Below are 71,303 nucleotides of genomic sequence, written 5' to 3'. Positions count from 1 at the left end.
ATTCCATTGTATATTCTTGCCTCCTTTGTCAAAGACTAGTTGACCAAAAGTTTGTGGGTTCATTTCTGGGCTCTCTATTCTGTTCCATTGGTCCATATGTCTGTTTTTGTACCAATACCATGCTGTCTTGATGACTGTAGCTCTATAGTATTGTCTGAAGTCTGGGAGAGTTATTCCTCCAGCCTCTTTCTTTCTCTTCCATAATGCTTTGGCAATTCTAGGTCTTTGATGGTTCCATATAAATTTTATTATGATTTGTTCTAGTTCTGTGAAATATGTCCTGGGTAATTTGATAGGGATTGCATTAAATCTGTAGATTGCCTTGGGCAGTGTGATCATTTTAACAATATTGATTCTTCCAATCCAAGAGCATGGGATATCTTTCCATTTTTTAAAGTCTTCTTTAATTTCCTTCATCAATGGTTTATAGTTTTCTGTGTATAATTCTTTCACCTCCTTGGTTAGATTTATTCCCAGATATTTTATTACTTTGGGTGCTATTTTAAAGGGGATTTTTTCTTTACTTTCTTTTTCTGTTGATTCACCATTAGTGTAAAGAAATGCAACTGATTTTTGAACGTTAATCTTGTAACCTGCTACCTTGCTGAATTCTTCGATCAGCTCTAGTAGCTTTTGTGTGGATCTTTTAGGGTTTTCTATAAATAGTAACATGTCATCGGCATATAGTGACACTTTTACCTCTTCTTTGAGGATGTGCAAGTTTTAAAACGACCTTGATTAGTGAAGGCAGGTGAAATGCATTTGACTCATTACCCACAGTTTCACCTGCGAGGATTTCTTTTCCTGACAAAAGCTAAGCTGTTCTGCATAACCCCTTGCCCCAGCTCTCTACTGTCAAAGAAAAAGAGTCCATTAATTTCCAGCATTGCACAGAGCTAAGCTGGAATTTATTAACTATTTAATAAGCTGGTCAGTACTTTACTAGTGATCTGTGGACAACTGCTGAACTGCAGGCAAAAGAGCTGAGGAAGCAATAATCAGTGTCAAGTAACTTTCTATTGTGCGATCAGCTGTCCAAAAGAGAGAATCCGGGAAAACTCAAAAGTGAATATCCGTTAGCCACAAGGGACAGGGATTCCATCAATTATTTAACATGGAGAGACTGAAATTACACCCATCCATGTATCCATGTAGTCACCCATTCATCTTTTTTTTTTTTTTATTAATAGACTTTATTTTTTTTAGAGCAGTTTCAGGTTCACAACAGAATTGAGCAGAAAATACAGAGTTCGCACATAGCCCTCCCCACCCACACATATCTACTCCCCTACCTTCAACGTCGCTCAGCAGTGTGGCGTATTTGGTACAATCAATGAACCAACATGGGCACATTATTATCAACCAAAGTCCATCGTTTACATCAGGGTTCACTCTTGCTGTTGTACATTCTATGGGTTTTGACAGATGCATAATGACATGTAGCCACCACTACAGTATCATACAGAATAATTTCATTGCCCTAAAAATCCCTTGTGCCCCATGTATTCATTCCTCCCTCCCTCTCCCCAAACCCCTGGAAACCACAATCTTTTTATTGTTTCTGTAGCTGTGCCTTTTCCAGAATGTCATTTGGACTTTTCAGCCTGACTTCTTTCACTTAGTAATATGTCTTTTAAGTTTCTTCCATGTCTTTCATGGCTTGATAGCTCATTTCTTTCTTTTTTTTTTTTTTACTGCACATGTATCTTTTAATTTGTATATATGTACTGTTCATTGTTTCTAAGACCATTAAGAGTTTTAGCTTTTTAAACTTACATAGTTATCAAAGGAATAAAGCCAACCACAAAATAAGAATTAATTCAAAAATATACATACACCCTGCTATTAACAGCAACATTATTTATAATTGCCAAGATATGGAAGCAGCCTAAGTGCACATCAGTAGTCGAATAGATAACGGAGATGCAGCATGTATATAGGTAATGAGGTACAGCTCACCCATAAGAAAGAAGAGTATTTTGCCATTTGAGACCCTTCATTCACCTTTTTTTCACTTCAAAAACCAGAATTTTATAACTGGCAGAAACATTTCCATTACATCAAAAACAACAAAATACCCAAAAATAAACCTACCCAAGGAGGCAACCTATACTCTGAAAACTGAAATGACACCAAGAAATGGAAAGATTTTTTGTGCTCTTGGATTGGAAGAATCAACATCATCAGAATGGCCACACTACCCAAAGCAACCCACAGATCCAATGCAACCCCCATCAAAATACCCACGACATTCCTCACAGAACTAGGACAATTCCAGAATTTATAAGGAACCACAAAAGACCCCAAACAGCCAAAGCAATCTTTTGTAGTTCTCTTTTTTTCCCTTCTCTTTCTTCTTTTTGTTCTCTTTTCTTACAGTTTGATGACTAGAAAAGGTCCTTTAATATTTGTTGTAAAGCTGGTTTTGGTGGTGCTGAAATCTTTTAGCTTTTCTTTATATGTGAAGCTTTGGATTTTGTTGTCAGTGGATGCAACTGGTGTTCCAGGTTCTTGCCCTGTCCCAGAAAGAATTCAGAGACAAGACATAGTGGTTAAAAAAGTAAAGTGAGAATTTATTAAAGGATGGATAGTACCCTCTCAAGAGGGGAGCAGGCAGGCTCAGGTGAGTGGCTGCCCTGAGTTTCTTTGGCAAGTTAGTTACATAGGGTGTAAAAATGAATGCACAGAATATTCATTGGGGAGGGAAGGGTTTGGGGTCATATTCCCTGATTATCATCCCAACTCCACCTTCCCAAAGGGAGGAGGGATTTTTGTCCTCATTTAGTCTGGATCGGAAGTGTCTTGGCGTCGGTGCATGATGGGTACTTCTGATCTGCAAGGCTAACTTTATTGAAATGAGGGCATAATGAGCAACAGGTTACATTCAGACATGGGAAATTCCTGCCTTTCCTCACCTTTCTTTGTTGGTCTCCAGGCCACTCTCCCCAAAAGGTGTGACCGCTTATCAGCCCAAAGGTTCCTGCTTTTCTTTCTCTGCCCGGGGACCCTTCATGCTTACATGATGTGTGCTTTCCTGCATTTGCCCTGTGCCCCTCCTTTCTGCCCAATGCTTGCCATTTGGTCTGTGTCCCTCTTTCTCTGTTCATATCTAGCTCTCTGCCTGCTCCAATAATTTCTCCATCAAGTCTGAATGAGGGCCTTGCTAGATAGAGTATTTTGGGTTGTAAGTTTTCCCCTTGCATCACTTTATATATGTTGTGTCACTCCCTTCTGGCCTGTAGAGTTTCTGCTGAAAAATCAGCTGATAACCTTATGGGAGTTCCCTTGTATGTTATTTGTTACTTTTCTCTTGCTGATTTTAATATTTTCTCCTTATCCTTAATTTTTGTCAATTTGATGACCATGTGCCTTGGTGTGTTGCTCTCTGGGTTTATCCTGTGTGGTACCGTCTGCACTTCCTGGACTTGGGTGACTGTTTCCTTTCCCAAGTTGGGGAAGTTTTCATTGATTATCTCTCCAAAATTTTCTCAGGTCCTTTCTCTCGCTCCTGTTTCTGGGACCCCTATAATGTGAATATTAGAGCACATCATGTTGTCCCAGGGTTCTCTTAAACTATCTTCATTCCTTTTTATTCTTTTCCCTTTTTTCTGTTCTGCAGTAGTGATTTCCACTAATCTGTCTGCTGGCTCACTGATCCGTTCTTCTGCCTCAGTCTGTTCTTGGTTCCTTCTAGTGTGTTTCATTCCAGTGACTATTCTTCAACTCTGGGTGTTCTTTATATTTTCTTTGCTAAAAACTTTGCTCTGTGTATCTATACTCCTCTTGAGTTCTCTGAACATCTTGGCCATCATTACTTTAAACTCTTTCTCAGATAAATTGCCTATCTCCTCCTCACTTATTTCTTCTTCTGGGATTTTATCTTGTGCCTTGGCCTAGGAGATATTCCTTTGCCACCTCATATTGTCTGTCTTTCTATGTGTTTGTGGATTCCTTCCACAGGCTTTGGGGTTGTTGTTTTCTTATTTCTAGTATCTGCCCTGGTGGATGAGGCTTATGCAGGTTTCCTGGCAGGAGGAGCCAGTACCTGCCCACTGCTGGGTGAAGGTTGGTCCTGGACCTCTGGTGGGTAGGGCTTCACCTAGAAGCGTTTATGGCTTAGGAAGTTTGATGATGGATGGGGCTGTGTTCCCAGCCCGTATGTTGTTTGGCCTGAGGCTTCGCTACAGGCTGTTGGGTGAGGCTCGGTCTTGATGTTAATGATCCAATCAAGACGTCAGTCTCCAGGAAAGCTCATGTAGATGAACACTCCCAGAATGTCCACCATCAGCTTTTATGTCCCCTGAGTGAGCCGTAGCCACCCCACATCCCCAGGAGACCCTCCAAATCCAGCAGGCAGGCCTGGCCCAGGTTCCCATGAAATCACTGCCTCTGCCCTTGGACCCGGTGCATGCAAGTTTCCATGTGCACTTCCCAAGTGAATGGAGTCTCCATTTCCCCCAGGCCCATGGGGCTCCCAGAGCCAAGCCCCCTTGGTCTTCAAAACCAGATGTCCTGGGGTCACCTTCTCTTCCCAGTGGCGGGACCCCGATCTGGGGAGCCTGACATGGGGCTCAGAGCTCTCACTCCTATGGGAGGGCCTCTGGGATTTAACAATTCTTCAGCTTGTGGGTCACCCACCAGGGTGGTATGAGGCCCAATTATATCATGAGCAAGCCCCTTCTACCGTCCTGCTGTGGTTCCCTCTTTATGTTTCCAGTTGCAGAGCGTCTTTCTTGCTAGGTTCCAGTCTTTTTTCTGATGGTTGCTTAGCATTCAGTTGTGGTTTCGTTGTAGTCACAAGGGGACGCGAGCTCGTGGTCCTACCACTCTGCCATCCTGACCAGAAAAATCCCCGTTCATCTATTTATTAACAGACATTTATTTAAAGGTCTTATTTGAAGTGCATTTTACTTTATGTCCCTGCAAAGCAAATCTGGAGACAAGGGTTCAATTGCAAGAGGGGGGTTTCTGGTGATTTGTGTAGACCAGCTCTGCCATTGAACTTCTCACTACTTGTTCCGTGGTGCTATTTCAAGTGGAATTTATTTAACAGCAAATAACAGGACACCAAGTAATAGCAGCTTAAGAAATAAAGACGCATATTTAGTTCATAAAATAAGAATCCTGTGGATGTAACATTTGGTGTAGCAGCCCAATGACATCAGGGAAGAGCATAGATTTTCCCAGCATTCCTGTACCACTAGCCTCAGTGAGTTGGTTTGTCACCTCTTGCTTATCGCCTTATAGTCACAGGATGGCTGCTGCAGCTCCAGACATCACAACCACATACAAGTGGGGGAGGGACATTACAGCAGATGGTATTTGAGTTCCTCTAGTAGCCCTCCACTTCAGCACTTTATAAAGTGAGCAACAGCCAACTTCCAACTGCCTTTACCTGAAGACTATTCCCAAAAACCACAGAAGGCTGATCTGCCCATGAACATCAAAACTTTATATCCCCCCCAAGCAACCCCTAAACAATGATTAAGAAGGAATTCATATATAAGTACCCTAGCTCCCTGGTCCCTCTGAGGGATGACTCCAAAGCAGATGATTTACAACTTTTCCAAGACTCTGCCTGCATGATTAAGCCCCAGTCTCCCACAGTAGTGCCTGCTCTGTAATGCGCCCTTTTTTAGATACCGTCCCCTCCCTGTCTTGATTCCCCAATCCCCTACCAGTGTTTCCTGTGATTATGGTCCCAAAAAACTACTTTCCCTCCAGACATTCCCTTCTTGTCTCAGGAAATGTTGGGGGAGCCCCCAAAGTCAGACAGATTTCCCCCTTTATCAGGGAGGGAAAATTGTCCCCCGAATCCCTCAGTAGACTTTGCCCTGGCCAGGCCTGGGTCACACACACCCCCCCCCCCCGCCGCCGCCAGCTGCCCCAGGGGAAGTTGAAACAGAACGGGACAGAGGGGAGCAGGACAGCTGTGCCTCCTGAAGTTGGGCTCAGGGTTTGTGAGCAAGATGAACAGAACAGGCAATGACCGATGAGTGAGCCATGAGGCAACATCGAGTTCTATTCAATAGTTTTAAATCAGTGACTGAGACAATAACATGGAAGTCATGCCTGACATATTTACAGAAGACAGGGGACTGGGAGAGACAGCAAGCATGCTGGACAACAGAACCAGGAGCCTCAGTGAACTTGACAGAACGACGGACTACGTAGATCAAGGTGAGGTTTAGTGGGAGTCAATGCAACCACCTGTAGCAAGCCAAAACCAAAACCAAACAAGAACAAAAATAACCACACAGATGTTCCATGGAAAAGTCAAGGCTTATCAAGAACACAGTAGCAAAGACAGGGGTAACTCCACGTGCCAGCAACATGGTATGGCTGCCAGTCCCTAACAGGATCCCAGGTGAGCTTGGGCTCCACAGAGGATGGCGTTGAGACAGAAAGTGGTGGAAGTCCTGTTCTCCTTGTCCTGGACTGGCCAGAGCTAGGGCACTGGCACCAGCTGTGACATCCCTTAAAATAAGCAGTGGCCAAATGAAGTGTGCTCAGAGGAGACTGGCCAGGATGGAGACAGACCTGGATGCCACGTGATGGGAGAAGAGGCATTCGCTGGAGAGCGTGGTGAAAAGAAAGCTGTATTAGTGCGATTCCTGGAATTATCTAAAGATTTATGTCCCTTCCAGGTGACAACAAATACTTGAGTGTGGCTATACTGTCCTCTTCCTGTCTCAATGCTCAGTATCCAGACAGGGAAACAGGAACTTCTTTGGGTATTTCAAACAGGAGAGATTGAATACAGGGAATTTGTTACAAAGATTTTGAAAAGGCTGGAGATGCAAACAGGCAAAGCTCTCTGGATACCCAGAGATTAATAACTGCAGGAATCCATGATCACCTTTGGCGCTGGAGGAGCAACAGGGTAAACGAGGTAACTCAGAGCCCCTGGAGCTGCCCAAGCAGGAACCTGCATTCACTGCTGCTTCTCCCACAGGGCAGTCTGCAGCAGAAAGAACAAGATTAGCTTCCTTTTCTGTTGCCTCCCAGTATCTCCCCAGTGCCTCCCATTGGATGAACCTCAGCAGAAACCTGCTGGCAAGCGAGTCTGCTGGCGAAATTCTGCCATTTGCGGAATTCCATCCCCTTTGACGTGGCACAGAGTGCAGACTGGTTCAGGGAGCAGGGAGGGAGGTGTGGAGAGAATGTATTGGTGGATGTAAGGAAAGCCTATGTAACAGCAGAACTGGACAAAGGGAGACAGAGAGAGAGAGAGAGGACAACCGCCCTCTTCTGTGCGGCTTCAGCAGTAGTGTGCCAGGGCTTCCAATGTCTCACAGGTCATTGGACAAGATGTCTCATAAGGTCCCTTCAATGCAGAATAGTCTCAAATTACAATTATGTACTGTCTACATTCACGTTTCCACATCTGTCTCTCATTGCATGGTTTTTATGCATTTAGCAGGGGTGGTGATTATTTGGCTCCAATTAGACATTGATCTCCCTGGGAACTGGGCTCAAAGGGGACTTAACCGACCGCCTCCCAGTCTCCCAGTGCTGCCCTCACAAATGTGATCGCTAGGCTGGGGGGCTTCTCATTTAAAACTCCACTCTGCTCTTGAAATGTGCCCAGGGTCTTAAAGGAAATATCCCTTCCAGAAAATGGACAGGCAGCAAAATAAATTAGGCAGAAAAATAAAACCTCTTTCTCTGGCACAAAAGAAATTTAAGAGCTCATTAGCCTTAGGAATAAATAGTATTTTCTAATGTGTGAGGCCAGCAGGCTGAACGATGAATATTCATGTGCAATCTCCCTGCCCCTCCACCCTGCGAGGAAGGTGTCGGAAATCATTTTATCAGGTACTGTCCACTGGGGGGAATTTACACTATTGGTAGGCTGACTGACCCCAGAGGCTCTAAAAACAGAGTTTCTGACATTTTCAGTAGAACTTGTGCCATTTTCTGACACAAGTTAATTCCTGCAAAAGGCAATGGAAAGAAAACTGGCCAGACTACTGATTTCAGATCAAAAGTCTGGATCAAGGAGATGTTCAGGTAGCTTTATAAACTCCCCTGACCCCACCCATACTTAATGATAACTCTTTCCACCACGGCTTTCATATTGCTCGGCCCATGAGCTTAACTACATGCAGGAAGTCTCATGGGAACCAAAGCAGTGAGGCGGGCAGGGCCTCCTAAGTCTGATTAGGAGCCCCCCAGGCCCCACCCCCAAGCCTGGGGGGTCTTTCCCTCCCTGGGGCTCTTCGGCTTTCTTCCAGGGTTGGGTTAAGCCAATGGTTCTCAACCTCGGCTGCACATTAAAATCATCTTGGGATACCTTGCTACCCACAGGACAGACTCCCAACCACAGCAGTTTCTGGGGGTGCATTCGGGGTGCAGAGTTTTATCACCCAGGTGGACGCACCGCACTTTCGCCAGACAGCCGAGGTCGCTGTGGTAGCTGGCCTCTAAGTCGCTGCCATCGGTTCCCACCCTTCCTAACACGCATGCGACCCCCTCCCCACAGAGAGGGGTCCCGCGTTCCTCTGCCCCTGAACCTGGCCGAAGTGATGTGCACCACTTCCGGTCTAGCTTATCAGGGAAGTGGCAGTTTCTGCTTTCTTTCTCCTGAAACATTTGCTCTTGGGATGGTTCCCACTCGGAACCCGGCTGCCATGTTCGGGGAGGCCCAAGCTCCATGGGGAAACCACATGAAGGGGGGAGGGGGGAGGGGAGACAGCGAGTCATCAGCCGCCAGCCAAGGGGGACAACCCTCTGGGGGTCCAACCCCGTGAAGCCTTCAGATGCCGGCAGTCCCAGCTGACGCGGGCGGCGGCCACAAGAAAGTCACCACGGAAGTGCAATCGCCCTGCTGCGCCTGGGCCACCCATCGAAGCGTGAGCGGTAATGAATCGTTATTTGAAGCCAGCGGGCTTTGGAGTTACAGTCTGCGTGCAGCAGTAGTCAGCGGGAACAGCCGGGAACCACCAATTCTGTGCCATCCACGGGTAGACACTGTCCTAAGATACCGACTGTCCCCAGGGCATGAGGACCCCGTCCGCATCCACACTCCGAGTCCTGCCCCACTCCCACGGCCTGCTGCGGGTGGGGGGCCACAAAGAGGACCCAGGGGAATCACGTATGTCCAGGGAGAGATAACCGTCAGCTAGGTGTTCCTTTCTCATCCAAAGAGTCTAGTTTAAATTTTACTGCCAATGTTATTAATTTGTATGTAAGTTTGTTACAATTTATAGACTTCCTGGTCCCATTGGGTCCCTCCTGGGGCTTCTGGAAGGCAAATATGATCAAAAGTCCGTTTTGCAGAAGAGGGAATCTAGGGCTCAGAGAGGTTATGTGACTGCCCAGATGGCAGAGCTGGTAAGTCGAGGGACAGGGATTTGAGTCCAAGCCAGGGCTTCTGCCTGCTACGCTACACTGCTTCTCTGTTTTAGACAAAAAACAAACATAAAAAACACTTGGAGGGCGTGGTAGAAAAGGCTGGTTGCCATCCAGTATTTATTCTCCCTTTCTGGCTCGATAACAGAACCCTGATTCTATTCAGGGAAGGAATGTATCCAGCCAAACTCACATTTCCCTGTTTCTCTTGCAGCCAGGTGTGGACATGTGACTAAGTGAGATGTAAACTTTGATGTTGGTGGGGCTTCCAGGAAACCTGCTTCAAAGGCACATGTCTCAATTGAGAGAAATCCCTCTTTTGTCTTTCCTCCTTCTTCCAGCTTGCAGTTCACCTGATGGCTGGAGCTCCAGTAGCCATGTTGGACCATGAGGACACTCTGGGGGTAGAAACTACTTACTGAAGACAATAGAGCAGAAATACATAACAAGCATGGGTTCTACCCTGGGTTGCCTACTTCTGAACTTCTTACTAAATGAAAGGATAAAAGTCAGTCATTATTTTTCAGTTCTCTGTTATAGCCAACTGCAATTTCAAGTTTATAAAGTTTATATAATTGATTGTTCTTAAATTCTAATTGAAGGTAAAATTTGATGGTACAACTAGATCTTAGGACTCCAAAAACCTATATTCCATGTTAGGGGGACAGTGACTTTAAAGTAAAGTCTTGGTTCCAGTAGACATGTGTATCCCATGGTGGGAAAGGTGGGTCTGTCATAGAGCAGATGTGTAATGGATATCTGTTGGATGGAGAAAAACTTCTGTAGACATCAGTTGTGCCCATTTCTGGTTACCACACCTCTGTTCCCTGGCATCCTTTTAAGGACTTGAGAAAAACATCAGAAGAGCAACTTTTGCTGGCCCAGGGAGAGCAGGAGACCCAGCTAGGTTTCCTGGAGAAGATCAGCCCCAGCCCTCAGTCTCCAACAGCCTTATCTCCTGTCTCTTCTGTGGCATCAAGTTTGCCTTTGAACTTGATGTGATACTACTGGAGATTTTAAAGATGTTTGCATGACTGTACTCCTGTGACTTTCCAGACAAGAGCCTGTACTAGGTAGTTACTGTCCTTTGGGTTGGGGTCCACAGTGAAGTCGAGTGGAACAACCTGAACTCAACCAGAAGCTTGGCCCACCCAGGCCAGCCAAACCCACTAAAGACCAACCAACTGCAGCCAACCTACAGTCTCAGAGCTTATCAATGTCAACCATTGTGGGGTTGTGGGGTTGTTTGTTATGCAGCATCATCACAAAAATAACTGATTACTACACTATCCATTCAGATAGCCATGCTGGAAACTTTAATGTCACCCTCTACCCCTGCTGCTCCCTCATGCCTCACATCCAGTCCCCAAGCCCTAAATACTCCTCCAAGTCCTCCCCTCTGTCCAGTCCCTCTGCCCTAGTTCAGGCCTCATCTCTCTGCATTAGTGTGGTTTCCCAGGGGCCTGCCTGCTTTTAGATTGCCCTACTCTCTCTGGATTCAGATGAGTTGTCTGAAGTGCATCAGATCATGGCCCTCCCTCACTTGAGACCCTTCTGTGGGTTTTAGTTGGGGGCATGTCCAGGGACTTCTGTGTGCACATGGATTCCTTTTCCAGGGGACCCTTTCCATCCTTAACCTACTTCAGCTCCAGATCCTGCTGTGCAGAGCTGGTGAGGTCCCTCAGACGCTCTCTTTGACTCCTCAGTGTCTTGCTGAGCGCTGCCCTCTTAAAACTGCCTGAGGCTTGTCCAGCTCACCCATAACTGTGAACTCCCTGAGGGCAGGGCCTGAATACATTTCCCCAGAATAAACTCTGTGAGCACGCCCAGCCCAAAGGCCTGAGCCACTATCAGCAAAGGAGCCCACTCAACGTCCTATCATCCTGCAGGAGGAGCCGGCTCTCCCTGGTGGTGGCTCAGCCCTGCCTAGCAGCAGTGGGTGTGCCTAGAAAACTCAAGGCAGGAGGGGAAGAAACGGGGAGAAAAAGCAGAGTTATGAGGGAGAAGGAGAGACAGAGAGAGAAGGCGGGGTGAGAAGGAAAGTGAGAGGGCAGAGCTGAAGCTCACAGGCCAGGGAGGCGAGGGGCAACCAGGAAGAGCGGGAAATAGAGACAGGTCTCTGTATCCGCAGGTCTGCATCCGCGGTCAACCAACCGCGGAATCCAAGTCGGGAGAATTCGTGGATGTGGAACCTGCAGATACGGGGTCCAGCTTCCTGCACCATTTTACATAAGCGACTTAAGCATCTGTGGCTTTTGATACCCATGGGGGTCCTGGTACCAATCTCCCCTAGAGGACCGATTATATAAAGATGGTCATGAGGCTATTCAGGCAAAGAGAAGAGACCTGCAGGCCTGCTTCATGGTCAGTCTCCCCTCCAGCTCACGCCTCTCGACTTCCCCATAGAACTGGCTCAGGCCTCCAATCCTGGTGCCAGAAACATCAACAGGAGGGTGAGAGAGGCAGGGGCCCAGAGGCGGCAAGGTGGGCCGCCCAGCCCAGCACAGAGGACACGGGGCCATGCTGCACCTCACCCACCACCCCCAAGGCAGGCCAAGAACCCCAGACCCCTAAGGCCAGGAGAGGCAGAGGTGACATCAGGGGGGCCGAGAGCCTTGGTGCAGAGGGCTGAGCTGTGGCAGGAAGGGCTCCAAGCTGGGGCCCCACCACAGCTTGTGAATCAGAGCTGTGTCCTGGGAAGGGCTGGACCTGCCAGGAATGTGGTTGCAGAGCCCACATCTCAAGCAGCTCAGGACAGAAGAAGTTTTGTCCCTAAGAAGACTCTGAGCCAAGCTGCCGGACAGTCCTGGGGACTCAGCCTGTGGGCTGGAGAAGCACATCTGGGCACACCTGGCTGGAGCGTCCAGAACCACCTAGGGGCGCGGGGGGGGGGGGCAATGGGCACCTTCAAAAAGCAGAGTCCCAGGCCCCACCCTACAGACCCCGATCCCATAGGGCTGGGGGAGGCCTGGCAAGCTGCATAGTTTTTCAAGTCCCCCTGTGATTCTGACGGGCAGCAAGCTCAGGAACCATTGATCTAGAGCCAGGGTCACCAAACTTTTTCCACAAGAAACCAGATCGTGGATATGTCGGGCTTCACAGGCCTAGGGTCTCCATCTCAGCTACTCAGCTCTGCAGGGCGGTCCCACAGAACAGTCACAGGAAACACAGAAATGGGTGGGCACAGCTGTGCTTCAGTAGAGCTCTATTCGTGGACCCTGACACGTGAATTTCGTAGAATTTTTACATGTCATGAAATACTATTCTTTAAAAAAAATTTTTTCCCCAACCACTGAAAAAAGTAAAAATCACCCTTCACTCAAATGAAGTGGTGGGCAGGACTTGGCCCGCGCCTCACAGGCTGCAGACCCCTGCTCTAGACCCGTGCCACTAGGAAGAAATAAGTGTAGATGTTGAGAGCAAGTGCTGAGAAACCTTCTAAGCAACCTGGCGTTGCTGTGGCCTCCAAGCACGTGCACCAGGGCTCTGCTTAGCCCGGGGACATGACAACGGTCAACCCACTGGTGAGCTGCCCGGGGCGCGGGCTGCATCCTGGTCCTGCGAGGAGGACCGCGTGTGGTCAGGGATGGGTGGGAAGGCTTAAAAACTGGCCCTTCACCCCTGAAGTTTGGAAGAGCAGTGGTCTAAATTATTCCTTTGACTTCAGGTAGGATCCAAATCCTCCTTAATCTATATCCAACCATACTCTACAATCTACAGTCTAAATCTACAGTCATAGCTACAGCAAACAAAACAGATAGTGCAAGGGGAGGAGGAGCTAAAAAGGAATACAACAAATGGTCAGTGAGGACTCTGGCCGTAGAGGGACGATGCATATTTTGTCTTTGTATTTGTTTCCCAAGTTTTCTGTAAGAAGCATGTGTGGATTTCATAATTGAGAGTTTGGGGGGTTGGGGTTTTTTTAAAAAATAAGAAATGGCTTTACAGAAATTCTCTGGAGAGTAATTGCTCTGTTGGACAACACTTTGCGGTGTCTCCCAACCCCTTGGTCAGGAAGTTCTTTTTTATAGTTAATCCACTTCTAGAGAATCAGGGAAGAGAAAGAATAAAATGGAAACCATATGCTGTTCCTTGGACTGCAGAGCCCGGTTCTTGTTATTCTTTGTTATTTTTAACATGAGGCTCATGGACAGGGTCGGGGGGTCGGGAGGGAGGTCAGGGCAGGAGATGCTGCCATGGGTCACGCGTCCACCACCACGAGGCCCGAGGGAGCAGAGGGCTTCCTGTGCTGACAGTCTCAACGCCGGGGCATCTGCTGGCCTCTCCCCAGGGGATGTCAGTCACTCAGGAACTCCGAGAAAGAGTGTGGGAGAAAAGGCAGCCCCGCCTCCTTCTAGGGGAAAACCCCCAAGTGCCCAGGGGTCACTGGCCTCTGTGGACCCGGCCACGTTTTCACCGTGAATCTCAGGCAGTGCAGTGGGTCTCGCCAAGCCTCAGTTTCCCCCTCCAGGACAATGGGGGTGAATAGTGCAAAGCCCCCGTCCCCAGCAGGGTGTCACAGAGAGCAAGGGATCATCACACACACCGGCTCCTAACACAGGCAGGCTGTGAGATGCTAGCTCTTCCTGCCCACTCTGATGACTGAGGCGAAGGTCATTATCACAGGCAAAGGGGAGGGTGTGAGAAGACTGCCGCTCAGGCTGGCTCCTTGAGAAGGCGTGAGCTGAGAAGATGCTTTCTTTCTGAGCTCCAGCCCTGCACGAGGGCCCACCTTGGATTCTACCTCTGCTCCAAACACAGCGCCATCCCAGGCACAGCAGGGAAGACCACCCAAGTTCAGGATCTCCTTTGCTCAAGAGCTGCCCAGTCCGATGTGGTAACCACTGGTGGCTACTTGTAGCTACTTAAATGTAAATTAATTAGATTTAAATGAAATTAAAAATTCGGTTCCTCGGTCACACTGACGACATGTCAAGTTCTCAGTAGCGCAGCCACAGTGCAGACGCAATCTTGCCACCACCCTGGAAGGACCCATTATACAGAGCTGGTCTAGTGGCTCAGTGGGACCCCAAGGACAGCCCCAGACAGTGAAGAATTTTCGTGGCCATTTACAAAAGCGTCCTCTCATTTCTGCAATAACACCTTCCCTATTTGAAAACAAAAATCTACAAACATGCCATCTTGTGTCTGGCTTATTTGAGGAACGTGTCTATGAGTGAGCAGAGCCCTGGGTCCCTGGGTGGGCGAGGTTGGTGGCCCCTAAAAGCATCAGCCCTGAAGCCGAAAGAGACTTCGTCTCACTGGCTGACTGCTCCTAAAAAAGAGCCAATAAAGAGGTGGTGCTTTGTTCTTTTAAACAGAAATATTTTAAGGAATCAGGTTGCAAAATGGCTTGGTGATAGTCACAGGATGGAAAGAGAAAAGGCAGCTTTAAGTGGTGAGGACCACTGGAGCCTCCAGGACAGCTCTGTGGGGCCAAGACAGACCCTAGACGCCCCGGAACCTACCTGAGGCTCCAGCCCAGGTCTCGGTGGAAATGAGACGCGCCCTGGGCTCCCCTGGAGAGCAGGACGGATGGATCCGTCTCTGCTTCCCACCTTCTCCTGAGGGCCTTGGGGAATCTTCGCTTCTAATTCCGAACTCAGGTGTGGTTTGTTCCTCCCCCAGGACGTGCAGGTGCTGGGGGTGCCCTCAGGCTTTCCCACTCCTGGGAGCTCCGGCCAGTCCCAGCGCCAGCACCAGCCCACTGTCTGAGTGACGTCTCTGGCTCAGCCCACTTTACCTGCACTCAGGCACGGCCGTGCACAAGTGTACACGTGCTGCTCACCAGTGTACAGTAGTGCAAATACCCTGCTCCCTCTCCCCTTGGAGGGGGGAGCTCTGAGGACCTGTCCCAGAGGACCCAGCGTGAGCCTCAGCTGTCCACCGTGGTCACCTGATCAACCCATCCCCGTTATCGCCTCCCCCCCTCCCTGTCTCCCTCCCCACACCACCCCCACCCCAACTCTGTCCTGGGGTCACCTCCCAGGTAAATAATTTATCCTCAAAATGTTTGTTTCAGAGTCTGCTCCTGGAGCACCCAGCCTAAGACAGAGACCAGATCCCCAGAAAGTTCAAGGCCAGTACTAGAGAGTTCTAGAATTAAGTGAGAAATGGGCAAGATGAAGGGGATGTAAACATAGATAACCCACAAGGACCTACTGTAGAGCACAGGGAACTATATTTAGTTTCTTGTAATAACATAGAATAGAAAAGAAAATATATATGTATAAGTGAATCACTTTGCTGTGTACCTGAAACTAACATTGTAAATCAACTACACTTCCATAAAAATTTTAAATTGAAAAAATAAAGATGGAGGAGCAGCGTTTAAAATCCACAGAGAAGTACTGAGCGAGTTCTAGTGGAGGAACCCATGTGCTTCTCTGCAGGGTTTGGGGCCGACCATCTGGGATGCCCACGGCTCAAGGGGACCTCCGAATGTATCCTTCTAGACCCTCGGACTGATAATCATGGCCTGGAATGTGCCCACGCTTCACCCAAATAACAGTCCAGCGGGTGGAAAGGAGCGAGGGAGAGGCACATGCATCTGCCCTGGAAGGTGCGTTTAAACGCCCTGCCCCAGGAGGGGACAGGTCCCCAGCCGAGGCCCAGTGCACCAAGCCCAGGGTTAGGAGAGACCCCTCAAGAGCCTCCAGGGGCACAGCGCTCGCTGGAAACCAGAAGAGGCAGAAGCCGGACACGGGACAGTGTGGTCCCAGGGTCAGTGGGGTCACAGGAAGGGAGGAGGCCACATCCTGCCCTGGTCCCTGCACAGGGGGGCCAGCGGGCTGGCCTCACCCTGTCTCCTCTCCACAGACAGATGACCCCTTCAGTGCCCTCCCCCCGCCCAGAGCTCTGACACCTTCCCTGGGCTGGGTCAGAGTGCCCCCATGCCTGCACCCCCACTGTACACCAGGCGGAAAATCCCCGGCCAAGCGCAGCTGCAGGTCCGAGAGCAGCCATCATCTGGCAGAAGTCAGAGCCTACATTTCAGTGCTTCTGGAAAAGCATTCAGTGAACCAAGGGTTTACTCTCGCTGCAGAGCTGCGTCGTTATGTCTGATTCCCCGTAGGCTTTTCCAGACAGTCTAGTCCCTGCTTCCAGCATGACCTGCGGGAGGAGCCGGGTCAACGGCATGGACAGCTCACTGCCTAGATTATTGGGCTGTTTCAGTTCCTAACTTTTAATTTTGAACTAATTTTAGACTTAGAGAAAAGTTGCAAAAAATATGAGAGAGTTCTCTCTTATGTTCCTCAGTCCGCCTCCTCTCACATAACCACAGTTGTCAAGAACAGAAAATTAGCATCGGCGGTTTCAAGTTAACATTCGTTAACTGAGCCACAGAACTTACTCAGATGTCATCTTTTTTTTTCCCCAGTAATGTGTTTCTTCTGTTGAAGAATTTTATCCACAATCCCACATTTTATTCAGTGGTTGTTTCTTCTTAGTTTCCTCCAGTCTGGGGCAGTTCCTCAGTCTTGCCTGGTCTCCAAGGACCTTGACACTGAGGAGTACTGGTCAGTTATTTGTAGAATGTCCCTCAGCTTGGGTGTGTTCAATGTTGTCTCATAGTGAAGTCATGTATTTTGGGCAAGAATTCCATTAAAACGATGTTGCATCATCATATCAAAGGGTTCAAGATGCCAATATGTCCTAATACTGGTGATGTTAACCTTGATCACTTGGCTAAAACTGTGTCTACAAGGTTTTTCCCCTATAAATGAAATTGTATAAGATACAGTCTTTGGTACCTGTCTCTTTTTTTTCTCAATACAATATCAAGTTTTTGAGATTCATCTATATTGTTGCATGTATTATTTTTTCCTTTTCATTGCTGTAGAGTGTTCCATTGTGTGAATATACCACCATCTCTCTCCACCTCTAGGAGAGGTAGGAAACATCAATTTCTCCCTCTCCATTGCCTGCAGCAGTATTTGCGTCAGTACTGTTGAATACCGTTGTACAGTGCACGACCTGTGCAGCTGGTCATGGCAAATTATTCTAAGGACTACCTGAATCTCAATCCAGGGTATCCGATCTCTTTACCCCCAGGGGATTTTACTGCATAATCTTATTTGGCAAACTCAGTGGGGGAAGTCCATACTCTGCACGGCAGTATGGTATAGAGGTTATACTCATGAGCTTTGAAATGTGACTTCTGGTTCAAATCTTGTTCTTGACCCTCACGAGCTAGGTAACCTTGAACAAGTTAGTTCCTCACTGTGACTGTTCCATCAGTCAAAGGTGCGATGTCGGTAGTACCTGTCCCATAAGGCTATTCCAAAGAGTGAATGAGATTTAATTAGAAGAAAGCCTTTAGCATGGTGTCTGGCACACAATAAGCACCCAACAAATATTGCTTACTGTTAATAACATCACTGTTGATTTTTATTATTTCTTAATTATTAGTAAGATGATAATACTTCTCAGTTTTCCAGCCTCAATCTGTAAGGGAATGGTTTGACTGAGAATGTATCCTCAAGCTCTGCTAGCAAACAGAAGACCTCTTGGCCCCTGAATGGTCCTGGGTCATCAATACATAGCAATACTCATAAGATGAGTATGAGAGATTTATCTTAAGGAATCAGCTCACATGATTGTGGAGGCTGGCAAGTCCAAAATCTGTAGAATAGGCCAGCAGGCTGGAGGTTCAGGAAAGAACTGATGTGGCAGCTGGAGCCCAAAGGCAGGCTACCAGCAGAGGAGTCACCCTTCTGCTTCTAAGGCCTTCAACTGATTGGACCAGGCCCACCCACATTCTAGTGGGCAATCTGCTTTACTCATGGTCTATTGATTAAAATGTTAACCTCATCTTTAAAAATACCTTCATAGCAACATCTTGACTTCATAGCAACATTTGACCAAATATCTGGGTACCATGCTGTAGCTAAGTTGAAACAAAAAAATCAAGCATCACAGTGGACTACAGTTTGTGGCCTCCATTCACATCTAGGGTTTGAAAATTTAAAATCCTGACAGCAGCCAGTGCAGTGACTCAGTAAGGGGGCTTGTCAGGTAGGTCCCACCTCCTCACCTTGGGGAGGAGAGGGGACTGTGGCAGACTGGTGAGCCCTGGCCTCACTGAAACGGTGTCACATGGGAACATGGTGAATCCAAAGTGCCAGGCACACCAGTTTTTTTCAGGAAATATTGAAATCTGGACTTCTGTGTGAAAGGTTCTATTTCTTTAATGCTGGTAACTAATTAAATTTTTAAAATATGTGCAGACCAAACACATCCAAGTGTAGCAGTGCCCTCAGGCAGCTCAGTTGCGATCTCTGACTCACAGGATCTTTGGATCTGTCAGGTTCCTTGTTTTATTTATTCATGGAGATTTTGGTAATAAAAATAGTAGCTTTGGAGAGAAGAGAGTAAGTTCTTTCAAAACAAGGTTTTTTCTGAAAATCCAGAGCAGTGCTTCTCACACTTTAGTATCAATCAGAATTACCCAGAGGGCTTGTTACAACACAGATGGTGGGCCCCACCTCTTGTCTCTGGTCCACTGGACATGGAATGAAAACCGAGAATTTATATTTCTAACAAAAACTGCTGGTTCAGGTGCCAGACTTTGAGAACCATTGGTCAGATGGAAAAGGAGAACATGGGTGGATGAAATGGTGACAAGACGGGGTGGAGCCTGCAGTGGCGGCAGCTGGGTGGTCATCGTCTCCAAGGTCACTAGGTCACACTGGTCCTATTGCTTTGGGTTTGCCCCATTCTTAGTCCTATCTGCCTCCCTATCTGGGATCCTGTTCCTCACAGCTGCGTAAAGAAGCATGAATGGAGGACTGTGTGGTGAAGGCATCTCCTGTAAAAGCTTCACCTGTGAATGATGCCCCGAGGCCTGGGGGCCTGGAGATGAGCATTCCTGTTCCATCTCTGATGGCTGCGCAGCATTGTGAGTGTACTTAATGCCACTTAAAAATGGGAAAACAGTACATTTTATATGTATTTTGCTACAATAAAAATATATATATGTGTGTGTGATTTTCTGGCAATTTGCTATAGCAGCCCCAGAAACGAATAAATATAAGCTGAAAAATAAAGGGGGAAAGGGAAGATGATTTGAAGGTGGCAAGTACCATAGAAAAAGCTTTGACCTAAGTCTGCACTTCTCCCACCTCAGCCAACCTCCCCAAGAACAGCAAAGCGGTTACTTCTGTATCATAAACCCTCATCCCAGCCTCCTCCAAAAGTCACTTGACTCGATGGCTCAGGGAGAGCGGGCTGGGAGCACACCCTCCAGCCCCCAGGAAGCCAAAGCTGGAATTCCCAGGCCACGTTCCCTGGGTGGGCTCCGTAGCCCCCAAAGGAAAAGGAGGGGCAGCCCCCTCAGAATCCCTGCACATTACAGCGGGGTAGAAGTCTGTCTCTGTTGGCCCCCGCATCCCAACAGAAGTCAAGCGCCGTCTGGGAGGGACATCCCAGCTCCCGCACAGGGAACAGGGCCTGCCCCTGGTGGCTCCTCCCTGGACCCCTGGCCCTGCCTTTGCTGGTTTGGGTCCAAGAGAGGCTTCTCTCCAAGGCTGAGAAACGGAAAGAAGGACTTTCTCTCCAGCTGTTCTTCGATGCTGCCAACAGCCGGTCTCCCGGCCCTCCAATCTGGTCCCTGACCTCACCGGGGCACGAATCAGGGTCTCTACAGCTCAGCCAAGACGGGACGGGTCTTCCGGTCCTCCTTCAGGCCCAGCCCCACCCCCGAATTAGGAGGGGCCCCAGCCCCCACGTCACAGAGACCAGAAAATCAGGAAGAATTAACTCGAAACCTCTCAAGCATGCCCCTCTCCAGGGAGGAGGCCGTGTCAGCAAAGCAAGAGGCTCCTCCCCAGACGTCCCTGGTGAGCCGTGCCCGGCAACCCAGCGCCACACATTCCTTCTTTTCTAGATACGCTTTACCCCATGCGCTCAGAATTTCCTACTGAGAGAAGGCAAACACGATCTCGAGCCCATCTCTGGCCGGAGCCAAGACAAGCCTCCCTGCCCCATTGTGGCTCCCAGAAGGCTGCAAAAAGTTGGGGTTCCAAATTCATACCACCTCCCCACAAAAAACCTTTTTTTTAAAAAAAAATAGCTTCACTTGCTTTTTTTTCCTCATCTACCTTATCATCCACAATGGACTTTTTTTTTTTTAACGGAAGTACTGGGGATTGACCCCAAGACCTTGTGCATGCTAAGCACGTGCTCTACCCCTGAGCTGTACCCTCCGCCCCAAAAAACTGACTTTGAAAAGAATTCCCCACATCCAGAGCTTCTGTCTCCTTTTGATTCATTTTCTTTAAATCATAACCTAATACCTCTTGAATTTTTCCTTTGGCCGAGAGACCCCGGCCTCCCTGACAAGCACCCAGCGAGGCCCATCCCTCTGGCCTGTGCCCCAGTCGGCTGGCAATGGGGCAAACAGGCCCCCTAAGTGTGGGGTTGAAGCTGCAGCTGGTGGGGTGGGACGTGGCTCCTGGGCGGGAGGTCAGGGCTGAGCCCGCGGACAGGGCTGGGCTCTCCTCTGGTCTCGCCTCATCACGCGCTCCTGGTTACGGGAGTCAGGAAGGGACCCTGCAGGTACTTCCTTTCCCTCCTAGAAGGTCCCACCACCTGCTCCTCAAGCAACTGGATTCTCTAAATCCAGCATCCTAGCAGCTTGTCCAGCCCTGAGGCCACGTGCTCTGAGTCCAAGCTGGGAATGAGATTGAGAGGATCCAATGCTCTTTGCAACACTCTGAAAAGCACTAACATGTCACTTCTCCTCTTTTTTTTTTTAAATTTTAATTTTTTGTGTTGGGGGAAGTAATTAGGTTTTTATTTATGCATTTTAATGGAGGTGGTAGGGATCGAACCCAGGACCTCGTGCTAAGCACAGGCTCTACCGCTGATGTCACTTCTTCCCCAGCCCGGCCACCCCTCACCTCCACTCATCCACGGGCAGTAAGCTGGCAGGGACGCCCTGTGGCAGTGCCGGCTTCAGCCAGCCCTGGGCCCCGGCCCTGGCTCAGCCACGGCCCGCCGTGCGGGCAGGTCTGCCCTCCTACTCACAGGCCTGAGTCGTGGGGCCATGTGGAGACCCACATACCACAGGTCTGAATATCTACAAGTTTCAAATCAAGCTAATAAGCTGTTCAGTCAAACATGCTCCACACCCCTACCCTGACTATGTACTTCCAAAAGGCCTAGGAGGCCAGGTCTGAATTCAGAACTCTAGGGTTCTGTGGAGCTCCACTCCAGAACATGGCAGTGTAGGGAAAGCTGACCCAGGTCAAGGCCTGGCCCCGGGTCAGTCCATCTGCAGGCCTCCTACACACACACACACACCGTCTCCCAGGCCAGAGTCTAAGTTCCAGCCCGGTTTCCACAAAGAGCTGCCCCTCGGCCACTGCTGCACCTGTATCCTCCAGGCAAGGGCTGCCTTTGGGGGATGCACTCAGGGAGGAGACCCCAAGGGCCCTGGGAGAAGGCCTCGGGCCATCGGGGCAGGAAGTCCAGGGTCCCAGGTACACAGGGCTTGGTCCAGGAGGTCTCACAGGCTCTTGGTAGGCAAGTCCCACCACCCCAGACTCCTTACCCCATGGGGAGGAGCACAGCTGAGAAGGGCCAGAGCAGGGCCCTCTGAAGGACAGGGCCCAAGGCAGGGTTCCACCCCCTCCTTGCTGAGGTCTAAGAAAATACTGATGTGACCTGGGGACATTTCTCAAACTCTCAATGGCTCAGCTGCCTTGTCTGTAAAAAGGAGATGATAACAAGTCTTGCTCCACAGAGGTGATGTGAAGGCTGACCCAGACAGAGCAGGTGAAACACCAGCATGGTGTCTGAAACAGAGCAAGTGAGTAGGTACTGCTGCGTAACAAAAGACTCCCACACGACACACCCTTCCATGATCTCTTGTGATTCCCATGAGTGAAGAACTCAGGCAGGGTTAGGCTGGGCAATTCTTCTGTTTCTTGTGCATTGATGGTGGTTACTAAGTGACCAGCTGGTGGGTTGGTGGTTTCAGGAGTTTCCCGTGCATTTTAGTGCCTTGCTGGGGACAGCTGGAAGGCTGGTCTTAGCTGGATCATTGATTAGAGCACCCAGGTGCAGCTCCTTTGGCTTGATGAGCTCCAGGTCATCAAACTTCTCTCATGACAGGGCAGGGCTCCCAGAGCTGGTGTCCCAAGACAGGACGTGGAGCTCCCAGACACATTAGGCCTAGGCCTGGAGACTCGTTCGTTCAGCAGCACTTCCGCCATTTTTCTGCTGGTCCAGTGGCCACAGAGCCTCACCTAGTTCCAAGAGAAGGGATGTGAATGCCACGTTTCAATGAGAAGGGCAGCAAAGAATTTATGGCCATCTTTAATCTATGGAAAAATTACTCTAATTTTTCAAACAGAGGAGTTAAAATGCGAAGACAGTGGGACCATGCCGGTCTATGACATCTTGAAGAAGATCAAGGTTATTTTTGGGAACTTACTGTTCGGAGCTGCTCTGAAAGCTCTCTCCCCTTCCCTGACCCCACTCCATGGCTGACCTCATGTCCCATTCAATAGATCCTTGCCCAGCGTGAGTCAGTCCATTCAGCCAAACTCAAGTTCCTAACCAGAGCGATGAGTGTCATGAAGAGGTGATAGGAAGATAAATGGACTTGCAGAGAATCCCCATCTTTTCCCGTGAAGCTCACCGTCAGTGAAGGAAACAGGAAGGTGGGTAGCCAGTGGTGCACTGCTGAGTCTGCTCTCAGGAGGGAGGGGCAGATTTGTAGTGCTGCTGATTCTCCTGGTGTAAACACTCCTACTGTGGTGGACTTCAGACTCCCCACATGACTTCATTAAACCCAAGCTGGTGCGCACCAGCCCCCGCAGACAGTTTTCAAAGGATGCAAACAAGACGGGGTGTGATCAATGCCAAGAACAAGCTGCAGGAGAGACAGTGTCCAGCTGGGGATGAATGAAGGGTGGATGCCTCCTGAAGGAGAGGGCATTGAGGGTGAGCTTGGGAGGATGGGAAGAGAGGAGTGAAGGAAGACCCTCCAGGTAGGAGGAGCAGCGTGGGGAAAGACCCGGGGTGGGAGAGCCCAAGGTACATGGAAGGCCAGCCTGAGGCGAGGTGCATGGAGAAGAATGGTTGAAGGTCCGTTGGAGAAGGCAAGGCAGACTGACTGGAAAGCAGAACTGGGGAGCGAATTTACCTGGCAATGAGGAGCAAGGGAAGGCTTCAGCACAGGGACTGACATGATCTAGACAGGTCAGGCAGGCAGCAGGTGGAGGGGACCCGGATGAGCCTGGGCGGGAGATGGGACTGCGGGAGGAAGAGGGAAGGAGCAGCCCACACAGACAGGCCTCCACCCGAGAGTCGGCAAAGGGCCGTGTTACACTCAGCTGGGCTTTCGGATGGTTTGCCCATTTCCTCCAAGTTCTTCTCCCAGACCAATGGGAAATGTTAATGGTCCATTCTTGAAAACAGTTCTGTCTTTTAGACAAAGAATGAAGGGCTCTCTAGTGGCAGCTCAGCTCGCAGGAAGACTCTGGGCCAGGGACAGGGGCTTCTCCAAGGTCTCCCCACTTTTCTCCAGGAAGTAGCCTCCGGCATGAAGCCCAGCATCCTTCACAGACCCTCAGAGGCCTCAAGTCCCCCTGGGGGCGTCCTAAATGGGTTGGGGGGGCATGAATAGTCACCAGAGAGACAGATGCCCCTTATACGTAGGATGCACTGTCCCCTTTAATCGTCATACACATCCTGTCTGAGAATCGGTATTTGTTACCCCATTTTACAGGTGGAGAAGCTGAGGTCCAAGGAGGTGAGGGACTCCAACAGGTGTGGTAGGGCAAGCGCTCCTTCCTGCCTGGGGATGGAATGTCCAGCCTATCTGGGGATACAAAACTAGCCTCTGTGAAACAATCAGAAGGAAATAAAGAGAAACCATTTCTGTGCTGTCCCCAACTCAACACCCTGACGATGCAGGGTCTGAAGAAGAGCCTGCAGCCCACAGGATAACGTGTTTCACACGTGTTCACGGCACAAACACAGCCCTTACAGGCGACACAAACAGAATCGCCTCCACTCGTGTGTAACTGGAATAGAACCTGAATTCACATGAAACACGGCCCTCTCCCAAAGCCTTGAAAATGGTTTTCTAAAGTCTCTTGAAGAGGACGGGAATAGCTCAGTGGTAGAGAGTGTGCTCAGCATGCCCAAGGTCCTGGGTTCAAGGCCCAGGACCTCCATTAAAAAAAAAAAAAAAAAAAAAAAAAATCCCTTGAAGAGGCAAACACTGGGGGAGGGCTATTCCAAACCCACAGCCCACCACAAAGTCTCTCAATCACCCTTTCACCCGCCTCTCTCTCCGAAGCGCCACACCACAGGGGAGCCTCTCTCCTCTCACCCGCAGGCCCTGCACCCTCCTGGCTTCCTTGCCCCCCACTTCCTGCCTCGCCCCCACCCCCACCCTCTCCCAGAGATGTTTCCTCCCAGAGCAGCTCTAAGTGCTTCCGCTGGGAAATCATTTTCACCTCTCTGGCCTCCAGCATCTTCCGGATGTCTCCCCACCCATGACCCCAGTGGACACAAGCAAAGCCGGGTGAGGGAGGCCAGCCAAGACCAGGGGAAAAGGCCTTTGTCACGGTCACTTATTTTCCCACCAAAATTCTGAGCTGCAGCTAAAGGCACCTGGGTGTCACCTCGGCTCAGTCACTAAGTGTGACCTTGGGTGGGTCGTTTAACTCTTGGACCTTGACTTTCAGTAGAAACTGGGAACAGGGCCTCCACCCTGTGGGATGGGAGATACTGTGAACTTTGAACCCGCTAGGTCTGGGGCCAAAGGCAGGATCATACACCTGGCAAAAGGCACAGCCGAGTCTCATCCTGAGGGAACAGACCCAAACAGAAACACAAGTGGTCTGTGGTCCTAAAAGCATCATAAAGGACATAGAACAGGATTCAAGAGGGATGTGACAACTAAAGGTGGTGTGATCTGGGATTAGATCCCCAATAAGGATGGGGGTTTCTGTGAAAGCATCACAAGCGTGTGTAGGCGGGTCGTGCATCAGACAGCACTTCTGAGCCACTGCTGTACCCAGTGAATCTGATGAATTGTACTGAGCGTGAGACAGTGCCTTGTGTTCAGGAGACACACATGGAGTATTTAGGGATAAAGCAGCAGGACTCTCCACCGTTTTCAAATGTTTCAGAAATTAATAATAATAGCATGGGTGTATAGATGTGCGTGTAAATTATATGTGTAGTTTTTACATGTATATGGAGAAAGAGAGGACGGTGCAAAATGCTAACAACTGGGAAATCTGATGACTCTGTGGTCCTATTTTTATGTTTCCTGTCAAAGTATTTTTAAAAAAGAGTTAAAAAGAAAAACAACAGTGGTACACAGCCGTCTTGCAATTATGAATTTTAAAATATCAAAGAAGCTAGTTACTCAACTCACTCTTTCGACAAGCATTCACTGAGCACCTACTGTATGCAGGACAATGCTAGGAACTGGGCCGCAGGGAACAGAGCCCCAGTCCAGAAGCCAGCCCAGGCTCCAGCCTGCAGTGGGCCCCATCGCGGGCTTCCCTATCGCCCCCGGACACCAAGGCTCTCCCTGTCCTGGGGAAAGTGGGCGCCCGCTGCCAGCAGGCCCCTCGCGGGAACTGCCCTCACCTGAAGGGATCCACTTTGCCCAAGACTACACTCCCTCCCCTCATCTAATGACTGGTCCTTTGCAGGCGTAGGTAAAGGCCTGGCCCCTTCCTGGATTTCGGACAACAATAAAGTCTATCTCCGCTTCAGATCTCCCCCGTCAGCTCAGACCGCCCCTGGAGACAACATCGCAGTTCAACTTGTCCCTTTGCCAAAAGCACTCCACAAAACTTCCCGCATGTGACCGCAGCCTCAGAGTTTGTGTCCAGGGAAACTGAACAACCATTGAGTCCCGACAGGAAACAAATGCCACAGTCAGATTAGAAAAATTCAGGGAGGGGGGCTGTGGCTCAGCGGTAGAGCACACGCATAGCACACACGAGGGCCCGGGTTCGATCCCCAGTCCCTCTGTTACAAATAAATAAATAAAAGAATCTAATTACCTCCCCCCACCAATAAAAGATTAGGAAAATTCAAGGTGGGTTACCAAAAGGACAATTTACACAAACGTGGGTGGGGTGGGACCACCAGGAGCAAGGCAGTGACCTGGGCTGGGAGGAACGAGGCTGTGATCACCCCTTCACAGGAAGTCCCAGGAAACACAGTGGTCATGTGGTCAGGGTCCTTCAGCGAGACACAGCCAGTCCAAGACGGCCCTGCTGCGAGGGAACCTGTCCTCCCTACCCTTCTCCTCTCCTCTGACTCCAAACAGGGCTTCCATTGGCCGAAGCCAGCCAGACACCAAGTTCATGAGAACCACTGCACAGGTGTCTGGGTCAGCCCCCGGGGAACAGGGGTGGAGAAGGTGAGGGTGGGTCTGGAGAGCAGATGGAAGACACCCAGAACAGGGCCAAACACTCCAACTCTTGGATCTTAGTATCTCTTTGAGAATCTAGCGGAAGTTCTGAACTCCACCCAGGAAATGGAACGTAAAAATTTGCAGCTAGTTTTGAGGAATTCATGGACGCTCCCCCAGGAAAGCAGTGCTCCGGCGGCGTGGTCAGAGTAGCAGCCCACAGGCGGGCTCCTGAAAGGAGGGGGAAAGTGGAAGAAAAGGGGGCGGTGCTGATACCCTTATCTCATAAGGTTGGGAACTGAGAGACACCAGCAACTGCTGCTCCGGGAGGTGCTCATGTCGAAACCAAAGACTGTCACGGAAAGTTCCCGCACTGGGAGTGGGGAGCTTAGTCCTCAGATCTCAGCTACCACGGGTGAACAGCTACGACTAAAGGTGGTAATTCAGGAACGCAGGTTTAAGTTTGTGATCTGGAGTCTGGAGAAAATACACAAACTGGAACTTCCAAAGGATGTCATCTCAGGGGATTGGGCCGGGAGGTGAGGAGGCACAGGTATGGCAGGTAAGAGGCAGCTGCTTTCATTTTAAGCTTTTCTGATGTATCTGAGTTGTTGCCACATGTGTATGTGTGTTTGTGTGTGTCTGTGTGTGTATGTGCATATATATACATATATATAACTTTGATAAATATAAAAAAACTTTTAACCCTTGTGTTTTATCTGCCCTTATCTCTGTCCCTACAAGGCTCAGAGCCAGTGAACCCCATGTGATCTTCCAGCAGGCTGAGCCCACTCCCACCTGCAGAGCAGAAAGAGCCCTGCTTCTCCACCTACTTCTGCCCTAAAGCTTGGTGACTCAAAACAATAAAAATTTATCATTTCTCACAATTCTGTGGGCTGACCAGGTGGTTCTTCTACTTTGTGTGGTATCAGCTGGGACCCTGGAATGGCCAGAAAGTACAGATGGCCCCACTCACGTGGTTTGGCTGGACTGGCTGCTGGCTGGGAGCTCCGGAGAGCCGCTGACCAGAAGCCTCCGTCCGTGTGTGTGTGTGTGTGTGTGTGTGTGTGTGTGTGTCTCCACTCAGCTGCTTGAGCTTCCTCACAGAATGGCAGGTAGGTTCCAAGAAGAAACAACTCAAGAGGCCAAGGCAGGAGCTACAGGCCTCCGCAGCCTTGGAACTTACATAGAAGAATCACTTGTACTCACTCTGTTCATCAAAAGAAATCAAAGCCCAGCCCAAATTCAAGAGCAGGGAGTTAGAGCCCATCTCTTAATGGGAGGAAGTGGCAAAGAACTGCAGTCACCCCAACAGGCAGAGACAAAAAGGCTTCACGGCAAAGGCTGAAGACCCCCACGTGACCACTGCCCCTCTGCCCCAGCCATGTTCCTGCCGGCCACACCCTGACTGACCATCTGCTGGTGACATCCACCTGCCCTTCTGCCCTCAGGCCCATCCTTTCAGTCCTCCGAGGGCAGTGCCACCTCTGGGTCCAGAATGATGTGATCATGGTGGCTCTTGATTTTGGGGGATTTTGCTGGTATCTTGCCCTTCAGATTTTAAACTCCTTAATGACACAAAGGAAGTCTTCTAAAAACTGCTCTGTACATCTTAGTGAAAGAAACTTTCCCTTCTGCTGGAGGGTTGTAGTTAATAAATGCAATCTTCATTTAAATTATATATCTATGGAGTTTGGGATTAACATATGTAAAATAGATGAACAACAAGGGCCTACTGTGGAGCACAGGGAACTATACGCAATATCTTGTAATAACCTCTAATGGAAAGGTTTTGAAAAAGAATAGATTTATATATATAATATATTTATATATATAACTGAATCACTTTGCTGTACACCTGAAACATGGTAAATCAACTATACTTCAATTAAAAAATTATGTATCTATGAATATGTAAGTTACACACTCACATGTGCAAGGCTGCCACCTTGCACAGCTCCGGGGGGGCACGGGGCGCCCCAGAGATTACATCCACGGAGCCCCTGGAGGAATGCAGCCCACACGGCTGAATGTGGCCTCCCTGGGTTTGGATGCTCCACACAAGAGATGTTTCACTTGACCTCTCCCGTGCACACTCCTTTTAGGGCAGTGGCTCTCAACCTGGCGGTGCATTATAATCACCTGGGCAGACCACACCCCCAAATAATTAAATCTGAATTACTCTGGGGTGGGACCCAGGCATCCGTATTTTTAAAGCCCCCTAAGTGATTCCATTGTGCAACCAAGGTTGAGAGCCAGAAGTCTCAGGAAATGAGTACATCATCTTTGAAAAGGCTTTTGTTGTTGTTTTTCACTAATATAAAATAGTTGGCATTCATTGTAGGAAAAAATGTGAAAATCACGGAAAAACCTAGAACAGCAAAACACGTTTCGTTTCACCCACCTCCACGCACTTGTCCCTTCAGGGTTTTCCTTTCTCTGTGAGTGGGTCTCCCCACGGAGTCCTGCGGCGCTTCAGAGGTTTGTCCGCCTCCATCCTGCTCCTCTTCAAACGAGGGTGCTTTTCCTGAACTGGACTATCCCTCTGGCCTCAGGATGGAAGTGTGAAACTTCTTTGTCTGCAGAGAGAGTTCAGTGCCTCCATTAACCTTTCCTAGGGACACTCAGGGTCGAAGGTCACACCCTGGACCTCCTGCCGCCTAACAGACTTTGGACCAGGACTTTCATCAGCCTTGCTGGGCCTCGGCCTTGCCCTCCTGTGAGGCGCCAGCACGCACTGTCGGTGATGGCTCCCGGCCACGTGGAGGCAGAACCCTGTGTGATTCCTGAGCTGTCAAGTATCCACCAAACAATCCTCCAGAACACTCAGCCAAGCCCAAGCCCCCAGCCCCTCTGGCCCCAGGACCTCAGGTCGCCCTCCCTGTTTGATGGGGTCCCTGGTTCCTGATCCACTGTCTGGGCCAAGGCCAGTTCCAGGCCTCAGGCTGGTGGAGCCGGGTACCTGCTGGTGCACGTCCGGCTGGCCCCCCTGCTGGGACATTTAACTTCTGTATCCTGGCCTTTCTGTCATTGCTGAATCACCACAGAGAAACTTCTGCAGGACCAGGCCCTGGGGGTCCCAACACTCTGCCCCCAGCCCTGGCCCTGACATCTCCTGCCGTGGCACGAGGGACTCACAGTCACACCCACTCCTGTTCCAGCCCCGCTCCTGGTGCCCTTAATCAGAACTGGTCCCTCCCTCCTGGAGCAAGGAGAGAGAACAGGGTGTCCGGAGAGGGCCTTGCTGGGAGATGGAACCCTGCCGGGGACTTGGGGATGGCCTCCTGGAGGAAGGGGCTGGTGGGCGGGCAGCTGGTTAGGTGAGAGGAGCGGGCGTGTTCCCGAGAGAGGAGCAGCAAGTGTAAGGGTCTGTGGCTGAGAGAGAGGCTCCTCCTGTCACCAGCTGAGGTCCTCGGACTCTTTAATAAGTAGAAATTGATAAAAGGCGAGAAATTCAGAGAAGGCTTTTACTGGGGCCGGTGCTGCAGCGGGGGGGGGGGGGGTGAAAACAAGCAACAGGTGCTCTTGTTCGCTCCCTGAGGAGAGTGGGCGTGTTCTTTAAATGGGTGAGGGTGGGGGCGGCGGGTGGCTTAGGTGGTCTGCCCACCCCCTTGGTGGTGCTGGACGCAGGGATCACGTGCAGTCCCCTCCGTTTACCCCGGGAACCTCAGAAATGGCAATTGGTTTGTGGCCTTTTTGTATCTTATTGTGCATAATTGCCCCGGCTGCACATGCGTGCAGGTATTTTTAGTCCCTTATAGTTTCTTTGTATTCTATTGCTCAAGGAGACATTCGTTTGGGTGCAGGTGCAAGCACTCCAGTAGAGGTAGAGGGTCCCATGTCCCAGTCCGTCTCCTTGTGCTGGGTCCCCTCCAGGCAAGAGAGTGAAGTAAGGAGAGCTAGGAGGGGGCCGGGCCAGAGCCCCTGATCCCGCATCTTAGAGGGCCCTCCAAGGGCCCCCTGAGGTTCCTAGGCAAGCGAGTAACACAGACACACACACACACACACACACACACACACACACACACACACACACACACGCGGGCGCGCGCTGAATGCCCCAGGCAGAGGTGTGGGAGCCGTCCTCAGACGCTTCCCCTGTGGTGTCTCTGAAGGAGACACAGAGCCTGAACCCAGTTTGCCTCCAGGAAGGGACGGGGGAGGGAGAGACTCTTAGGTATGAATTCTTTTATACCTTCTGGCTTTTGTTTCACATGAGTACCTCAGCTATTCAAAAATAAAATAAAAATTAAGATCGATCCTGTCAACATAAAAACGAGTTAACCCGAATCTCTTCGATGAGGAGCAACCAGTCAAGTCCAAATTGAGGAGAATTCTACCCAACGAACAACCTGAGCCCTTTCAAATATCAGTTTCTCGGAAGACAAGGCAGGTGAGAGAAGGTTCCAGGTGACAGGAGACCGAGGAGCCCTGCAGCGGGGGAGGTGATGGGGCGGGGCTGGGTCCAGGCGGAAAGGCTGTGGTTAGGGTAACTGGCGGAATTTGAATACGGGCCACAGAGGCTAGATGTGTCTCTGTGTAAAATCCATTGGGTGTGATAATGATTTTGTTCTTGTGAAGGAGAATGTTCACGATCGTAGAATATATGCAGAAATAAATATCTGAGCAAAATGTCAGGGGAGTCTGTAACTTATTCTCAAATAGTTCTGCAAAAAAAAAAAAAAGAAAAACAAAAAAAGAAAGGACACAGAAGAAAAGAAGGAAGGAAGGAAATATTACTGACTTTTTTTTTTGGACCAATGTATATGTTTCTAGAGAGACGGGAAGCTAATGTGGCAAACTGTTCATTGTTGGTGAATTTAATTGTTATTATTCTTGCAGTTTTGTATGGTTCAAAATTGTTCAAGTGAGAAGTCAGCAAAAAATTAAGATTCACATAAAAATACTTTTTAAACAATTGCTTATGAAAGGAAAAAAAGAATGAGTGTTGGGAGCTTTTCATATTTTAGTCAAAAACAAATCTCTCCACCTGACCCTGGCGGCCGGCTGAACTACAGCCACCTCTGGGTGGCATAACCAGTTAAAATGCTAATGATTTCAAGTGCCCTTTAAAAAACACTCACTCTGACTCCACAAAATGGGTGAAGCAGCTCACTGTGAAGGGGCTGAGGGGGCCACACGGTCAGAGAATTCTCAGTTCTTTTCAAGCATGTAAACATTTCCAACAGTGTAATGACCTGACCTTTTTCACATGCCAAGCCAAAGTCATTTTTCTTTGCATAAGCACAGATTTAGAAAAAGAAAACAATTAATGCAGGTGGCCTTTACAGAGGGAGTGTGATCCTGGGAATTCCCGGTCCTGCGGCAGCAGGAGGGGGCAGGGTGACGGCTGATGACTTGGGTGGGATGGACCCAGTGATGCCACTCCCCTCACGTGAGGTCAGTTTCACCACAATCCAGAGTGTGGACTGGCCACTGTGTTGCCCTTACTATAAAACTGGAGATAATGAGAACTAAAACTCATTACCATCCGTGGTTGGCCATCAGTGAGTCCGCCCTGATGGGTCTCCCAAGAGGAGAGTTTTGATAGTGCCAATGAGAACCCAGGGAGGGGGTTCTTGTTGTCTGGGCAGCGCCTGCAGTGGGGAATCCTGGGATGCGATGAGATGTGGAGAACTGGGGGTGCCTGGGACAAGACTCTTGAGCTTGAACCCTCTCAGGGCTGCCTGGAGCAGCTGGGAGGCTGGGAAATTAGCAGCTTTCTGATGACAGCACCCAAGGCAGTTCAGAGTTCAGAACTGGGTTCAAATCCTGAACTTGCCATCTACTGGCATAATTTCCCCAAGCCTCATCATCTTCATCTCTAAAATGAGTAGGTGAGTGTCCACCTAGAAGTGTACTCTGAAGATGAAGTGAGGTGAAGCCGCTAAGCCCCCGGTGGAGATGAGCACAAAGTGGACCTTGGGGTGGGAGCTCAGACTGGGTCCGCGGGGATCAGACCAGGGCAGTGCCGGGAGTACAGAGAGATGGAAGCAACTGCATCCCAGGGCTCCTCCAGCGGCTGCAGAGAGAGAGGGGTACAGAAGCGAGTGGAAGGAGGACTTGGTGACCCTATGGGGAGGGACAGAGAAGGTGGGGCTGAGAAGCCGCTCCCCCAAGGAGAGAAACCTCCTTAACTGCTTTGCTTTTGCTGCCCGGAATGGAATCTGCAAGTTTGGATCCTGGACTGAACTGCTCAAGGAAATGGGGCTGAGACTAAGGCAGCAGCAGCAGCCCGCCTCCCCTCAGCCTCCCTGCAAAACATGTGCCAAAGCAAAGTGTTTCATAATTTATATCTACGGAGAAATGAGGGATCCTTCAAAAGGTCTCAATTCTGGGACCACTGGGTGGTCATCTGGGGAAAAGAAAACTGGCTCCCTACCTTACTCCTAACCCCAAAATAGACATATGAAACATGCTCAGCATCACTCATCATCAGGGAAATGCAAATCAAAACCACAGTGAGATATCACCTCACACCTGTCAAAAAAGCTACCATCAAAAAGACCACGAATAACATGCTGACGACGATGTGGAGGAAAGGGAACACCCATGCACCGATGGTGGGAATGTAACTTAATGCAGCCGCTTTGGAAAACAGTATGGAGTTTCCTCAAAAAATTAAAAATAGAACTACCATAATATCCAGCAATTCCACTCTTGGGTATTTACCTGAAGAAAAAATGCTAATTTGAAATATTATTTGATTTGAAATACTTGATATATGTACCCTATGTTCATTGCAGCATTATTTACAATAGCAAAAAAGTGGAAGCAACCTAACTGTCCAGCAACAAATGACTGGATAAAGAAGATGTGGCATATATGTGTGTGTAACACATATATATAATGGAATATTATTCAGCCATAAAAAGGAATGAAATCCTGCCATTTGTGACACCATGGATGGACCTAGTGGGTAGTATGCTAAGTGAAATAAGTCAGACAGAGAAAGACAAATACTGTGTGATTTTACTTATGTGTGGAATCTGAAAAGCAAACAAACAAAATAAAACAGAAACAGACTCATAAACATGGAGAACAAACTGGTGTTCATGGGGCGGGGGTGAAGTAGGTAAAGGGGATTAAGAGATACAAACTTCCAGTTATAAATAAATAATTCACAGGGATATAATATACAGCTTAGAGAATATAGTAAATAATACTAATTCTGTATGGTGACAGGTGGTTACTAGAATTATTACTGTGATCATTTCATAATATATTTCATTGTCAAATTGCTATGTTGTACACCCAACACTAACATAATATTGTACATCAAATACACTTCAATAAACAAATTCCAGATGGATCAGAAATTTAAACATTAAAATGGAATATTTTATAAGCATGAGAAAAAATGGAATAATTTTTTTTAAAAATCTCAGAGTGGGAAAGACTTTCCTTAGCATAACACAAAACCCGGAAGGCATTTTTTTAAGTAAAAAATTTAATTACATAAAAAATGTCAAATGTCAAATAAGTCAAAAGACAAACAACAAAGTACAAAAAGTATTTACAACATGTGTGTTTTGCAAAGGTCAGTTTCCTTAATATATAAAGCACGTGTAGATATCAATAAGAAAAAGACCAACAACCCAGTTTTAAAAAGATGGAAAAGGATGGAGCTGAGCTCATAGATATGGATATAAATGGCTTTGAAACACATGAAAGATGCTTAACCACACTTGTAATAAAAGGAGCAAGAATTATAGTGACTATTGCATAGCAATTACATTTAGCTCCTGGACTGGCAAATATCACAAAGTTGGATAGCCCTGTGTGTGGCTGAGGGCATGGAGAATAGACGCTCTCAAACACTGTTGAAGGGAGGTAAAAAATCAGTACAGTTGCTCTAGAGGGCATTTTGACAATATTTATAAAAATTAAAAACGCTCATCTCTTTTGGCCAAGCAATACCACTGCCAAGATTCATCCTACAGACACACAGGCACTCATGGCAGGCAGCCTAGTTACGGAGATAAAGATGCTCAGTGCGGCTTAGTGAGACAGCAAGACTGGGGGCAACCCAAACACCTGGCAATGAAGAACTGGTTAAATAAATCTGCGATCCTACATGGGATACGAAGCAGCCATTTTTTTTTTTTAGTGAAGAAGCGCTTTCTGTACTGATATGAAATTATCTCCAAAACATATTAAATGAATTTATATACAGTCATCCTTCCCGGTGTCCACAGCTGGACTGGGACTCACCCCACCCCCGGCATACACCAAACTCTGCGATGCTCAAGTCCCGCGTATAAAACGGTGTAGTGTTTGCATATATACTACCCACGTCCTCCCGCATACATTAAATCATCTCTAGATTGCTGATAATACTTAACACAATGTTGGCCTGCACAGCAAATTCAAGTTTTGCTTTTTGGAACTTTCTGGAATTTTTTTTTGAAATATATTTGATCTGCAACTGGTTGAATCCATAAATATGGAACCTGTGGATATGGAGGGCCAACTCTGTGTGTGCATGTGTGTACATGCACGTGCCTTACCTTAATATATACATTTATTTATATACACACACACACACATATACATATCTTGCATAAAAGATATATGTAAGCTTGCAGAGAATATTTTTGGAAGATGCAGTGCTTTCCTCTGGAGAGCGGAAGGGGTAGAGAGATGAAAGCCACTTAGGTTTCACACGTGATTACATCAACATGCAGATGTATTACCTATTTTGAAAAATAAGATATTTTTAAAGCCTTGGCACTTGGCGAGATCAGCCATGTCTTCCTTGTGGATGAGTTCAGTCCCTCAAGTCAGAAACCAGACTCCAAGGGAACCCCAAGGTGATGCAGGCTTAGAGACAGGGAGCCTCGAGGAGTGTGAGGACCCACTGGGGGGCCCAGTGCATCATGGCAGCTCCAGGGTGGAACCAGCCAGAGATTTGGGGGTGTGGGGAGAGGGGTGCTAGGCTATCCCAAGCCAGGAGCCAGTAACTTCCAGGAGAAGACTGAAGAAGGAGATTGGGGCCTTCCTCATGAGAGGAGGCAGGGTGGGAACACCCACAGCAGGGCTCAGACTAGGGTGGGGTGAGGGTGTGGAGAGCCCCCTCCCAGACTAGGACCTCAGCCCTGCAGCCTCTGAGAAACACTGAGGTCCCGCAAGGCTGGAAGCAGGCACCCCACCCCCACTGCCATCCCCAGCGGCCACATCTCCATCCAGAACTTGGCCTGTGTTTGCCGGCCTCCACGCCAGGCGGGGCTGAGTCAGGGAATTCCAAGCAGCAGGCAGCTCCTCCACAAGGCCCACCACGCCGACTTTCCACCAGCCGTGTGGTCAAGTTGGACTCAGAAGCCTGCACTGGTAACCTCACCCGTTTCTCTGTGCTGGGTTTTCCCCTCTCTGTCTCAGCTAAGAGTTCCTTTTGGAAATTTTCAGCCCTTTTATGGCATAGTTAAGGAGAAAGGAATTTTTCCAGAACTCAGTCAAAGATGTTGGCTTGGCTGGGGTGAGAGGAGTCGGGGATTTGGAGGAGGAAAGCAAGGCGGCTGCTGCGGCTGGGGTGTGAACTGGGACGTGGTGAGACCCCAGGACCAGGCTCCTCCTGACCTGGGCCACCCTTCCCAGAGCCTCTGGTCCTGAGCCTTGTTTGCCTACAAAAGACTACTGCTTTCTAGTCTTTGATCATCCTAAATCTCTCATTATCTCCCCAAGACTGCTCCCCACGGCACAGTCAACTTACAACGTAAGTGCAAAACATCTCCTGTCTGCTTGGGCCCTGGTGTCCCCCTCCTCCTCCCCACAGCTTGTCCTAACCTCTCTCCGGCTATACTGGAGAGCAAAATTATTGGGGAAAAGAACTCTTGGGGATTCACCCCAGCTAAATGGGTTGAGAGCAACTCGGAAGAGACCAAGCAAATTCCACAGAGACTGCTGCCCCCCTGCCCCCACCCCAGCACTCCCAGGGCTTCTTGCCACCCGGAGGTCTTCAGAGCCTGGTCCAGTCTTCACTCAGACCCCACATCGCAGACTTCTACCCGGCATCTGCTTTCTCCACGCTGTCTTCTTCCTCCCATCGCTTGTTGATTTCCTGCCAAACCATTTCCCTCCTGGCTCCAAACTTCTGTCGGGAAAGAAATGAAATCAGCACTTGGAGAGCTGGAAGGGGAAAAACAGCTGCTAGTAACAAAACGGCACTGGGAGAGGGGCCGCTGGGCAGCTGGATCGCGGCGGAAAAGGTAGAGTCTTATGAGGGCACAGAGCTTATAGCAGGAGGGGCAAACGCAGATGCCCCACGGGCACCATGATGGAGGCTTCTTAATGGCGTCTTGGGCTGTGTTCTTCAGACACGGACACATCTTGTATCCACATTAACCATCCTTGGGCCATGCATTTCCCTCTACTTTAGAGATGCGAGTACAGTTATCTTTCCTCTTCACTTTTCCTATTAAGAAAAATTATAGTGCATGTGTTTGGGGCACAATAGAGAGTGGTGGTGGCTGTGGTATCAGGGCCACCAGGTGAAACTGCTCAGGATGAGCAGACTCTGGAATCCACCAACTACAGCCATAGGGCCGTAACAAATCTGATCTGGATATTTGTGTAAAAATCGCCTGAGATTTAAATGTTGACAACTAATCCCAAAGTAACAAGAAAACATAGTAAATAGAAAACAGCAGAGGAGATAAAATCAATCAATGTAACTGTCAGTAATCACAATATATTTAAATAGGTTAATTTCCAATATTAAAATGCAGTGTTTAGGACTTGATTGTCCACTGTCCGGGCTCCTGAAGAAGACACACTACTCTTACCCAAAAGACCTTCACAGTTTTGCTGTTTAAGGCACTGACAGGTCAGCACAGGGTGGGCTAAACACAGCGCATCTGAGGGCTGGGCCTGCAGGTCAGAGCTGAAGACCTCTGGTGTAAGGGTAAGAGCGTGGGCCCCCCTCTGTCTGCAGTGGGCAACGTCAGAGCTCCACCCATCCCTCAGGTCCCCTTCCACCATCGTGTGCCCTGGACTCCTTCCAGCTCTGAAGTGCTTCTGCGTTCCCAAGAGTGCACCTGTGGCTCCTTTGGGAGGGCCGCCTCGAGCTGCTGGAGCTCCTTGCTGGGAGGCAGTATGCCCAAGGCACCTAGAACTTCCATGTTTCTCCCCACGTGTCCCACACCTGCCATCCTTGGAGAAGGACTAATGAGAACCGGTATATGGAAGTCCAGCCCTCCTGCCTTGAGTCAAGATAACCCTGAGTACCCTCACACTCCAGAGCTCCCGAGAACCGGGCTGAAGCCACCCTCTGCGGGACTTTGTCTGAGATCGTCCCTGGCTTGGCCCCTCGCCCCGACTCCTGACCCACTGCCTTCACTCTCTTCAGCTTCTCCTGGGAGAACTCCCTTAATAAATCACAGGCACATGAGTCCTTGTCCCAGGATCCATCCTGGAGGACCCTTCCTTAGACACAGCCAAGCCAATGAACAACAACTTCTGCAGTGGAAAGAATAGCTTTGCCAAGAGCTGATACAAGAGTTTGAGAGCCTCAGAGGACATGGCTGTGAAAGTACATTGCCTTGTCGCAGACTCCACTTAGGATGCTTGGGGCTCCTACAACCCCTCTGCTCTCCCATCCCTCCCCCCTTCATTTGCATATCACCCTTCCTTTGGCCTTGAGGTTGCTCCCAAACATCACCACCACCACCACCACCACCACCACCTGGCAGCCATGCAAATTGTGTGCCTGACCCCGCCCTGGACCCAGGTGGGCCTTGACTGGTATAAGCCAATTTCGGGAAGTCCTAGCCCCCTTGCATAGTGGCTGGTACATATAACCCACACTGAAGTCATTTAGCAAAAGAATTCCCAGGGAATGCTGCAGGTAGTGATCCTGCTATCTTGAAGAGGGAAATTCTGGAACACAGATGCAATCTAGAGAGTGCAGGCCTGCAACATGAGGGAAGCCAGCTAAGAATAAAATTGACCTACAGAAGCAAGCAGATGAGAAAATTGAAGGGAAAGGATGTCAGAGCCCAAATCTGGTTTCTGTTGCTTGCCACCAAAAGCACCTGGCACTTCCCAGGAAGTGAGGGGGCCAGTAAAGAGCATTTTACAGAGCCAGTTACTGCTGTGGGCAAACGGGCCACTCAGGATAGAGGTGACCAACAGATGAGGACCACGTGCTTCAGAGTTATCCCAGCGGAGAAGAAGCTAGGGTATTTCCCCATCAGCTCCTGCCAGCCAGAGAAGCACTGCTCCGGTTCACTGGCTCTCAAACTAGAATCGTCTGAGGAGTTATTTTTTAAATCATGATGCCTAGGTCCCACCCCTGGAGATCCTGAGTTGATAAGCCCAGGCGCTGAGACCAGTAAAAGCTCCCTAGGGGATCTGTGTGCACAGTATAGTTTGGGAAGCCCCAGTCTCACTGATTTCTCCAATCCCTTTGAGCCTCCAAGTTCAGGGCCTCCCTGGACAAGGTCAGCTAAGGATGGAAACCCTGAGAAAGCTGCCAATGCAGCTGGAGATAAATCACCCATTGGCTGGGGCTGCAGCTGGTGGAGGCTTGAGAAATGAGGTTTTTGGCCTTAACTCCGCTGTTCGTGCTCCCGTGACCATAACGGAGCCCGATCCGCAGACTTTCTTTTTAGAAGGAAAAAAAAATGTCAAGCATATTTTCCGAGGTTTAATTTCCTCCCAATGTCCTGAAGAAACCTTCCTAAAAGCTTGTGCTACCTCAACCCGAGACTCTGCTAGTAACATCAAAGACTTTGAAACTGAGACCCAGTGTGACGTTGCTAAAGTAAATAAAACCCAGGGGAGGAGGGAAATTAAAAAGAGCTGGGGTCTAGGAGAAGCTGAACCTCCACCAAGAAGGTGAAAAAGGGAGGTGGGGTGGGGGAGAGGGGAAGAATTCTGAGGGTTTAGAATTCTGGAAAAGGAAAATACACTAGGGTTGCCAGATTCAGCAAATAAAAACCTTGGATGCCTAGCTCACTTCGAATTTCAGATGAGCAATAAATAATTTTTTTTTAGTGTATAAGTGTGTCCCACACAATATTGGGGCATATTTATATTAAATATTGCATGGGATAAATTTGTATTAAAAATATTATTCATTGCCTACCGGAAATTCAAATTTAACTAGGCCTCCTGGACTTTATCTGGCAACCCTAAAACATACAGACAAATAGATCTTAACTGATTAGCGTACCATTAACTAGGTGCCTGAGTTAAACTGAGTGTCTCTGTGCTTGCCTGGGTGTCTCTGGGCTCACCTGGCCCATGCAGGTGTCTCTGGCTTCCTATTTGCAGGCGGAGCGCAAATGCTAGAAGACGTGGAAGCAGATGAAAAGGGGAGGAGAGAAGGAAGGAGGAGATCCAGCTGGGAGGGCGAGGGGCCTGCATCCCCCCCACGCCCCACCCTCACCCCACTCCGTGCTACTCAGGCTGGAAAAGAGCTCCTCCAGCCCCAGATTAGGGCGACAATGTGCCTTTCCCTCTGTAAGCCAAGGATGGGAAGGGAAGGTCTGCAGAAACCGGGGAGCTGCTGCGCCCCAGCCCTGCAGCGATGGGAAGGGGGACTGAAGGCTTAACCGCGCCCCCACCCCCGCCCGCCCTCACACTCAGGGCCACCCCGTCCCCGTCTCCCCGCCTCCCTGCGCCCCGCATCTTTCTCCCAGGGCTGCCTCCCTCCACCCTCCTCTCTCCCCACCTCGCGTCCCTCCAAATAAGGACGCCGGAGGCAGAGCAGCGGTCAGGCGAGGACGGCCTGGGGCTGCTCCCCTCCGCCGGGCCGAAGCGCTGCCCGCGCGGCCGGGAGGGAGCCGGGGCGCCCCCTGCACCCCGCCGGCCCGGCTCCGGGGCGGCGGCCAGCGCCACGTGGAGGTGAGACGCGGCCTGCGGGGCCGCCGGGCAGTGGGGCCAGCCCTGCGCTGCGGGCGCCCGGGGCGGGGGGGGGGGGGTGGGGGGGGTGGCGGCTGACGTGGCAGCGCCAGGACGCGCCACATCCTCGGGCCCAGACTTCGCTCCAGGAGCCGACCCAAAGAAAATAATCCGGACGGAGAAGGAGATGGGTCCGGAAGTAGTCACCGCCGCTTAAGGGAAATGGTTCAGTAAATCTTGGCACCTCAGCACAGTGGAGGGTTATTTTCTCCCTTCTGGCGTTCCTTAAGGCCGCCAGCGACTAGGTACACAAAAGCGGGAATAAGCCGGCGCTTTCCCCTGGGGGGCGGTTCACAAGCAAAATGATGGCCATTAAGGGCACAGACTTCGGAGCCAGGTAGCCGCGGGTCTGCCTCCTCATCTGTGAGAGGGGACCCCAGGGGGAAGGGGTGAGGGTTCAGCGAGGTGATGCCCATCAGGCACTGGGCACGTAGGTACAGCTCCCGACAGTTACCACCTATCCTTCTTGCTGTTACCATAGGAATGTGATGTGCAAACTAGGATGCAGGCACAGAGGAGGATGGGCAAAGTGCCACACCGCAAGGGCACAGAAGCGACTCGGAGTACCCAGGAGAGGGCTGCTAAGCGCCACAAGAGAGGAATGAACAAGCTCTGAGCACAGAGAATGATGCGTTTAATCCTGCCTGGGGATGTCACCAAAGGCCCCCATGGGTGATGGCTCAGCTGGGACTTGAAGTGTGTATAGAAGTTTGCTGGATGGATAAGAAATGAAAAGGCACTTCAGGCAGAAGCAAATATGCGGGCCAAGAGGAGGAGAGAAGGGGCAAGGTGAATTCTAAGAACAACTTCTAAGTGTCTTGTGGAGAAGCAGATTCGTGTCCAGAGTTACAGCCCTTCACTACGTGCCTCTGTCCTCAGCTGCATGTGTGCCAAGCCAGCCCTCCCTCTGTGACCACTTAGCCCTTGGCTCTGCACACTCAAGACCCCACCAGGCACAGTCTCTATCAGGGCAAAGTCCACAACCTTTCAGTGACCACCTCAACCCTCTCAAGATGCTCTGAGGCCAGCATCAAAAGGGAAGGCTCTGGGTCTTTATCTTTTTCTTCCCACAATGATTCTCCACCCCTATGCAAATCTGCTCACCCTTTCCCAGCAAACTTTGAGCTTTTCACATCAAGGAGTAGGGGCGAGCCACTTTTATGTCCACTGACTCAAATCCAAGTGAAAAGACCCCAAGTTCTTGAAAGAAGGGACAGTGGTGAGAATATTAATCATAATAGTTAACAAACATGGTAACTTCATCTACACCGAGCACGTCACCGACACTTCCCTATCAATCACTGGTCTTATCCCCTGGTTTTAGATGGTGCAGCCGAGTTGAAATGATCTGCTCAAGGCCACCCAGCTAGTGATGGTGAATCTGAGATTCAAACCCCGGGCTGCCTTACCCCCGAATCCATCCCCTTACCCCTAGGCCATGCTATTCAAGAAACTAAATTTGTCTAGCGAGGGCTTTGATCAAGAGTAGGGAGAAGGCAGGGATCCTGACTTCTTCACCTGGAGGACAGGTTCACTGGTGAGGTGGTCACCAGCCCAGCAGGGACACAACCACAGACCCAAGTGCCACACGTTGAGTATCCTCTATACTCCAGACACTGCCGTGCATGCCGTGTCTCTATCAGTTAGGTCCCAGCGCGAAACCAATACCACACAAGTTCTTTCAACCGAGGGAATTTAATAAAGGAGATCTGTTTTGCAGCTTGGACTTTCTGAGGAACCAAACAAGGTGGCAAGGTGACCAGAGAGTTTAGCTACAGCAGGAACTCACTGCCACACAAGGGCCAAGACAGAAAAAGACACAAAGAGGTGAGGTTACCAGAGCCCATGGTTCAGGCCACCTGGAAGGAGCTGAAACCACAGCAGAGATATAGCCACTGCCAGGGAAGCCACCAGAAGCATGAGGTGGGGTGGGAAGGGGCACCCTGACAACTACCCTCTGAGGTACTTACTTTTATCCCATTTTAGAGATAAGGAAATTGAGTCTGGGAGAGTTAAGTGACTGACCCAACCAAAGTGAAGGTCAGTGAAACCCTGATTTAAACCCAGGTCAGTGTGTCTGTCTTCACAGCTCAGGCCAAACCAGTCACCTCAGGGGCTTTGTGAACCACGGCGAATTCAGCAACAACAGAAGAAGACGATTTAGGAGCCGCCAGTTCCCAAAGACTTGATCGGTGTGGGGTCAGGGACCAAGGGCCCTGGGGTGACAATGGTGCTCGGGTTTCTCTCCTCTCCTGTCCCCCCAAGTCCCAGCTGTAGCCCACAGAGGAAAGTTAAGCCACAGCCAGGACGCTGGGTGTTGGGACTAAGGGTGATTTTTATTTTTTCCTTGTGCTCTTCTGTATTTTCCAAAATTTCCCAGAGGAACGTGCACATCCTCATTAATGAGAAGGACAGAGAGTCTCCAGGCATCACGGAAAAAGTAGCAGGCCCCAGAGAAGCCTTTAGCAGACAAAAATTGGGGCAAAAGATGATGACAGGAGGGAAGACTGGCCAACACAGACAGCTTGTCACTGTCCTGCTGCTGCCTCCCCTGGGAGGGGACACGACCAGGAGGTGACATGCCATGGTGTGGGCTTCCCTCCACACATACACACACATACACGACACACAAATGTACACACAAAGACACACGTGTGCTCTTATAAACTGAGACACACACACATACACACACATTTGCTTACATGTACACACGAAACACACATATAAACACACATTCCCACGCATACACATATCCACACATGCACACACCCTAACACACACTTGTATAGTTACACATGCCAAACAAACCTCTTGTACACATGCACGCACACACGGACACACACAGGTTTGTTCTGCTTTACTTTGTAAACGGGACTTGGCAAAATTCCCCTGTCACCATGTCTCCCAAAGTATCATCTGGCTTCCCTGGAGTGGCTCTGGGTGACACGGCCCAGGGTGGGGGACGCACGCCCCTCAGGGGTGGGCTCCAGGGAGCACCTCCCCCTGTGACTTCGGCTGGGGTCACCCTGCGTAGCTGCCCCCACTCTCAGGAGGGGCTGCTGTTTGCAGAGTCCACAGACAGGCCCCTGGAGTCAGCATGCTTGGGCCAAGCCCCTGCCCCTCAGTTTGCCTCAGTTTCCTCATCTGTGGAAGGGGCCTCCAGCTTTAGAGACCCAGCACAGTGGGCCCCCCTGTGCCGCATCAGGGCTTTGTAGCTCGAGCTGCAGACTCAGGGCCTCCTGACCCTGCAGGCAGCTGGAGGGGAATTTAATTCAGAGGCCGAAGTGCACCCACCACAGTCATTGTGGCTATAAATACACACGTAGTCACTCATCAGAGAGCCCAGGTGGCAGGGACAGGGGGAGGGGGGTGGGAAGGGGAGGCGGGGGTGGGGGGCAGGGGGAGAGAACACCCCCAGCAGTGCATTCACCCTCTCTGGCTCCCTGCAGGTTAACCGCAGCCCCATAGCTCGCCAGAAACATCTGCCTGCATGTTTCCTAGATGACAGTCTGAGCAGCAAAGGGCCTGGGATGGGGGAGCCAGCGGGGAGCTGACAGCCTCCAGGAGGTCTAGAACAGGAAGGGGGTGGCCCGCACTGTACCTGCAGGTGTGGGGACAGGGTCTCATGGGCAAGCCTGTGGCTTGTAAGCCCCAAGGCAGGGGACCTGCTCAGAGAAAGCTAAGATTCCGCTACAGAGTGAGATAACCTTCCAAACTGAGTGCCCCACAGAGACTGAATTTAAGAGTTTTTGCCTCGTTAGAGAAAGATCTTTCTCATTACATCGCAGGATGGTTGAGGACAGGAAATAAGCTTGAAATGACCTGAACTCAACATCCCTTAGAAGAGGGGAAGTGAGCCCCCAGTGATCCAGGAGTAAGGAGTGGGCCCACCAGGAAAGGGGTAATCCCAGGGTGTCCAGAGTAGTGCTGCACTTTGACCCTGCTGAGAGAGCCCCTGCCCCGAGCATTGGGCCCTATAGAGCCCCAACTCTGGCTCTTCTGGGCCATGCTTCTCCCTACAGAGTCAGGAGCTGGTGAGGCCACGGGGAGATGCCCAGCTAGATGATCCTATGTGCCCCTTCTTCTAGGGCACATCCCTAGGTCCAAGGAGTGGTCCAGGGGCCGCTGGCTGCAAGATGCCTACCGCGGTAGCTGCAGCAGCCAGGGTCCCAGTGGGAAACCAGAGCCCAGGCCAAGTGGTTCAATAGTAAATTAACACAAGGTAGCAGTAGCTGAAAAACTAACAGGGGTCAGCAAAGCAGCCTAGATCTTAGAAGCAGTAAGAAACTGCTGCTTCCCTAGGGCTGGAGGGGACAAAGTAAGAGAGGGTATATCAGGAGCTGGACCCATGCCCAGCAGGAGCTGGAACCGTGGACGGGACACAGCCACAGCTGCAGACACCACTCCGAGCAGGGAGGTCTGCGGGGAACCTTACCCGGGATTCTCCCTTCCTCCCAGGCGCCACTCTCCCTCCAGCGCTTCCCATTGGCTGAAGCCACAGGAAGCCCGCGTGCAACGGAGCCTGGGAAATGTAGTCCACAGGGTCGGGCTCCGCAACCCGGCGGAGCGAGGGAGGGGGAGGGGGAATATGATGGCGAATAGGAGGACTGTAGCTAATGGCTCATCTGCACCGTGGAGAGGAGACCGTCGGCTACGCCTGCCTGACGGCAGGAGACTGCCTCTGCTGACACTTTGGCGTCTCCTCTGATCCATACAGCAGTGGAGGGGTGAGTCTTGAGAGAGTAGACTCTGTCACCCTCTCCCCATCAGGAGAGAGTGGGGGAATGACCTTGTGGGCACTTCAGGTCACTTGACCTAGGGTCTAGGGAGCTAGCACAGCTGGATTCCAGCCCTTGACCCTCCTTGCACAGTGGCTCCTGAGTGGCCCTGGCAGCCAGAGCTGGACATCTAACTCCTGGTTAGCAGAGTGAGGGTCAGCATGGGAGTGGGAGGCAGTTGCTGTTGGCGAAGCGTTTAGGAGTCTAGGCACTAAGCTTCATGCTTTAGGTGGACTGTTTCATTCTTTTAACAATCTTAAACCTCTAAGATACACACCAAGTGTGTCCCCATAAAACCCAGGAAAAAAATTCTTAGAGCCCCCCAGAATTAAAAAGTGAGTCCCAGGTGTCCACAAATAACTGAGAAAATTCAAAATCCTGAAACTGAAAAATGCGAACCTCCCAGGTCTGTGCACATGTAATGTGACTGCTTGAGGCCAAACTAGACCTTCGGGGGTCAACGTGATTGTCTATTAAGTAGACAGGAAAAAAATTCAGTTCTGCATGTGTTCTACGTAACAAGCGTGCATCAGCACCACTGCTGTTTTCAGCATTTATTGTGATTCAACATCATAAATTTTTCACGAGACATCATAAGTTAGAGGAAGAAATGGAGGATCAGAGAGGTGAAGCAACCTGCCCAGGGTCACACAGCTTATCCATGAGAGACAGCGTGTCATTCAATGATGGAGTGACACTAATTAACCTTCTGCCCACTACTGACATTTCCTCGCTTACCCAATCAAGTTCAAGGCTCCTGGCCCCTGGGCTGAGGTGGGCAGGGAAAGGGGAGATGTTGGGTGTGTATGTTCTGACAGCATCCCAAGGTCAAATACAATCTGGGGGAGGCACCGGAGTGAGGTGCCACCACTGAGTCCGTGTCACCATAGTGAGCACACTGCATGCGAATGGAACGGGGTCAGGACTCACTCCCATTGGTAGAGTCAACTCCCAGAAGCCTCCTCTCTGGTTCTCCCTGGCTTTTCCCTTTAAGCCAATAAGAAGACCACATATCGAAGGGGCTGCGGAGCTCTCCAGTCTCCCTTGCCCTGTGCAGGCCCAGAGGGGTTGAGTGGCTTGCCCAAGGTCACTGGGTGGAGGAGAACCACACGCCATGGCCTGCAGTTGCAAACCCGTTTCCTGGCCTGCTTCCTCTCTCGCACTCTAGAATGCCCCTTTGCCGCGAGAGTTTCGGTGGTTCAAACCTAGAGGGCGGAATGAGCTGGGTTGTATTTTTCACACACCCTTCACAGGTCACAGGCAAGATTTTACTCTTGAACTGAAAGTAGGAATTTATTAAGAATGGTTTAAGGCATAGCTCTCTCCCCCCTCCCCACCCCAAACACATTAGGATCTTTTCTCCCCACCCAAAAAGAAAAAATTATTCTACAGGGCAGAAAAGAGAAATTTGTGAGTTTTCCCATTCCTGGTGGGACATTTCCCCCAAAAGGCAATTAAGTCTTCACTGCTCAATAGGAAGAGGGCAGAACCCAGCCCCGCAGCTGCGTGTGACAGACAAAGGCAAGTGAGAGGAGAGCTCAGCTCAGCTCAGCTCAGGTCCAAGGCCACAGACTCAGGCCTCTCGTCCAAGCCTTCTATCAGGGAGCCAGTGAATCCACATCTTCCGGGTTCCTCTAGGCTGCGTGGAGGGGAGGATTAAGATTCTCCCAGAATTCACGTGCTGTGGGGCCAGCAGTGCTGACAGCAGAGTTCATGGCTAATGAGCTACAGGGTGCAGGAGGCTCCTCCTTCCTCACTCGGAGATGGACAGTCCAGTTGGAAGCTGAGCTACCTCTGTACACAAGGATGGTCTTATATCAGTGAGCTTTTGCTGCGTAACAAACCACCCCAAAACTCAGGAGTTTAAAACAATAACCATTTATTTAGTTTATGGTTCTGCAGGTTAGCAATTTGGGCTGGGCTCAGCTAGCTGGTTCTTTTGGCCCCGGCTGGGCTCACTCCTACATCTTTGGCCAGCGTCAGGGTTTGCCAGGCCTGGCTGATCTAGGATGGCTTAGCTGAGGTGGGGTGCCTCAGCCTCATTCTCAGCAGGGGGGCCTGGGCTCCATACACGGGAGCTGGCAGGATCCCAAGACAAGAGCAGACGAACCCAAGGTCACAGAGTCACTTTGACTATATTCCAATGACTAAGTTAAGTCACAAGGGCAGGCCTGATTCAAAGAATGGGAAACTGGCCCCGGTTTTTCATGGGAGAAGCTGCAAAGTCCCCTCACAATGGGGCATGGTACAAGGGAGGACTGTCACCATGTACATAGATGATCCCCCCCAAGATGTCCTTTCTAAATTCTTCTAGGAACAAAGCAGGGGCTCCAGACTGGAAAAAAATAAGTTGAATAGAGTAGTCCATCTAAGCAAGGATTCTGTGGCACCAGCCTGATGTGCACCTGCTAAAGGCACACACCTTAAGCCTTAGCAGTGGTGAGCTGGAGCCCATGAGCACTGGTTCACCAGAGCCAGCTGGTAAGTACTCAGGAATTTTGTGAGCCTGTTGTTAAACTGTCAGAGCTTGAAATTGGCCACGGTGGGAGTATTTACACCCTGAGAATTGGCAAGCACCACAAATCAGAGAGCTGGTTTACCAGTGCACCACGGCCCTGAGGCCAAAACAAACACTTTCTCTTCTAGTCTAATAAGTAAGATGGACAGGTACGTAGCGAAAGCCTATAACACAGTCATCAGAAGATGGTGAGAGCAGTGCAAGAAGCCCATGAAGGGACGGCAGACTTCGAGGGAGAAGAACTCATACTTCCAGGGGGTGGGGCGGGGCGGGATTAGGAAGGGCATCATGGAGGAGGTGGCCTTTTAGCTGGGCCTCGAGGGATAAGTAAAGACTGCCTCAACCAGAGGTAAGGCAAAGGCAGAGAATGGGGCTGAGATCACAGCGTGTTGAGGACTATGACTTCGGCTTCCAGTGACAGGAGTTTAATTCTCCTCATCGTGACTTGAGAAGGAAGTGGTCCAGGCAGGCACATGGCCCTGCCCCCTGCCCCGGGTTCTGGAATCTCAAAGAACAGGTGCAGGACCTTCTCTCTCTCCCTCCCCGTCTCGGCAGCATCAGTGGTCCACCCGCCCTGGGTTTGACACCCGGCTGTGTGCGCTTGGACAAGCTGCTCTGTCTTTCTGAATCCTAGTTTCCTCCTCTGTGAAATGGATCGAAAGTAACTCCAGGGTTACCAGGATCCAGAGGGTGCATCCGGGGAGGAACATCTGCAAACATGGTGACAGTCCTCCTCTCCTGCCTGCATCCGTGCCCCTGTGTGAGGGGACTTTGCCGCTTCTCCCATGAAGAGCTGGGGCCAGTTTCCCAATCCTTGAATCAGGCCTGGCCTTGTGACTTAGCCATTGGAATATGGCTGAGCACGTTGGAATAACGGCATGGTGGCTGACCCCAGGGTAGACACTCTTGGGGAGTGTGTGTGAGAGAGAGAGACAGACAGACAGGCAGGCAGATGGGTTCTTTCCTTCTTCCCAGGCCCTGGCCAAGTCCTTCCCGCCTCCCTCCATCTGCTCCTGGTGGGGCGGGGCGGCTGTGGGGAGGAGGCCCAGATGGCCTGGCCTCGTGGAGGCTGGTTCTCCGTGGGCAGCTGCGCTGAACCTTGACCACTCCAGTCCAGCTTCGCTGAGGGAGCCACTTCAAACAAAGGGTCCGTGGGGAAACCTGGCCCCAGCACCCAGCCCCCGGCCTGTCACCTTCACCCGCAGCCCATGCCCTCCAGGAAGGGGCTGTACCAGCCAGGCCTGCCTGAAAAGGCCTCTTTGGGAAACAGTGCCGACCCCTCCAGGTACAAGGGGGAGGGCTGTGCCCCTGAGGCAGGGCCCGGGTACAAGCGAGGAGGGCGTGAGGGCAGGAAACCGGCAGGGGCAGGGATCCAGGCAAATATTTGGCAGATCAATGCTCAAGGCTGACCCTGATGGTTCACCACGGGGTCCAGCTGCTCTCCCCCACACCTCCCCTCACTGCAGGGACAAGTGTTTCTAGCTGAGGTCAGGGGCCCACCCATTTTCCCAACCCCTGGCCTAGAGCGCCCTGCCTTGCCCATCCAAGCCCAGGCGGTCCCAGGACAAATCATTTTCTCCCGCAGAGTGAGCCTCCGGGAGAGGCCAGCATCAGGCACCAAGCGCGTCCCCCTGGAGAAAGCGCAGCTGGCCTGTGCTGCCCCAGCCGCCCCAGCGCACCTCCCCGGCCCCTCCAGCTGGTGAGGGCGTCCCTTCCAAGCCCCTGTGGGAGACAACCTCGGAGGGAGCCGGACCCACATCCCCTGTGGCTGGAGAGGGAGTCCTGCGCTTCCTCAGAAAGCTTCTGCGCCCTGCCAGCCGAGAGCCAAGAGCTCGGCCCTGCTTTGTTGCACTTACTGGAGGGCTAAAAATAACCTGCCACTGCCAAGGCAGGCCTTGAGAGCCCAGGGGAGCCGGCGCGGGGAGCGGTGATCCAGCACCTGGCACAGTTAAAAGGAGAAACACCGTCCCCCCGTCAGCGCAGAGCGAGCCAGCCTCCTGGGCGCAGCACCCGCCCCGCCCCCACCACTTTGTCTCCGAGACTTTCCCTTTGGTTTCTTCCTCCTGCAAGTGAAGGAGCTTCCCTGCACCCCTGCTCCCCGCCTCCCCCCCATGCCCGACCCTTTCTCCTTCCGCAGCCTGGACCACCTTCATCCCTGGCTGGAGCCTGGGGCTGCCTGCCTGATGACTGCCGTTTGACACGTGTCAGAGCAGAGGCTCTCCTGCGGAATGCCCAGGAAACTTCAAATTCTTCTGGCAAAGCCACAATTAGCAACCAGGCTTAAACTGAAAATTCCCTTAGTGGGTACTAACCCAGCGGCTTAAATTCAAGAGACATGTCTTGACATCCTGCCTCGGTCAGTCTTAATCTTCTCCGGACCTCAGGCCTCTTTGAAAATCCGATGAAAGCTGTGGGCCCAGAGCAGCCTCCTCCAAGCAGTTTGAGAGAATGTGTGGATAGTGTGAATCCCATCCAGGACCCCCCCCCCATCCCCAAGTGAGGAAGCCTCGATGTGCTGGAAGCTGGAGCGGAGGGAGAAAAGGCACGCACACACCAGCCGACGCTGCGCGCGTGGAGGGCTGAGGGCCAGGGGCTGTGGGAGGAGGGCCAGGACAAACTAGGTGTGGAGGGAAGAGGGTGTATTAGAATGGGGTTTTGAAGGCCAGATAAGATTTAACCAGAGAGAAAATGTACAGTTACCAAACTTGTGGTCACAGGACATGAAAAAGCAAACTTGTTTGGAAGCAGGGACGGATGAAGGACTGCTACATGGTGTAAGGGCCAGTGTATTGGTTTTCCATTGCTGTGTAACAAGCAACACACTCATTATTTCACCTTCCCTTTGGGAAGGTGGTTGCCATGGTTACAGGGAAGCAGGGCTGTAGCCATGGGGATGGAGAAGAAAGACCCAGTATCCACCTGGCTGACCCTCGTTTCCTTTTGGCTTCTACTCAAATGTCAGCTGGTCAATAAGGCTTTCCCTGTCTGCCTGCTTCTTCTCCCAGCCCCTGCCCCAGCCGTGTTGTCTCACAGCCCTTACCACCATTTCTCATGCTCTGTGTTTGCCTGTTTACCTGCTCATTGTCCTTCTCTCCCTCATAGAGTGTAAAAATTTCTCTTGGTTTACTGCTGTATTTCCAGCCACCAGAACAGTGCCTGGGGTAGAGTACACGTTCTGCATTTATTTGCTAAGTAAAAGAATAAGTGAATGAATGGATGAATCAGTTCAAGAGAAATTCTGGCAATAGACTTGCTAGAACTCCATGCAGTTAATTCCCTGGCAGCAGAAGAAGGAAGCACTGGTGACGCACTGCGGTTTCTGTCTTGATGGATTACATGGCGGCGCCCAGCACCTCTGGAAGGGGTGGATCAAAGTGGGATGTGGGCACTGAGTTTAACTTTGATCGAGATGGTTGAGATCTGCCAGGTCGGGATATTTAGGGAGAAGTCGGAGTTGTGAGATTCAGAGCTCATGAGATAAGTAGGAAACAAGGGAACAGATTCTGCGGTCAGCACTAATACAGAGTAGATGAAGTCATGAGGTTAAATGACAGGTGAGAACCAAGGATGCGCGTGGAAGGAAGGAGCCAGTCTGCGAGGCAGGAGAAGATGCAGGGACACCACAGAAAGAGTTCCTGGAAGGAAGGCAGGTCATGGTCAGTGCTACAGAGAAGCAAAGCAAACAAGACAAGAACCAAGAGGATTCGGTGACTGAGGGTCGCTGGTGACCATATGAGGGCAATCTCAGAGGAGTGGAGGATTCCAAGTCGAGGAGAGGCTGAAAATGGGTATCAGTTCCTCCTTCAAGAAGGAACATGGGGCAATGCTGGGAACAGACCTGATGGCGAGGGAGGGAGGAGGGGAGAAGAGGATGGATCCAAGGAGAGGAAGGAGATTCCGGGATGGATAAGAGTTGCTGGCCTGAAGGTGCAGACCTGGCAAGTGCGCCTGAATATTCCCCCCGCCGGCCCCGCCCGCCCCGCTTGAACTAGCTGTTGGAGAGAAGCTTAAAAGAGAATCGTCAGGGGAGCTGAGGGGTCTGAGGGCTGCGGTGACCCAGGGAGCACTCTGCTCTCCCCTGTTCCTCCAGGGCTGGAGCCCATGACAGCATCTTCTAAAAGCAGGTGGCATTTTCTAAAACCGGCCGCAACAGTGTCTCCCATCCCATGTGCTTCCCTCCAGTGGGACCTTGACACAGCCCTCCTGTGTCCTCCACCTTGAACCTGGTGGGCCTCTGTGACTCAGCTAGGAGACTCTGGCATGAACCATGGTGGGTGACTTCATCCTCGTGGTTGGACCTCACGGCTGGACAGGGTCATGCAGCTTCTGAAGGTACCTCTCTTTGTCCTCAACGAGCCACCGGGGAATAAGTCTGATTATCCTAAAACCACCACAAAGAGGGACCCTCAGCCTGGCCTCAGCTGAACTCCCAGCCAGTACATCCAGGCGGCACCTGTCACCATGACTCTTGACCGTAATCTGCCTTGTTCCCTGGGGAGTTTCCCAGGGCCCTGCCCCTCCCCCACCCACCACCGTGCATTCCCCCATCCACACCCCGTCCAGGGCCCACTGATAAGCAAGCAGGCCCTGGGTGGGGTGTCCAGCCTGAGCAGGTCCCAAAGGTGATGGGCACAGGTCACCTGCCCAGCTCCCAGCTCCCCACCCACTCCACCCCAGGAAACAGAAAATCCAGAGACCATCCCAGGCCCAGCTGCACTCCAGGAAGAAACTGGGCAGGCCGCCCAGAATTACACAAAATGGACTTTGGGCTGATTGCCCAAGCTGGACTGATGCCCCCACCTTCTTAGAAAGGGCACTCTCCGGAACTGAGGCCACAGTTTGTCACGAAAGCCAGATGTTGGCAGAGCAGGACAGACGAGTGGGAGGGGCCCCTGGGGGTAGGACCAGGCATGTCCCCGGCGCCTCTCCCAGCCTGTCGGTCGGGGGAGGGGAAGGAGGCCCTCACATGCTGGGCGTAGGTCATCCCCATCACTGCAGCAGCCCGGCTGCTTCCAAGAAAGGACAGCTGAGGCGTGTGGGACTCAGCCCCCAAACCCCAGCCTTTAGCCATGAGAGAAATAGAGTTTAGGGAGCATCACAAGATGGTCCTCCTTCGAGCAAAACCGGTAAATGAAAATCAGAAAAAAATATTCTGTACTTGTGCTAGGGTACATGTCACCTGCCATTTAAGACAGGATTTGACTGATTATTTAAACTGCTTTATTCTCAGGTACCCATTCTTTTAATAAATACTCAATGAGTATCTAATATCGCCAAGCACCAAAAGAAAAATACATGTTTTCATGAATACATATATGTGAGAATATGCAACGGCTATCTCCAGAACAGTGGTTCTAACCAGGGCCCCTGGGGACATCTGCCAATGTCTGGGGACATTTTTGGCATCTGGAGGACAGAGGCCAGGGATGATGCTAAAAATCTTGCAATGCCCAGGACAGTCCCCACAACACAGAATTATTTGGTCTGAAATGTTATTAGTGCTATGACTGAGAAACCCTGGCCTGACAAGATTAACATAACACAAGAAACAGGTGAGGGGTGGCTACCGGTGGGCCAGGGGTCCTGGGAGACCAGGATACACGGATGTGCAGGATGGTAGTTCTTCACTGTGTGCCTCTTTGAGCCATTTTTGTAGGATTTCTTACCGAATGCATGTATGGCTTATTTTCTCAAATGAATAACTCTGACTTGTTGCAGCCATACTTATCTGGTGACCTGCTCCCGGTTGTTGGGGGAAAGGAGTTTGAAGAGGAGGGAAGGCCAGGGCATGCACAGTCCCTGCCACCTGCAGCCCATGGTCCGTCCAGCCTCCTCTGGTCCAGGGCTTCTCAACCTCACCCACTGGCACGACGGCCCGGGTCACGCTTCCTGTCCTGTGCATTGTAGGAGGCTTAGCAGCATCCCTGGCTTCTGCCCAGTAGATGCCAGCAGCACCCTCCCCCTCGTGACAACCAAAAATATTCCCAGATACTTCCAAATGTCCGGGGGCAAGGGAGATAAAATTGCCCCTGGTTGGGATCCACTGTGCCAAACCTACACTGCAAATCCAAGCACAAAGAAGCTCCCATTCACTGACCTCATGAATTTACAGTGGTCCAGCCGGACCCTCAGCTTGACACGAGCCAGCACGAGGATGTGGAGAGAGCAGAAGTGCGTGGAGCAAAGGGTGGGGTCCCAGCCGCCTGCGGGAAGTGTTGCTCACAGATCCCTGAGAGTAAGAGGGACTTCAGGGCTTCTCTGAACCATCCACCCACCTCACCCAGGAGGAAATAGAGCAGAGGAGTGATGCGGCCAAAGTCACACAGTGAATGACGACCAGGTGATGCTGGCAGGACTCTATTCCCTGTGGCATCCCAAGATATCCCTTGGAGACTTTCCTTGTTCATCCACTCCCTGTTCCGTGGGCACCCCAGACTCTTCCAGGAGCCAGCATTGGGTGTTTTCTGCATTCACCCTGTTTTTCAAGAAGCAATCGCTCAACTGCTCCCAGCACAGCATGGGCTCCAGTGGGAACCGGCTTATTTGTGGACACAGAGCTGTCTCCTAGGGGCTCCTTCTGCAGCCACAGGCAGCTGGGACCTGGGGAAACCCAATTTGTAAAACTCTCCGACTTCTCTGCAGCAGAGAGCGGCAGGGAGGAATGGCATGAGACTCAACATCCACCTTGTTTCAGCTTGTTTGGGGAAGGCAAGTCCGGATGAGCCCGCCCTTGGCAATGACGTCGGCCAAGCAAGTCGGTCCCTTCTATTCTGGTGTGAAAGCCAGGTTGCTTTTCCCACTGTGAAGAACCCAGGCTTTGAAGCCGGACTGCCTGCGTTTGTAACCACTCTGCTACTTCCTGGCTGTGTGGTCTCAGGCAAGCTACTTAACTTCTCTGAGCCTGAGTAGCTGATCGATAAAAAGTGATGATAACAGTGACCTCTTCATAGTGTCATTAGGGTCAGCTGAGATACACCTGATGTTCTTAGCACGTGACCAGCACGTTGTAACTAGAGTTACAAGATCCCTGCTATTACTGTATCATTCATTATAAATATACTTATAAATACAATGTTTAATAATTTAATATAAATATCACATATTATCATAAACATAATAGTACCATGGCTCATAAACCCAATACAGGTTTTCACAAATAAATTCCAATTTGGGGAAAAACGGGCTGGAAAACTAATGAAAAATTTCTGGTCCTTTGTATGACATCCCTCCCCCCATCCTACATTGGAAAATAAAAAAGATTTTTTAAAAACAAATTTTAATAGTGTTCTAGCTCATCTGAACAGCACACAATTGCCCTGTTCTTGGTTTCGGCTGTCTTCCAGCTGCGGTGTTTTTCTCATTGATCAGAGAGAAATCCCCAAGGTCTGGCAAAGGAAGCTTTTAATTGCTCTGGATGGACTGCTTTTTGGCTTAGCTGCTCAGGCATATAAATGAGAGAGAGAGAGAGAAAATCACTTTGAGATTGCTTTGAGATAAATATATAGTCAGACCTCCCCTTTCCCAACCAGACCTAAAAGAGACCCCTGGCCGGGCTCCCCCAGCTCTGGGGAAAGAGGACACAAAGCAAGAACTGCATTTTCCTGATCTTTATCAGAGTAATTGTGGGTGATAATAACAGCGCTCTCCTGGTCCTATGCGCTTGCTGTAGGTGCGATTTCCCCAGAGGCAGACCTGAGACAAGCATCCTCGTCAACTTACTTCGTTTGGAGGGAATCCTGGAGGCACCAGGAAGGGAGAAGGAAAGTAACAGCCTATAAAGTTTGGGCTGTCAAGCAGGTTACCACTGGGGCACCAGGACCGTAACGCCACCTGGGAACTGTGGGGGCAGGTGCAGAGCACACACTCCAGCATCGACTTGTTCAAGGGACGAGGGAGCTGGGGGATTTATACCCCAGCCCATCAGTCACAGAGTGAGGGCTGCTCCTGGGGTATCAATTCCTTGGCCCTGGTAGTCACCCCCAGTGCAGGCAGCCAGAGGTGGCCCTGGGGCAGAGGGTCACAAGGGATAGAGTGGGGCCTTCTGGAAAGGGGATGTTGGGGGAGAAAGGGCACCGAGAGCACCCAAATAACAAACCCCAAAATATGATGATTCTTATTTCCCCACTCAAAAGATCCAAAGGATGTGTGACCTGATTGAATAGATAATCTTTTTTTAAGTAGGTGAAATAGTTAAATGTCTATGTAAACAATTAATTTATGACTTGTCATTCATGTCTACGATCACGTTACATATAACTGTATGTTAATTTAGAAGAGTTGCTGTCTTCATCCTCATTCCACGACTCAATCTCTTGCCACCCCTTCCAACTCATCTGTGCGCTCAGGGTCTCCGCCATCATCAAAGCCACCCTTTGAGTCATCTGAGTTTTCTGAGCACATCTTCTTCCCTCCCGTCTTGGTTCCCAGCAGTGGATACAGCATTTTTGGAATGTGTAGGATGCTTTCACTGGAATTTTTATCCCAAGCCTCGAACACCTATTTGCATAACATTAGGGCAGCTGGTGGTCCATTCATCCGGAGGTGTCAGTGCCTGTTCTCCATCCTGCAGCCACTGACTGCAGCTTTCTTAAGTGTCCTCAAAAGATCTGTTCACGCTCACATTGCAACCTATGATGCCATAGAGTCGGTTCCACACGTGGGTTAAACTTGCCAGCCTCCTTTTCATCCAGCAGTTCCTCAGATGACCTTAGTAAATGGCCAAAACGACCCTATGGAGTTCGTTTCTGGTAACGTATCTCACCCAAACAGCTCTTGTTTGTTAAAAAAAATAATAATAATTGAGAGTGCCCCCACTACATGAAAGAATGTGTGTGATCTTTCTTGAACATAAGGAGCCCCCGATTCCAGGGATTGCCTGGGGGGTGGGGAAATTCAGTGTATCTAGAGTGGTTTGGGTGGTTCTGTTCATAAACACATCTACCTTTCACAACCATCCCTGAGGTGGGTTCTGTTATCATTCCTGTTTTACAGATGGAGAAACTGAGGCTTTGAGTGACTCAAAGAGCAATGGAGTGACAGTGGTGGGTGTGACTCCAGGATGTGCACACCGGCCCGCACCCCAAGCACACAGCCACCCCTGACGGGTAAGGGCTGTGCCCATAGCTGGTAGAACCCACCAGTCTGGAAACCCTGGAGGGAGAAAAGCCCCAGCTGACCCAGCAGGGTCCTCTCTCTACTCCCCCTGCTTTCCTGAGAACTAAGGGAGTGAGGGGCAGCCTCTACCACTCCAGCTGAAAACGTGTACAAGGAAATGCAGGGATCTGGGGCTCCTTCCCAAAACCAGGCTCAAGACCATTTCAGACAGGCAAGCAAATGTCTGCAAGAATTTTAAAAACAAGATAAAATAGAAAAATCTTGACTGCCTTTTCATTTTCTCTCCTGCTAATCAACCACTCTTGGGTGTTTGCAGACTGATGGAGCAGAAGAACTAGAGAGGAGTTAGGGAGAACAGAATTCAGCCCTGGGTTCTAGGAAGACACTGCCTCCCAGCACTCTCAGCCTCAGTGTCACCGTCTGTAAGCTGGGTATGATCTCCACCTAGTGGCGTATGATGAAGAGTAAGTAGAATGCGGCAGACACCAGGCAGCGCCCAACAGGGTCAACCCCCTTCCCCACCACCTCCGCCAACAACTCTTCGAACACCTACCAGGTACCACACTCTGCGAGAAACCAAAGGCAAGAGAAAGAGAGTCATCACCTGATCCAACTAACAAAAAAGATGAAAGCACATAAAACAGCACAGTAGCAGCCCGGCAAGCACTTTCTATGTCTGCCTTGTCTTTGAGACAAGTCTTATTGTCATCATCATTTTACAGATGAGGAAACTGAGTCTCGGGGATGGGAAGGAACTTGCCCACAGTCACCCAGTAAGTGGCAGAGGGGCGATTTGAACCCGGGTCTGACTGATAGCAGCAGAGAGAAGGGAGGGGTGGTGAGGGCTGCCAGGGGGCTGGGTCCCTCTGGAGTTGGGAAGGGGCCTGGGTGGAGAGGGGGAAGGGGTCTGGACAGTGGTGGAGCCAGACACCTCCCGTCTCCCGGCAAGGGCACCTCTGCTGAACCCCAAGGGCCTCCCTGTCTGCCAGAACCCCCAACCCCACTGGAGACCACTCCAGTCCAAGGCTACAGCCGATGGCTGTGGGGGGATTACCCTCATCTCTCCAAGTCGGGGGGGGGGGTCAAGGAAGCCCAGTGGTCGCATGTGCATCCCTGAGTCCCAGGCTGTTTCCTCCCTTCTGGAAATCAGGATGAGATGTGGAAGAAATGGGAGAGGGAGAAGGAAGCTCAGCAAAGACAGGAACCCGTTTTACCCCAAAGGACCATGACAAGAAGGGATATGACACAGCCTCGGCTCCTTAGTGCGTGGACAAAGCCGTGGGCCTCCCGGGGATGTTGGCCAGCCCGTCAGAAGGCCGCCCTTGGCCCTGCACTCCCATCTCTTCACAGCTGCGATATGCAGAGGGTTCTCAAGGGCAGGGCTGCAGTTTTGCAAACGGATCTTCAGAAAATTGTGCCTCCCGTCCGCCCGCAGCAGCCACGTCAGCAAACCACTGCGGAAGAGAAGTCTGCTGCCAACAGAGCTGGGAAGCGGCCCAGGAACCACACGCGACTCGGGGTGCTCTGTTTTAAATTAGCTGGCCGCTGCTCCCTCCCACTGGTGACAATAACCAGATTTGGGGGTGAGCGGGCATGCCCCAGTTCATGAACATTTGATGGACAATCCCCAAAGCGCGAGGCTAGGACTATCCACGGCCACACAGAGCCTCCAGCTCAGACAGCTCAGTGACCCTGAGAGAGGACCGGGCGAGGTGACGTCTGTGACCTGCCCAGCTGGGACATGCTCTAATTCCATATTCTCCTGGCCTCCTCAAAAAGTATCCACCAGGTCTGGGAGACCTGGCCCCTGAGTGGTCCCCGCACCGTCTGAAAAAGGAATGTGAGGACTTTGTGATGATACTTCCAGACCTCACAATTTAGTTTCAAGAAAAGACTGGTAGACAGTTGTCATTTGGGGGCAGCCCTTTTCTTACCGGGGGAGGTGCTCCCACTGTTTGAATCTTGGAGGATGGTAGGTCCCTGCCTCCCAGACCAGAGGCCGGGGGGAGGGCATGGGCCTTGGCTCAGACAACAGGATAACCCTGCCCAGGACTCCCAGTGCTGAGCAAGAGATGAGAACACGCAGGAACCAGTCAGTGTTCACACTGTGGCAGCAGCCGCTGGGGGTCGAGGCAGAAGCTGAAGGCCATTAGCAGCGACGTCCAGCAGTGGCCATGTCCATGGTGGTTTCCAAGCCAGCCCATCCCGTGCCTTTGCCCGTAGTCCTGCCACCAAGCCACCCACGGCCCCAGTCCACTTTCCAAGCCCACAACTTCAGGTTCTCTGTAGATTCTCAAGCCAGCCAATAATCTCTCAATAGATTCTTTTCTTGCTTAAAGCTAGCTACAGTTGACTTCTGTGGCTCGCTCCCCCAAAACACTGACAGAAAGTAAGCCAAACTATTCTTTTTTCATTCAAGAGTTAAATAATATCAAAGAATAATTTGGGGGATGGAGGTAAAAGTATGACTCTCATCAAATTATAAAGGTTCTATTAACTCATTCATTAATGAGGAAAACAACTGAGCTGTTCCAAGTGGTTCAAAGGGGAATTCCAAGAATCACACAGGTAGAGGTAATCAGAATGTTGGAATCACCTTACATATAGGTGCAGAAGAAGTCTATTCACAGGGCAATAATCAGTTGGATTCCACAGGACCAGATTAATGTACATTTCTCTAAACACCGGTCATGGGCATTATTGCTGGTTTTCAGCGACTTACAAAGTTGTAAAATAGCTCAAAGGCAGTGACAGGCAGAGAGAGCCTGGAAGGGGGCCCAGACAGGACACCAGTAATCTTTTTATTTCTCTCATCCATTTGAGAGTCTTTCACTAACTTGTCCTTACAACAATACAGGAGATGACCAAATGAGTGGGAGACACACTCAGAAGATCCTAACCACTGCAGGCTGGAGTCGTGTGGGAAGTTCTTAGAGGAACTTGAGCTGGGTTTTAAGGGCTAAGAGTTGGAAAGGAGGGTTTTCTGGAAAGTGTGAGCAGAAGTTTGGGGGCAGTAAGGAAGCTGGCATGACCCATTGGCAGATTAGACCGGTCTGCCCAGAAAAGCTGGCTTGTGAAGGAAACCGGCAATAACAAGGTTGGAAATATACTTTGGGACATCCTCGTGGCTTATTATTAACAGTCTTGGGGAAAGGGATATAAATTGACAAAATAAAAATAGTGTAGAATAGTCATCTGAAAGGGACGCTTGGCAGTGCCCCGTCCCTTAGTCTGCTCATAGTAGACACTATGAGGACACTTTCCTACTCTTTTTCAGCAGTGTCCCCCTCCTTGCTGAGGATGGAGCAGCAGGCAGTCAGCTCTCACACAGATGAGCCCACCCCTTGGTGGGAGGAGGAAGGGATAGGATTTAAACTCAGAAAGACCCAACTACAATCAGGGGATGCAGACTCCGGAGTGGTAAGAACCGATAAACATGTAGAATTAGTGTCTGGGTTGTTACCATGGCAACCCAGAATCCGCTGCACACTACTTTTGGGGGACCCGAGGGGCAGAGCCTCTAAGACACAGTCAGTCTGCGGGGAAGTGGGGAACAGGCTGGCAGAGGAGTGACCACAGGCCCAGGTGCCTGGCAACCTCTGGTCCCCGAGGCTGCACAGCTCCTCCCACTGCCCAGGTCTCTACAGGGAAACTTTCTCCCTTAAATTCACTTGAATGGCTCTCTGCTCCTTGCCCCCAAACAGGATCCAAGGAGCATGAAGAACCCTGAGTCATTTGGTCCCCAACACCCACCCTCCCTGCATCTGGGCAATGTTTGCAGAACTGTTGAATAAAGATTGAACGAATGAATGAACAGTGAACAGTACAAAATTCCGTCGTTTCACTTCTTTCAAAAAGAACCAGGAACCTTCCACTCCATCCCCCACCTGTTTGTTAATAAACACCAATGGCTCCCTTTCGCTGGGCACTCACCAGTGCCCGGCACTATGCTAAGACCCACACACTTTAGAAGCAGCTTTAGCCAACTGCCTGAGTCTGATACCTGGCTCTGCCTCCTAGCACACTGCCTGTCCAATAGTGTGACCTTCGGAAACTTACTTAACCTCTCTGAGGGTCAGTTTCCTCACATACAGAACGGGGATAATGATTTACATGCCTCAGTAAGTTGTTGCGGGGATTCGGTGAAAACAGGCAAAGCCCTAAAAATGATGCCTGATACAAAGGAAATGATCAATAAATATTAGAGATAATCTTCAAAACGCCATTCAGAAGTCACCCCCATTTCAGAGATGGTAAACTAATGCTTGGAGAGGTTAAGCCCTCCCCTGAGCTGGTTAGTAGTGGGGCTGGGGTTCCGACCCATGGCTGACTCCTGAACGTGTCTGCAGGCTATGTTGTGTAGCTTAAACGTCTGGTGTGCACCTAAGTACACAGCGCAAGGTGCTGGGGATACGGCTGTCACCAAAACACACCCAGCCCCCGCGCCCAAGCTGGAGGCTGAACTGGCCGGCCCTCCGGGCAGCCCGAGCTGCGGCCAGGAGCACCCGCTCGCTCAGGGATGCCCGCCGCCCGCGGACGACTCGGGCCAGCGGCCTGGGCGGTTCACGTGGCGGGGAGGAAGGGGAACCCACGGCAGGAGGGACACCCTGTTGTGGGTGGCCGGCGTCTCCGAGAGCGCCCGCTGCATCACTCACTGAAGCTGGCCATGTTTAAATCCACCTTTTAATATAAAAGTCCAGTCCTAGCGGGAGTAAACCCGGAGGGAGAGGCGGGTTCGGGTGCGAGGCAGGGTCCTGCCCGCCCAGGCTGCTCGGCCGCGAGCGCGGAGCCTGCGAGAGGCCGCCACGTAGCGGAGCCGGCCTTCCGGTCTCCAGCCCGGCCCACTCAGTGCGCCGCTTCCCACTAGCTCCCAAGCGACGCGAGGGCTCGGGGGCGGGCTCACCAAGCCCCGCCCCGTCTCCGTCCCCGCCCCCTTCCCCTCCCCCAGCCCCATCGGCCAGCCTGGCTGACCACCCCGGGGGCTCCTCTCTCCCCCTCCCCGGGTCCCCCTCTCCTGTGGCCCTGTCCCTCTACAGCCACCTTTTCCCTGCACGCTCACACGCACACCTCTCACTCCACCAGCACACAGTCCCTCCAGGCTTTCTTCCTTACTAACCCCCAGAAGTTCAAGGGCATCAGCTCCAGCATCAGACTGGCTGGGTTCAAATCCCTCCTTGCTGGCTATGTGACTCTGGGCAAGCTACTTAATCCCTCTGGATCCCAGTTTCTCCATCTGTAAAATGGGGATGATAGTAACAAGTACTCACTCCCTACGGTTATTGGGAAGATTAACTAAAATAGCACAAATAAAAGGCCTGGCTTACAATCAGCGCTGCTCTCCCATAGGCATGAAAAGGACTAATTATTAGAATACAGAGCCTAATCTTCCCGAGGGGACTTAAGGTTGGCCAAAGGAGGGCCCTGTTTCCAGGGACAGGAATTAACGTTTTGCTTCAGAATAGCCAGAAGGCAGTAGGAGGTGGAGGAGCCTCTGTCTTCTAGACACCGAAGTCAGTTGAATTCCAAAGTCTATGTTTGTTTGTTTTAATTTTATTGAAGATAGTCAGTTTACACTGTTGTGTCAGTTTCCAGTGTACAGTGTAATATTTGTTTATTCGGCACTTACTGAGCATCATCTGTGTGCCAGGCACCACGCAGGGAAAACAGACTCCTGCAGGTCAAGGAGCTCTCAGAATCCAGAGGTACCAAGCAAGATATTGCTGAAAGCAATACAGAAAAGTACAGAAAATGCTACCGAAACAGAAGAACCAGCTCCAAGTCTATGGGGGCAACTAGAAACCTCTCTGGGGTGACCAGGAGCTGGGTCTCCATGGACCTAGACAGAAGCGCCCGCTTCCTGAGCTCTCGGCTGCGTGGTAGGTCCAGTTTGCTCTGCCAGGGAAGCAGGCAGAATTCCGCAGCCCCATTCAGCTGATGGAGAAGTGGAGGCCTGGAGAAGAAGTGACATCTTCCCCCAGAGCAGACTTTTAGTAAAAGGATGCTCTCTCTGATCCTAAATGACCAGCGCTTTCTGCTTCCACGCTTGGCAGGAGTTTGCAGGAAGACAAGAAGATGGGGGGAGGAGACGGGCTGGACAGATAAGCCAGGGCCTGGCGCGGGGTCTGGACTTTGTCCTGTGTGGACGCAGCGAGCCTGCACAGAAGTGTCCACACCTCCACGGTGCTCCACCCCTGCAAGGCCAGACTTCGTCCTTGTAATTCCCAGAACTGCCCCGAAACAGGGCTCCTCACCACTACACGTGGCCTAAGCACAGTGATTTAAAAGGAAGCTACCCTGGGAGTGCAGGAGCCTTTCCCCAAGGAGAATCATTTCCTAACCTGCCTGGCCCTTGCTGTGTCCACACAGGCAGCCGGCCAGAGGAGGATGTGGGGGCACTATCATTCACTGGGCACTGGATGAGTCAGGCCCTCTGCAGGGACCACGAATATCAGTCCCCTCCATCCTGAAAATCAGAACCCCAGCGCAAGCATCACTGACACCAAGCAGAATGGAAAGCTCTGTGTCAGAGCAGCCCGGAATGAGAGCAGGCCTGGACCCCGGCTCTGGCTGAGCCCTGCAGACATCTGAGGGGCTATGGAGGATTTGGCCTCCCTCTCAGTGCTGCAGGCTGGGAGGCGGGGGCTCTCCTGGTTTACTCTGACCCCACGGGTAGCAGGGACAGGGCCTCCTTGGCAGGAGTGAGGTCAGACCAAGCAGGAGGCCCTGGCCAGCTTTGGCCCTTCGCAGGCAGGGTGGCCAGACTTACCAATAAAAATACAGGATGCCCAGTTACATTTGAATTTCAGATAAACCAGAAATAATGTTTAGTATAAAGTGTCCCATGGATTGGGGCGGTAGGAATTGGGATGAAGAGAAAGGGACAGATTGAAGAACTGATTTGGAGACAGGCTAGATGGGGATCGGCCATGAGCTGGATGTAGGAGACGAGGATGCTGGAGAAGTCAAGGATGCCCCACGGGCTCCAGGCTGCAGCAGCTGTGTGGTTGGTGGGGCCACTAAGTGAATGAGGGAGATGGAGCACGATCAGATTAGCAAGGGAAACGAGGGGTTCCATTTCTGGTGTGTTAAACTTAGGGTGTTTATTTGAGCCCCGAGTGAAGGTTGTACAGGTCTGGGGCTTAAGGAAAGGCCATACTGGGTATTTAAAGCCATGGTTCCAATGCAACCACCGGGGGAGTGAGAGTTCAGAGAGCAGAGACAATGGTCCAGAACTAGGCCTGAAGTCCCTCAATTTTTGCAGGTCACTCAGAGAAGGAGGGGCAGCCAAGGAAAGGAAGTCAGAACAGTCAGGGAGGCAGGAGGAAAATCCACAGGGGCGGCAGGCAAGAGGGCAACAGAGGAGCAACTTTCCAGAAGGCAAGAGGCTGACCATGTTGGATGCTGCAGGGAGGTCTGGGGAAGTGGGGAGCAGAAACCAAGACTGGCTTGCAGCGGACTGAAGGGAGAATTAGAGGGGAGGATGCGGGGGCAGCAAACCGGCAAATGTACCACATCCATCAGGAAATCCTGCAGTGCGCATGGGGCTGCTGGCGGAGGGATCCAGAGGGCGGTGGAGTCCCGGGAGGTTTCCATCCGTAAGCTTAGGGGCACATCCATGCCTGGAAGCGTGGAGACAAATCATGACCACCATCTAACTGGCAGTGGGACCCTGGACAAATCAAGTAAAGCGCATTGTAAACAAGGGTCTTTGAAAGTGTCTTAAGTGGCATAAAAGAGTGTGGGAGATGAACGCACGCCGCAGCAACGGATGGATCTCAGAACCGTGATGGAGCATGGAAAAAGCCAGCCTCAAAATAGTATATGAGGTCTGAGTACATTTAGAAGGTCTAGAACAGGCAAAACTAATCTACGATGAAATAAAGATCAGAACCGTGGCTGCCTCTGGGGACAGGGTTGGAGTGGATGGACTGCGAAGGGGCTTGAGGGAAACTTCTGGGTGACAGCAACGGTCTGAAACTTGACCGGGTTTTGATTCACACAGCTGTGTGCATTTGTCAAAACTCAGCATATGGTATACATTTAAGGTTTGAACATTTCATTGCATGTAAATTTTACCCTAGAAAAGTGAACTATAGTTTTTCAACTCTACCTAATGACATGCATGCTAAAGTGTTTAGAGGTGAAGTGTACCAAAGTTTGCAACTCTTCTTGAAAGGTATATATTAAAAAAAAAAAGATGGATTGATGGGTAGGTAGGGAGTTGGACAGATATATGATGAAGTCAGTAGAGCAAAGTGTTACCTAGGTGGTAGGTATCTGAGTGTCCGTCAACTTTTTTTACAATTCAGTCAACTTTTCTGAATGTTCGAAATTTTTTATAATAAATTGTTGGGGGGAAACAAACAAAAAAAACGGACGTGCAAAGGCTTTGCATCCAGTCCCAAGATGTTTGTTGAGCTTATGCAGCACATCAGGGGCTGCAAGACAGGCATGGTGCTGCTAGCGATGCCCAGAGCTTTGGGTGAGGCACCGCATGAGTGAGTTCTCCTTCAAGCAGAGAACTGTCACTGTCCCTGCTCATGGGGGACACCAGAAGCCAGGAAAAGCACACACAGGTCCCCCAGGTACTGATTTAAAGAAACAAGTCGCTGGGGAGGGTGGACAGCTGGGTGACGTTGGCCCCTGGGGATTCAGATTGGGATATTTGTAGGTTTGGGAACAACTGCTTAAAACCTAGCGGTTGAAATATGCTTCTATCTAATTTGCCCACTGGTTGGGGTTTTGAATAATGTTCCAATCCCTCTGTCTATACAACAGGAGAATAGGAAACCAAGACCACCCCCGCCCTAAGCCAAGATGTATCCTTAGGGATGTTCATCATAGCGTTGTTTTAAGAGTGGAAGTTTGGCATCAGCTGACATGTGCATTGTGGGGGTGAAGTGCTGGTTAAGTCATTTATGGTGATTTATCAATACAGTGAAATTCTATGCAGCTGTTAAAAATGAGTGAGGTAGATCTATATGTCTTGGACTTCCAAAGGATCAAATCTTAATGTAAACTAAATATATACATACATACATACATATATATATACACACATACATACACATATACATATATATAAATATATATATAGTCTTAGTTATATTAAAGTATGTAAGTATGGATGGATATGTATATAAATGGATGTGAATATAAACATATCTCTAGATATTATAGTCCTGCATGTTTGTGTCCCCTCCCCAATTCACATGTTGAAGCCATAACCACCAATGTGGTCACATTAGGAGGTGGGGCCTTGGGAGGTAGTTAGGTTTAGATGCAGTCATGAGGGTGGGGCCCCCAGCATGGGATTAGTGTCCTTACATTGAAAGAAAGAGACTAGAGCTCACTCTGCCAAGTGAGGACACAGTGAGAAGGCCGGATCTACAGCCAGGAAGTGGGTCCTCACCAGACACCAGATCTGCCAGCACTCTGATTGTGGACTCCCCAGCCTCGACAACCATGGCAAATAAATGTTTACTGTTTAAGCCACACAGGCTAAGCTATTTTTGTGATCGCAGTCTGAGCTAAGACAGTGCATAAAGGTACACACACACACAGCACTGTAAACATGTTCACCAAAATGCTAGCATGCTCACTTCTCCATGGTGGAATTTGAATTATTTTATATCAACTTTCTTCTTCATATTTTTTCTGTATTGTTCAAATTTTTTCACAATAAGCATGTAAAATTTTAAAGAAGCAATTCTTTTAAGAAATCATTCTTAGAGTAAACTAACGTTTTCAAAGTGTATGAGAGACTGTCCCTTAACCCGCAATGTTCACAGCTGCCTCCTCTAGTCCCAACCTGAGTCAGGGAGCGGATGGGATTCAGAGATGGCAGGTGAGCTGACGGCCCTCGCCCAGCAATGACTCAATGCGTTCCCATCCCCTCCTGGGCCTTGAGACAGGAACAACTACATTATTTATGGGGCCCAGCACAAAGTCAAAATATAGGTTCAAAAATCATTTAGAATTTCAAGATGGTGACGGGAGAGCATTAAGCCAAGTCGGGGGCCCTCCTGAGCGCTGGGTCTGTGTGCTGGCACACGTCGTACTGCCATGAGGCCAGCCCTGCCTGGTGAGACCATCAGAGCATTTGCTGCCAGAGAAGTCGCCAGAGAGGAAGCCAGGAAAAATAGTCAAGGAGGAGCCCAAGGGTCATGACCTTGGGCGGCTGAGTGGGGCGACTCCCACAGACCATCAGCTCACCAGGAGCCTCCCAGAGCCAGTGTGGTGTACATCCCCGGTGTGCACTTGTTAGTCTGATCTCTGGAGGGGGTGAGGCCCACAGCAGGCCCCTGGGCCCGCGTGCTGCGCTGCTTTAATTGGCAAGGGGGCAAGTCAGGAGGGCTTCCCCCTCCGGGAGGGCGTGGGCCCCTTGGAGGTGGCGGCTACCCACCGCGTGGCATCCTTGGCTCCCCTAGGGAACCGTCTCCTGGGGGCACCCCATCCGCCCGCCGGGTCTCCACGGAGCCCTTGGACCACCGCAACCAGCTGCCCAAGGAAAACCTCCACAAAGAGCCTGGGTCGGGCCGGCGGCGGGGGCGCTGGGCGAGAGGGCGGCCCACCCTCCCTGTGCCCCGGCACAAAGGCCGGTCTGTGCGGGGAGGGCCCGCCGCCTTCCTTCCCCCGCCTTCCTTCCCCCGCCAGGCATGGGGCCGCAGGGGACCAGGGACAGGCTCCGCCGAGCGACCGGGGCGCGGCCAGGGCTCCCGCATGATCCTCCCGCCTCGCCCGAGCCCCTCACCTCTCGGGCCCCATCGAGCGGTCTCTGCCACCAGCTGCCCCACACCCTCCGACCCACCTGAAGGAGACCCCAGTGATGGGAACGAAGACCTGCAGCGACCCCGCTGTCTGCCGAGAAAAGCCGACCTGTCCGCGGACACCCGAGGTCCTCAGGGCCACCCTCGTCCGCCCGGTCCGCCCGGCCCAGCCCCGCTCCAGTCCCGTTTGCTTTCAAGCTCTAGGAAGCCTGTGCTTCTGCTAAATTAGAGATGCCTTCAGGGTCCTGCCAAGCCCCTCTCAATCCTTCAAAACTGTCTCCTGCGCAGACCCCTGGATTCCCTCCACTGCAAGGACCGCTCCCCCTAAACCTGCATTGTCTGCCTGCTGCGAGCCAGGCCCAGCCCCGTCCTCTGCAGCACCTCCAGGCCCCGCGTGGCGCTCAGTGGGTGCTGCATCCCGTCTGCGCTGGTGCACACAGCAGGTACTGCGGATGGGGCGGGGTGTGGGGTCCCAACCGCAAAGGAGCTTCTCCTTCTCCTTCGTGGACCGGGAACAGCTGTGGATGCCACGCCCCGCGCTCCCCCCAGCTCACCTGTGCTTCGTGGATAGCGAGGGGCCGGCTGCCACCTCCAGCATCGCAGGCTTTTGCTCCTCCAGCTGAAGGTGCTCAGACACAGGGGTAGGGGACCTAAGGCCTCCAGGAGCCACCTCCACCCATGAGGGTCAGGAGCTGGTGGGCAAATCCCACAGCTTCCCCTTCCTGGTGGGATAATTCTGGGATGCATCCCACCCGGTTCCTCAGATGCTTCCATAGAATGGAGTCCCAGGTGCCCACGCTGGGAACCGCCTGCTAATGCATCACCGTCACCTGCCCTCCTGTCTCCTCTCCCATCCCTCTCTGTGCTCCGGAACTGCCTGGCGAGTAACTGCCTGCACCTGGGCCTTGCTCGGGGCCTGCTCTGGTGTAGAACAGCTTTCCAGGCCCAGGGCTCACCTGCTGCTTCCTTCACACACAACAAACATATGATGTGTCCTGTATCTGTTAGGCATCAGGTGATGGTGACCTGGGGCGAGGAGAAATGTTCTAATGACCCCTGCCCCCTCTCAGCCCCGCGCCCCACGTTGTTCTCAGCGCGTGGGGAGGGGAGGAGACAGAAACCAGGACCCAGGAGAGGAGCAGGTGGGAGAAGCGGGGCGGGGAGACGGGCCATGTGCTGGGCACCTGGGTACTGCATCCAGGGGAGAGAACTGGCAGGGTTCCTCCTTTGAGTAAGTCCAGGGTCTGGGTACCCTCACCGGCTTCTCCAGAAAACCCCTCCATGCCTGGCACAGGATCTGCCCTGCCCCGCATGCTGGAAAGCTGAGCCCCAGGAAGTATGTTTCCTGTGTGTCCAGTCCTCCTCCTCCTGTTGAATCTAGCCTTCAGGAGACGCTGGAAGGAGACTGGGAGGGAGCGCAGGTGTTGCCCCAGCCCCTCCACCCCTCCCTCTCTCCTCGTTTCTCACGGGTGCTCCTGGCCTTGGCTGCCCTGCACACCAGAGACTAGAAACACTCTCCCTGGGCCCTTCAGACAGAGGGTATGATAGCTCCCCATGGCTGCTAGTGGGTCCATCAACACCCCTTGTGGCTCCCTCCACTCTGCCCACCGGGCTGCAAGGAGCCTCTCCATTAACAAAAAGGGTTTCATGATCCGTGCTGAGTTGCTGCTGGTCTGTTGCTGCCCTGACGGAGCTGGGGGCCATGGACGGCACCTGGCCCCAGCGAAGTGGCAAATGCTCAGTATACAACTCAGATGACCTGGGTTGGATTCTCAACGCCACTGTTTACTTCCGAGCGAAAAGGTCTCTCTCACCCTTTGTTTCCACATCTGGAAGATGGGTATGATCATAGCAATGCTACCCATCCCAGTATTCCCAAGGTGGCAAATAGCAGACCCCTCTTCAGACCTGCTCTGAGAAGAAGAGGAAATTCTCCAAGCGCACGGGGGTCCTGACACAGCGGAGGAACCTGACCCAGGTTCTCAACCCCGGATCCTTTTGTCTCCCCGTCTGCTTCTTTCCTTCCCGCCTCCTCTCTGCTACACCTCACACGTGTCCAGCCGTGGTTCCCCTCCAGCTCACAAGTCTTTATACTCTAAATACACACAGACGTTATTCCACAAAAACGGGCTGATGGACATACTGGGCTGCAGCCTGCTTGTATTAGCTTTTCACCAGGAGCCTCTCCCGAGTCACTGAGCGTTCTTCTGCGCTGCAGCGGCCCAGCCCCACGGACTCTGCATGGGCTACTAATATTTATTTCTTTGACTTGTCCCTTTGCCTAGGATGTTTTTGTAGTAAATGTCTCTGGCATTTGGAGCACGCATCCTTTCCCAGAGCCCTCTCCCAGGATCCCTTCTGAGCAGGGACCGACTTCCTCTCCATCTTGATTTCTCTGGCTTCCACCTGGAGCTCATCACAGACAGTGCAGTGGCAGATGTGCACCTCTCTCTTGCTCTGACTTACTCGGAGCTTTCCAGAGATGCCCCCTTTGGGGATGAAACCATCTCCAGGTTGGTCCGTATTCCCCAGCAGCCAAGACTTTTAAAACACGGTTGACTTTTGCACTGAAGCAAAGCACGAGGCTACTCTCGTCTCCTTCTGCAAAGGCCAGCTCTGCTTTTTAAGCTCAAACAATAGCAATTCCATTGAACACTCACAACCACGTCTCTCCTGCAGCCTTCAAAAGAGGAAGAGGACTCCATGGAGCTTTTTAATATATTGTCCAAAATAAAGTTTTGAATATCGGGTCAGGCACATTCACTGGGGACACAGAGGGCTCACTCAAACCGGGCGATGTGAGGGCAGTTTGCTGAAGAGACTATTTGCAAAGGAGCAGTAGGATTTGGGAAACCAGTGCAGGGTGATAGAGAATCCTGGGACCAGCAACATCAGGGGGCCGTCCCCTGGGACCAGCAACATCAGGTGAGAAAGCGATGACCAGAACCCAGAGACAATGACAATGTCTCTGGTGGAGAGGGCCGTGGACAGGAGCTGGGGCCTTCAGGAAAAGGATGCACCCAACCTGTGGGGACCCAGCAAGGAAGGAGTTGGGGAAATAAATACCCAGACTTTACTTTCCTCCTGCCTTCCAGATACCATTCCATCGGATGGTCCCAGCTGGAAACCAGATGCCATGGCTCAGTGTCCAGCATCCTAGGATGCAGGTCAGAGCAGAGAGGGACCAGGGGGTTCGGGGGGGGGAGCAAGGAGGAGGGGCAATGGAAGGTACACTTTCACAGAGGCTTTGCAAATGTGCAATCCAATGAGAAATGATGAATTTAGTGACTATAAACTAGGGAGTAATTATTTGCACAACTAAATGATTTTTTTTTTTTGGCTTTGCAGACATTTTCAACTAGTTATTTTTTAAATAACAAACTTGCTCCTGCAATTAAAATATGATTCCATTTACAGAAAATTCAACTTACTCAGAGCTGTTGAGGACCCCAGACAGTTAGGTTGGTAAA

General features: G+C 51.0%; 2 long non-coding RNA genes across 2 annotated transcripts; both read left to right on the top strand.

Annotated features, from left to right (window-relative positions):
- The first annotated feature begins 40,352 nt into the window (after positions 1-40,352).
- LOC116657915 lies at positions 40,353-42,373 on the top strand. The gene is made up of 2 exons (XR_004313086.1): positions 40,353-40,597; positions 41,136-42,373. It is a non-coding gene; the product is annotated as an uncharacterized LOC116657915 (long non-coding RNA).
- Positions 42,374-45,247: 2,874 nt separating this feature from the next.
- LOC106728576 lies at positions 45,248-60,861 on the top strand. The gene is made up of 3 exons (XR_001364834.2): positions 45,248-45,381; positions 56,942-57,054; positions 57,381-60,861. It is a non-coding gene; the product is annotated as an uncharacterized LOC106728576 (long non-coding RNA).
- The last annotated feature ends 10,442 nt before the right edge of the window (positions 60,862-71,303 follow it).

The sequence above is a fragment of the Camelus ferus genome, chromosome 19, assembly GCF_009834535.1.
Source record: "Camelus ferus isolate YT-003-E chromosome 19, BCGSAC_Cfer_1.0, whole genome shotgun sequence".
In the NCBI taxonomy this organism is placed as follows: domain Eukaryota; kingdom Metazoa; phylum Chordata; class Mammalia; order Artiodactyla; family Camelidae; genus Camelus; species Camelus ferus.
The sequence above is the reverse complement of the archived record's forward strand: the minus strand, read 5'-3'. Positions and strand labels throughout refer to the sequence as shown.